This window comes from Podarcis melisellensis (assembly GCF_964234715.1).
Source record: "Podarcis melisellensis genome assembly, chromosome: 4".
NCBI classification, from domain to species: Eukaryota; Metazoa; Chordata; class Lepidosauria; order Squamata; family Lacertidae; genus Podarcis; species Podarcis melisellensis.
In genome coordinates, this window is record NC_138531.1 from 29,768,504 (window position 1) to 29,840,592 (window position 72,089).

A 72,089-nucleotide genomic window follows, 5' to 3' on the forward strand; every position below is an offset into this window, starting at 1 on the left:
CAGTTTGTTGCACATGCTGCTGCAAACTTTGCAGTGCAAAGCCAGGCCGGGGAGCCATCTTAAGTTGAGGCTGCATAGGCCTTGTGGTGCATTTGATTCAGATTCTATTCAGTTGAACCTCTGGTTACAAAGTTGGTTGGACAGTGTTCTCGAAGCTACCAGCATGAGTTTGACCAGACTGCAGGAGGACAGGAAGACTGGAGTGCCTGGAACAGGTGAGGCTGCAGGTCCCTTATTTTGGCTGCTGGTCCCTTATTTTCAAGGCTGCTGGTCCCTTATTTTCAAATCTGTACGTTGACAGCTATGGTTTTAAGGTAAGAAAGAGCAACAGAGAAACCCCCACTTTCTCTCATAAAATGTGAAACTTACATGGATTTCGGAATTTTAGGTGAGCTAATAAAGGTATTGCCAAAATCTGGATAATGGAGGAAACTTCCTCACAACAGCCATTGGACCTGCAATTCAGACACTTCATACACTCTAGAGCAGGGGTCAGCAAAATCTTTCAGCAGGGGACCGGTCCACTGTCCCTCAGACCTTGTTGGGGGCTGGACTATATTTTTGGGGGCAGGGAATGAACAAATTCCTATGCCCCACAAATAACCCAGAGACACATTTTAAATAAAAGCACACATTCTATTCATGTAAAAGCACACTGACTCCTGGACTTTTCTGGATTTAGAAGGCGATTGGGCCGGATCTGGCCCTTGGGCCTTAGTTTGCCTACCCATGCTCTAGAGATTTAAGTTTCCATTTTGCAAAGTTGGCCACTCTTCCTTGTGCTTTCCTTACTTGGCAAGTTTCCTTACTTGACATAGTTTCATTTTTACTAGATTTTTACTAGATATTTGTCTGCAGTGGAATGTGGTTTATTAACTACCCAAACCTTTAGAAAAACATTTCTGATCATGGGAGATGGGTGAATTTCTCCATTTTGTTTCCCTCTGTTTCTCATTTTCTTTTTCTAAACTTTAATTCAATTCTCCATATTTCCAAACCAGTTTGCAGGGTTTTGTTTTTTTAAGTCCTACTGGAAATCCATCAGCATTTAGTACAATTTTTTTCTAATATACATTTTTTTGGGTATGCAATATTGCCTAATATGCACATATTTGCAAAGCACTTTCCCTAATATATGTTAGTTTCACTAACATATTTATATGCACACTTTACCCCTGTATATGCATTTTTCTACATATCACTGGTTTGGAGAACCGAATCACAAAATTCAGAGGAATGTGAATTTTGAAGGTTGGCTGTGTTTTGTTTCATACATTGCTTTGCAAAGTTCAAATTAGATAAGTTTGCCTTCAAATGGAAGCAGAATTGAATCTGTCCCTCATCACTATTGGTTCTTCACAACCATTTATCCTTTTGTCTATGAGCAGCTCCTGAAAACTCTTTAAATAACCCACCAGGAAGTTTTCCAGTGAAAACGCCACTGAAATGAATGAAAATTTAATGAATGGAAGCGTGAATAGGTGTCAACTGTGTTCTAAATAAATATTCAGCGCAAAAATATAAACCGGACTAGTAAAGACTGAAAAATAAAAAAAGGAACAGTGAAATATATAAACCTGAAAGTAATTTGGACTCACGGGTTTCAGCTGTGAATTTTCTTCATTGCTTCATATCACCAAGTAGTCAGTTTTGTCAGAAGGCATTATTATTTTAAACCAAATAATTTTCTTGGTGAAGCTCAAACTCACCAAGGTGAAACTGCATGGCTTTATAATGTTTTAACTCACTTTGAAATTAATGTTGACTGAAGTTTTGTGTCCAAGCTGGGGAAAGCGACACAAATAAAATGAGCCTAAAAGCTACAGCCATCTTGCAACTGTACACTGCAGTCTCCTAAACTGATACTATACAGAGAGCCAAAATATTAACTCTAACACAAACATATTACATTTCATACCTTGGATAGGTCAGTTTACATTTTCCCCTCTCTCTTTTTTCTGCTGTGATGTTTTAGATATATTTCCTTACACCTTGCCTCCCCCTGCTGGTTGTGCAAGAAGGAATTTATACAGTCCAAAAAAAAAAAAAAAAGCAGCCAAATTAACAAATGGCCGTGGTTCAGAAACTCAGAACTGGCTCACTTAGTGCTCCTTAGTTGTCTTCTGCCAAGTGAAGAGCTGGGTGGAAGAAGCAGTTCCTGGCCCAGAAATTGTCTTCTCCTCAGCTTCAGATCTGAAGGTGGAGGAGAAGGAGGTGAATCCAGGGATGAGATGCTATCTGCCAGGCCCATGACACTTTGTGTCATCTGTGCTATGCACTTAAAGCACTCTTATAACACTTGAAACAGTCATGTTTCATAATCCTGAGAACTTTTCTTAAAGGCACCAAGAGTTCTTAGGAGACCCCTGTTCCCTTCACAGAAATTCAGTTCCCATACTTCACTGGGAAGAGGAATTGATTGCTAAACCACTCAGGGAATTGTCTGTAAGGGGAAAGACGGGGTGGGGGGGTCTCCTAACATCTCTAAACACCCTTAACAAACTACCGGTACATGTCAAAGGATTGTTTGGAGGAAACCATGACTTAATATTTATTTGTACATACATACATACATAACACACGCCACAGGACTCAAGGCAGAAACAAGACTCGCTTAAAACATAGAAAAGGCAATCTTTTTGAAAGACCAATTGAACATTCATAGAATTAAAACTATATGCATATAGAAAATCTGTCTGTAATATACAAAAAAATTACATTGGATACAGCAGTGTTTAAAGTGGTATATATTGATTGGCAGGTGTGGTCAACGTTCACATAGCTGTCTATCTTCAGCTCGATCTGGTTAGGGGATCAAGGTGGGAGCTGTACATGCACACACTGTTTTCTGGGTATATTAACAATTATCTTCCCTCAGTCCATTGATATTAATGGCACTTCTCATGGACCCAGGTATGTTGCATCCATGGATAAATGCACAGACATCCCAATGTAGTATGTATTTACTATGGAGAATTATTTATTTTAATATTTATAAATGAACTTAAAATATACCAAGGGCAGCTATAAAAGATAAAAACATAATACTACAATGACAACAGTAAAAGGATCAGTACCATATCACGTCTTCAACTGTCTCCAAAAATTACAGATTGTGGGTGACTGTCATATCTCATCAGAAATGTCCCGCATGGAAAGTGCTGCTCCGAGTTACTATAGAGCAGTTGTCTGATATCTGTGGAACTTGCAGGAAAAGCTCTCCCACAGATTGCAGTGTCTTCTGGGTATATAAAGGATAACAAGGTGGTCTCTCAAGTAACCTGGTTCTCAGTTGCATATTGTCATATATGATAGTACCAAAACCTTGAATTTGACCAGCCAGTGCAAATCTCTCAAGCAGGACGTTATATGTTGGCGGTAGTTTACCTCCTAGGGATTATGAAAGGTCACATTGAGCACAGTTTTTGAAAAGGCAACCCAAATATTCATTACATTCAATCAATGCATATGTCTGAAAGACTGCCTCCTTCCATACAGAGGGAACCCTCTTGGTCATTCCACCACCTACAGAAACTTGTGGGAGGGGATGGCTCAGCAGAGTCCCTGCCCTGTGGCAGCCCCTAAGTTGTGAAACTGCCTCCTCACAGAGTTCCTCTGGCACCTTGGCTGTATATAGTCATTGTTTTATGCTGAAAACAAACTTCTTCGCCACTTTAAGTGTATATTTTTAGGACCCACTCTAGTCCTGTGATGTTATTGTTGTATTTCAAATTGCTGTGACCTTCCCTGGTATCTTAGGACATAATATGGATAATAAATCAGATAACAACAACAACAACAACAACAACAACAACAACAACAACAACAACAACTTTTCCAAGAAAACGTGGAGAGGAGCCTTGCATACTGGACCCGCCTCCTTCATGTTCCCCTGTCCCTCCCCCATTGGCACCCCAGGTATTCAGGCATTCTTCTTCTTTGGCGATCACTCATAGCCGAGTAAGATTGTCTTCCATAAACACGGTTTTAACAATGAGTCCATAAGTGACCGTGGAGGCCAATTCTGGATCTACACATCCTTCCACAGTGGGGACATTGGTTACTGGGCAGGAGTTAATCACGGTGTGGATTTGCCAAGCATGCCTTCAAGCATATAGGGTACCCCACACGGTCAGGAGACCTGTGGATTGGAGTTCCTACATGGAGGAACCTATGCATATTAGTGTGAACACACATGGGCTCCCCCTTCAGACCTTCTACTTGGCACATTCCAAACTAGTGGCAATGGGGACACTGGGTAGGGATCAAGTGTGTGTGACCCTGCTCTCCTCCGCATGCATTCATGGAATACTTTGGGGTGAACCTACAAAGTGAATGTGCAGATCTTTCAGATATGGGAGTCCTTCAAATACCAGTATACCAGAAACACGTGTGGCAAAAGAAAAATTTCAATCGCATACAAAAGTATGTATTCCAGGAGTAATCTCACCCTAGGCGTTCTCACCATAGATGTAAGTTGGGTGGTAAAATGCAGATATGCAGCATTGCAGGAATGGAAATATCCTACAGATCTGCAGGAATGCAAATGAAAGCAGCATCTGTAATCCTTGTAGAGGAACCTATACCCACAACTGTAGAAATCTTTGCATAAGGCATATATGAACCCCAGGATGTATAATTTTCTGCGTGGCACCAAGATGGGTGGCAATTTACATTAAATTGCTATGTTTTGGTTAAATGGCACCTTAGCTACCAAGCAACTCTTTGAATACTTGTTTCTTTAATTATTATTTAATTTTGTGGTTATGACTGGCTTTCAGTTAAAGAGGGGACTACTGACAAATTCAATTAAATGAAAATAGAGGACTTAATGGTCCATGCTAATGATTCATTTCATACATAATATTTTATCATTTTTCCATGAAAATCTGTAATGAGTGCTTAGCATGTATTAATAAATGCTTACGTTGAAACTACATACCCGTGCGGTAATTAAAATGGTTTGCTAATAGTATTTGTTTATAAGTGGCTTTTTTAAAAAAATAAAAACAATTTAAGTTTTTCTCTCTGACGTTATCATAGCACAAAGTTGGCCCAAGAATGGGTTTAAAATAAAAATAAATAAATCAGAAGCAGAAAATCTCAACTGAAAACATGCAGTATTTTGCAATACCAACAGGTTGCCTCAAGAAGAAAGTACTTATGTCCACACCTATATCTTGGTTATAATATATTTCACATGGTTGTTTATTTGTATATGGTTTTTTAAAAAATTATATGGATGTTTTATGATGCCTAATAAAGGTTTGGCAAAGTAAATAAGTAAATATAAGTACATTCAAGTGCTGTGGGTTCCTTCCGCCTGCTCCAGCCCTCTGCACTGTATGATATTCTGTTCCAGAATATTTCCCCTCCTGCCAATCCTTAGCAAGAATTTATGCAGGGAAGGGAGAAGAGGGTAGTGAGAGAATGGTGAAAACTGTGTTCTGACTTGTGCAAATGGAAGCAACTCCCATTTATGCTAAGGCAAAGCCACCACAGAAGACAACCCAGTCAATATCTTTATCCAGTTTTCATTTAAGAAATAACCTGAATCATGTCACTTCTGTACTTCAGACCTATGATCTTCTCAATTCCTCTCCTATTTAAATGCACGGCGAGGGTCTGTGCACTCATTCTGGTACAAATGGGAAACTGCCCCAAACGGGGCCTAATTTGCACCCGTAGCAAAAATGAAGGACCGGAGGACAAGGATGGGCAGGAATAAGAATCCCATTTGGAGCTCTCTCTCACTTCCGTTTGTTCTGTTTGGGCATGGGGGCCACTCACATCTGTCTGCCAAATTAAATGAACCTACCTCACAGGGTTGCTGTGGGCATTAAATGGGATGTATGTTGCCCTGAGGCATTTGGCAGAATGCTGGGGTGCACATTTCGTGAGCAGAGTTCTCCAGTTGTGGGCAAAAAATAAAAAATAAAATAAATAAAAATAAATAAAAATAAAAATATTTTAAAAAATATATTAGGTTGGCAAAGCAAGGGGAAAGAAGGGAAAATGGGGGCTGTCGACCAAATAATGGTATAAGAACGCCCCCTTCTCTCACAGGCACAAGCTGGAGCTTTGCCTTTATTTGTTCTCTGCAATAGTTCCCACTGCTGAATAGGCAAATAGCTTTTTTAAAAAAAACAGAACAGCAGCATGTCTGTTTGGGAGTAGGAAGGAACTGCTGCTGCAAGGAAGAGTGAAAGTCAAATTCCAGCTGTGCAGAGGGGGAAAGAAGCCTCCATTCATCAGATCCCGCCCAAGGTCAAATGCCACGAGGGACTTATTCCCCGTAGTACGTAAACCTAGGCTATTCGTTTTAATTTGGACAATGTCTTGATTTTCTTTTATGTGAATTCACTGGGTTAAGCGCCCATGCCTTGGCACGGGGGCATAATTTGAAGGATGTTGCCAATGCACATGTTCAAATATGACATGGATTTTCCATTTGCAAATGCAAAACTTTGCGGAGTTTTGATCGGCCATGATATTAAAACCCTGTATACTTGTGGGTTAATTTCTCTGTGTGTGGGGACTGTTGAAAAAGCGGCAAGAGAGTTCACAGAGCTCTGTATGCATGTACTATGCCACCCCAATCTCCAAGTGGTGCGAGATTCCAGGATTTCCAGGCGCTTTCCTAGGGTTTGTGTTTCCTTTGGAATGAGGCACAGCAGAGACTGTGGGTTGCTGTCAGCTAATGGTAGCACTGCCTACAGAGCCTCTTCTGATACAAATGGACGAGTCTATTACAGGGTCTGGTATTCCTTCAGATATCTAGGCCCAAGGTTTAAATATCAGCAAGAGTACCTAGTATATAGTTTGGTAGCAAACTGGAGGTTAGCGCAGCACCTTCAAAATGGGCGAAATGGGCGACTACTCAGTGGTCTACCCACCACATTCTGTAATAGCCATCACTTCCGAAACAGCTTTAAGGGCAGCCCCACATATAGCACATTATAGCAATCTAGTCTTGAGGTTACCAAAGCATGGGTCACTGCGGCCTGGCTCTGTCATCGCTGGTAAAAGTCATGTACAGGCTGAGATGTGTGATGTATTACCCTGAGGCATTCACAGTTAGCTCTAAATACTCAATTTACCCCATAACTTACATTTCCCCAAATGATTCCACCTAGTGTATGTTCCATGTGCCCCCGCCCTCCTTGCCACCCCTTCTGAAACCTCACTTACCCAGGTGTGGCTTCTGGCGACATCCCACATGAGCTTTGCAAAATCGTGCAAGATTTCGCCAGAACCTGGAAGCCGCTGCACCTTCTAGTGTGGTGTAGTGCTTAAGAGCAGTAGACTCGTAATCTGGTGAACCGGGTTCGCTTCCCCGCTCCTCCACATGCAGCTGCTGGGTGACCTTGGGCCAGTCACACTTCTCTGAAGTCTCTCAGCCTCACTCACCTCACAGAGTGTTTGTTGTGGGGGAGGAAGGGAAAGGAGAATGTTAGCCACTTTGAGACTCCTTCAGGTAGTGATAAAGTGGGATATCAAATCCAAACTCCTCCTCCTCCTCCTCCTCCTCCTCCTCTTCTTTGTTCTCCAGTGGCGGCAACAGCAGGAGGACACCCAAGGCGGTGTCCATTGGATTCTGTCACTTGAGGCAGCTGTCTCAGCCTGCCTAATGAACGGGATGGCCCTGCTTACCACTAACAATTATTTATACTCCACCCACCTTGCTGGGTTTCCCCAGCCACTCTGGGCAGCTTCCAACAGAATATTAAAATACAATAACCTATTAAACATTAAAAGCTTCCCTAAACAGGGCTGCTTTCAGATGTCTTCTAAAAGTCTGGTAGTTATTTTACTCTTTGACATCTGGTGGGAGGGCATTCCACAGGGTCGGTGCCACTACTGAGAAGGCCCTCTGCCTAGTTCCCTGTAACTTGGCTTCTTGCAGCAAGGGAACCACCAGAAGGCCCCCAGCGCTGGACCTCAGTGTCTGGGCTGAACAATGGGGGTGGAGACGCTCCTTCAGGTATACTGGACCGAGGCTGTTTAGGGCTTTAAAGGTCAGCACCAACACTTTGAATTGAATTGATAGTCTGCAATTCCTTATTCCCACACAAGAAAATAAAACTCCCCATAAGGAAGAGGAGGTGCTTGAATCTTAAACCCAGGACCAGTCTACTTTCAAGAAGCAACAACAGAGATCAGGTGCGGATTTTATTTCCGAAAGCTACTCAGTGAGCGTGGTGTCAAACTGCACCTCAGCACCAAGGAAATATATGTAACAAAAGTGATCTGATCGCCTGCCTTTCTCCCCTCCGCCTCCCCTCCCTCTAGGCTTTACATCCCGAATTTCTACTCCAGTGACTCTGTAGCCAGATACAAACACAATAACGCTTGTCGAGAACTGTGCCTCTCTGTGCTGGCCAGCTATAAAGGAGGCTCCCCTCTTCTCTGAGTCCCGGCTCTGCAGTCTGAGCCAGTCCCTTTCTGCATGGCTTGTGCTGGACAATGTTGTACAATCAGGTTCAAAACCTGAGGCCGCCCGGCGCTGTCGCACATGTGCAACCTCAAAGGGCGAAGAGAAAATGGGACAAGGCAGGGGTCAGTGACAAGTGGCCGTGCACGGTCGGCACAGGGATGAAGTGGGGTGGAACAAGAGCAATAGAAACGATGGGGTTTTTTGTTTTCCCAGGCTCCGACGGGAGCTCCTGGAAAGGTGCTCCTTCTCTGTCACTCACAGAGACCGCAATGCACGCTGCCTTTTGGTGAAAGGGAAGACAGGGCCTGTCATAAAAGCCTGAGTGCAGCTCAGTTACAGACCCGAGGGCAACATGTGCTCAACAACAGAGGATATCAGAAACACTAAATTTGCTAGTTAATGTTTCAGGCATCCATACATTATGGGGTGGTTGAGGGTTGCTGTTGTTTTTTTAAAAAACCACTACAGAAGGATGACTTCCCCCACCCGCCCTTTTGACAGATTTACGGCACAATCCTATGCATGTTTACTTAGATTAAAGTCCTATGTTCCACAGGGCTTGCTCCTTTGTAAGTGGGTTTAGGATTGCAGCCTCAATATAGGGAAGAATGCTATTCAATTCAGTAGGATGACAAAGGATCGTCACAATACACATGTCTGTGTATTGAAGGCTGTGAGTTAATGCATGCTTACTTGGGAGTCAGAACAGGGGAGAAATTAGGTTTCGGTTCACACTTCACAAGATAATACACAAACTGAAATTCAGCTGTCCTTCAATATTTGCATCCCCACCCCCCAAATTTTGCTGTTCTCCGACCAAACAAAAGCATACAAACTAATAAGGGGAAATGTTCATAAAACTCCTGCATTTCTGTTAGCATACAAAAATGCATTGAATCTGGGGAATTGCTTGCAAAAATGTGTTTATTAAGAGAAATGTATACTAAAATGATGGTGAAATTTTGTGAGGATTTTTCAAAAATGCAAACTGATGTGGAAACGTAGCAAATAAGAGTGGAAAAAATGAAAGGCAAGCCCTGAAAGTCTTCCATTTCCTTCTTAGGAGTAAGTCCTATTGAACTTACCAAGGCTTAATCCTAAGTAAACATGCACAGACTCAGGTGCACTTATTGAAATATTCTTTGGAGAAAATATTTCTGAAGGCATTCATTTATGCTAATGAACACATGTGAAATGCAAGCAAGTATCAGAAATAAATGGACTAAGTACAAGTGAAGAAGATTCATAAAACACATTTCAATCAGTCTTTGAATCTATTTTTTTCTGCTCTGTTACAAATTGCATACTTTTTCGTTTGGTTTTGTTCTTTAAGCATGAAAAAAGCATGAACAAAGAGCAGATTATAAGCCAGGTGAATTACATGTCTGTTTACAGTTGTGTTGCACAAATCCTATGTATCATTTGTTAAACTATTCCCCAAAGAAATATGTATAAAACTTTTTTTTTAATAATTAAACCAAATAGATCTGATGACAATCTGTTGGCATTTTTTTATTTCTTTCAGATGTTGAAGGGCATTTCATCTGCTTTCCTTAGATTCATATTTTTTTTAAAACAAAACAAAACTGCAGCTATAGCTTTCTCATCACAATCCATTTGTTTTCTTTTGTACTTTATTGCTTTAAAGCTCATTAACTATATTATTTGATTTGATGATATCATTGCAATTAAGAGAAACACAATCCTAATATATTTGAACTGATTTTTGTTTGAACAGATCTTTTTTAAATGGCTCTGGAAGCATTTTCTGAGAGGCTGATCAAATAAAAAGTTTAAAATTGTAGTTAAAAAGCTCACATACTTTCAGTGTGTGTTTATATAGAGATGCTTTCAGTGATCAACGTATATAAGGCTCAAGTGCCACAAAGCTGGTATGTTGGAAGCTACATTTAATGCCTTAGCAGACCCATGACTGGTAATGATGTTGTGCAATGTCACAAATTGTGCTTTTCAATTCACCCTCCATGCATCCACACTTGTCCTTGATTGTCCAAGCCCAAATCCAGATGTAGAGCATGAAGTGCCTGGGGCCAACATAGATTCCCCACGTTGTCCGGGTCCTGTTTTGCCTTATGATGTTGCTCCCACAGTCAGTTTCTCAGGTTTCCAAATGTTCCCAGAGATGTTGGTGACCTCTCATCTAAACACTGACATATGGGATGAGGAGGAGTTGCAGTGTAGAAGGGGCTACATCTGTGGCTATAGACTGAACAGTTTCTCAGGTTTCCAAATGTCCCCCTGGGTCTCCAGAGATTGAGGAGCCTTCTTCCAACCAGTGAAGATCCTAGTTTGGGCACCACATGCCAATCCGCTGAAATGAAGGGCAGAGCCACAGATTCCCCAGATGACATAAAACCATGGTTATCTAAGGCAAAAGCCAGTTTCATGGAATACTACAGATGCACTGCAATTCAGATCTTGATAAGCTCTTCAACATAGCTTCATTGCAATGGGGAGATCTTCATTGCAATGGGCCAAAAGAACCAAGCCACAACAGTCTTGTGCCACTGCAGCTGATATCAGCGTAAGTTATGTATTTGCTCTAAATAAACCCCTCCATAGTCTTTCAGCAAATACATACATACATACAGACTCCACTAAGCCAGAAATAGTGCTTCAGGTTAAGAACTTTGCTTCAGGATGAGAACAGAAATCGTGCTCCGGTTGCGCGGCAGCAGCAGGAGGCCCCATTAGCTAAAGTGGTTCTTCAGGTTAAGAACAGTTTCAGGTTAAGTACAGATCTCCGGAACGAATTAAGTACTTCACCCAAGGTACCACTGTACTCGTGTCACTTCATATTCATAATCCACACTGCAGGAAAGAAGAGGGGATGGCAGAGGTTACAGTTCAGGCATCTGTCATTAAAACTAGAACTGGGTCAAGATGTTTTTCTGAGAAAGGTTCTGAGATTTTTCTTTTTCTTCAAACCCTTAGAAGAAGGCCTCTTTGCAGACTTTTCTCCAAATATTTTTTATTGTACTTCATCATTAAAATCATTTGCAATCTGCCCTCTGCTTCAGTGTCTCAGGGCTCAAAATACAGATACATGAAAAACAGCAATATGAAAATGGATAAAAAGACAGGTGGAAAAATATAAATCACAATAAAATTAAATCACAGGGGTGAAACCAAAAAGCAGCAACAGCAAATGCAGATTACTCTCAGCATCCAGTGCACCTCAGGGCTCCCCAAAGGCCTGGACAAACAGATGTGTCTTCACCTAACAACAAAAGAAAGAAACAAAATAAAAGTGTTGAAGTTAGAGACACCTGAAACAACCAGCCCATTACTCCCCCGCAGACATTGGTTTGGCACCTCCTCTGCTTCTCCAGATCCAGATAGTAGAGAAAGACAAAAATATATATGCCAGACCCTCCAAGTGTCCCTATTTTCTAGGGACATCCCTGATTTGATCCCAGAATGTCCCACTTTTCCTTAGAATGTCCCTATTTTTATTGGAGAAATGTTGGAGGGTATGGAGTTATCCAACCCGTGAACCTTCTGAAGGCAATCCTATATGTTTAATGTTTTATTATGCTTTTATATATGTTGGAAGCTGCCCAGAGTGCTGGGGCAACCCAATAAGATGTGTGGGGTATAAATAGTAAAATTTTCAGTATGGAATGGGATGTCCCTATTTTCACTGGAGAAATGTCAGAGGGCATGATATCTACCATCTTTTGTGATGAACGCCATCTCCATTCCAACACTGCAGAACACTGCCAACACATTTGCTGCTGTTGCCACTTAGGCTCCAAATTGACCACAAACTTGACATGAGCCAACAGTGTGATGCGGCAGCTAAAAAAACCAATGCAATTCTGGGTTGCATCAATAGGAGTATAGCATCTAGATCAAGGGAAGTAATAGTGCCACTGTATTCTGCTCTGGTCAGACCTCACCTGAAGTACTGTGTCCAGTTCTGGGCACCACAGTTCAAGAAGGACACTGACAAACTGGAATGTGTCCAGAGGAGGGCAACCAAAATGGTCAAAGGCCTGGAAACGATGCCTTATGAGGAACGGCTAAGGGAGCTGGGCATGTTTAACCTGGAGAAGAGGAGATTAAGGGGTGATATGATAACCATGTTCAAATATACAAAAGGATGTCACATAGAGGAGGGAGAAAGGTTGTTTTCTGCTGCTCCAGAGAAGTGGACACGGAGCAATGGATCCAAACTACAAGAAAGAAGATTCCACCTAAGCATTAGGAAGAACTTCCTGACAGTAAGAGCTGTTCGACAGTGGAATTTGCTGCCAAGGAGTGTGGTGGAGTCTCCTTCTTTGGAGGTCTTTAAGCAGAGGCTTGACAACCATATGTCAGGAGTGCTCTGATGGTGTTTCCTGCTTGGCAGGGGGTTGGACTCGATGGCCCTTGTGGTCTCTTCCAGCTCTATGATTCTATGAAATATATGAAAGAGTGCCTCCTTCCCTAGAGACCCCCCTTAGGTGTTAAGATAGCAAATGGTTCACCATCTTCAAAAGTGTGAGGTGGAAGTGGCAGCCCAGGACAGACCTTTATCTTCGGCAGCTCCTAGGTTGTGTAATTCCCTCCCCACAGAAGTGTGTCTGACACCTGAATTTCTGTCATATTCTGAAGACACGCCTATTAGCAGGATAATTTCTCTTCCCCCTGCAGAAATCTGGATAAATGGTCATCTCATTCCAGTGTCCACAGATTCTGTGCACAGTACTAACTGGAATATGCCGGGATTTCTAAAACTTTTCTGTACCCCTTTATTTTTACATGAAAGGTTTTCAGGTGATAAAAGTGCTTTAAAAAAACAACAACTGGAGGTGGTTTTTATCCCTTGCACTGGTAGTTCAATAGAAATAAATCCTAGAACACAGAGCCGGCGGTACTTTAAAGACGAGCTCTCCGTTTATTTAACTTGGGAAAGTCTCGCGTTTGTCTTTCTAAACAACTCTGTGGAAGTGATTCCCTGAAGACGGAGGACTAGACTAGCATCTGAGAATGCTCAGCCATCCTCCGTTTGCCCGTTTTAAACGATAAATTACCTGTAGAGCAAAAACGACAAACAGTACATACATTATGCATATACTGTGAGAATCGTGCCCCATGAAAGGTAATTATATCTTTGCATTGTTACATGCAAAAATAAGTTTCAGTGGGGATGTTTATAGCCAAAAGAAATTGACTAGTAATGTTAGAGGATGTAAGCTGACTGGAGCAGCATGTAATAGCCACTTATGCAGCTAATTAATCATCATGATTAATTGGAGCAAAAAGAGGGATAGAATACCTGAGTAAACCAAAGTTGCTTGGTCATAGCGGAAAGGTCTGCAAGATGTGCGTTTGTGTGTTTATGTGTATTATAAGGATCACTGCGGCTGAGGCGGGTTGTGAAGCTTGAGAAAAGTAGCAGTTGCCCAGCAAAAAAAAATGCTTTTGGCAACTATTGACCTTTGAGTACCTAACCTAAAGGATATATAAACACCGCAATGTTTTTTGGCAGGTTTTCCCTGATAACCTGCTGGAAGCAGCAGAGAATATCCTGAAGCCATTTTACACGCACAATTTAACAATTATGCGGTCAGGGCAGGGACGAAACTGTTAAGATGCTGGGCTCTGACTGCAGATGTTTGGAACCTTTTACTCGCTGACAAAAGGAATGTAAATCCTTACCCTGCGTGATGAATATTGCAACTAACCTGTTCTAGCACCACCACCTCCCAACCACCCAAATATAATGCTAAATTGGGGGAAAGGCAGAAAGATTCACAGAGATGGGAGATACTGAAGGAATTAGAATAAAAGCTGTTCAGCTCAAAGGATTAACCTGTGTTCTTTGCCTTCACGCACCACCATAATGAATTGGTAGCTCCTGGGTGCATGACCAAGGATATCAAGGTCTATGCTTAATACAGAGGTAGTCAATATAGTGCCCTCCAGATATGGCTGGTCGACAACTCTACTTCTAGTTCAGTGGCTGCACCAGGAAATATCTCAGGCAATTAGTGTTGCATGGAATCAAGACCTCCCAGTACCTGAAAAGATCATTTCTTAGCACAGGCTCAGCCCCAAACTCAGCCCTCCAGCTGTTTGGGGACTACAATTCCCATCATCCCTAGTTAACAGGACCAGTGCTCAGGGATGATGGGAATTGTAGTCCCTAAACAGCTGGGAGGCCGAGTTTGGGGATGCCTGCCTTGGCAAATAAGAGAACAGAGCTTCTTCAAGCACATCAGGATCCTCCAGAATTATGAATCTCACCTTGGTGGTTGTAGTTATGCAGACATTCACACGGAGATGAATTCCATTGGCTAGAGACCAGGGAAAGGTGGAGTCACTCAAGAACGACTGAAATAATAATAATAAGATACACTTCCATTAGCTTCTGATGAGATACAGCTTCACAGGGGCCAAATTAAAAAAACCCAACAACTTCTTCTTTTTCTTCTTGTTGTCTTATTGGGTATTTTACAAAACTGAGTACTTCCGACATGATTCCTGCAAGCTGTGGTCTAATGGGAACCAAGAGTGTGGCAAGGTTCTCCTCTTCAGATTCAGACTCTGCTGTAAATAGGATTTTGAGATGAAATCCCTTGTTGATCCCATGAAATGACACACTATGTCAAGGAGCGTTGTGCAACTTTTGATTATTTTTTATACAGGTACATTTATGTTAAAAATGTTGCTGCAACTTAGTTGTTCTTTATCAAAATGTTCGCTTTTTTGTGTAGAACTAAGATTTGCTCTCTTCCAAGAGGAGCAGCTTCCAACAAGGGAAGCCTATTAGTACTAAAGTACAATTATGGGTCGAACTTCACCTGACGACTAACTTTGTATTATTACTTGTGTATCATCCTGATTTATTTTGAAGTACAGACTTCAACACAACAGCCTTACTGATGCTCCATCTATCATCTCTCTCTCTCTCTCTCTCTCTCTCTCTCATCTATATCTATCTATCTATCATCATCTATCTATCTATCATCATCATCTATCTATCTATCATCTATCTATCTGTCATCGATCCTATCTATCATCATCTATCTATCATCTATCTATCTATATCTATCAGCTATCTATCAGCTAGCTATCATCTATCTATCTATCTATCTATCATCTATCTATCTACCTATCATCTATCTATCTATATCTATCTATCATCTATCTATCATCTATCTATCTATCTATCATCTATCATCTATCTATCTATCATCTATCTATCTATCTATCTATCTATCTATCTATCTATCTATCATCTATCATCTATCTATCTATCATCTATCATCATCTATTGCCAAGGATAAAATGTTAATAAACTAAAAAGTTCATCTGGATGATCTTAAACAGGACTAGTTCAATTTTTTTGTCAAAAGGACTTTCCTCACTTTCCTGATCATTTTTGTCACCCTTTCCCACTGCACTATACAATACACAGTATTCCAAGTGCAGCTTCATCATAGATTGGTATTTTCAGTATTATGATATTTGCCGCTTCACTTTCAACTCCTTTCCTAGTCATCCCTAACAGGAATTTTCCTCTTATCCCTTTGGCCACATCTTCATCCATCACCTACCCACTATGATCCTGATGTCACCTTCCAGTCAGTCACCACCAGTTCAGACACCATGAGTGCAAATATGAAATGGGGGGGGGGCAGGATTTAGCCCCCACATGCGTCATTTTAATGCCTTTTCACCCAGTTTGAAAATATACTTTTGGTATTCCTGATAATCCCCTTTTGTTCAGCCTGTACAATTTGCTATCATAAGCAAGCTTGGCCACCTCACTGCTTGCAATTACATATATACAGGATTGCAGCCTAAATCCTAAAATTGTAGAAAAGAAGCTCCTCATGCTGGATATTGCCAGTGAAATCAAGACATTGTTAGCCCTAAAAGGGCCCATTCTACTAAAATAAAATAAAATAAAATAACATAAAATAAAATAAAATAATAAAACAAATGGATGCACTGGAGAACTTATGTGTATTTACACTGGGTATAATAGGCATGGGCTTCAAAAGACATGCATAAATCTAGCATGTAAGTGGTTGCATTAATGTTCTTATCTATGAGGCTGGAGAGCTCTTTTTTTCTGCACATGTAAATATTTCTCTAAACCGAAAGACAATAGCAAAACCCAGTAAGTGTTCCCTGCAGACTGAAAAGTAATACAGTAATACCTTAAAAGGCACTTCCCCGTTTCCGTCCTTCTTGAAACCACCTTGGTGGGAAGGCTCAAAGGATAAATATGACAGAATTCAATTATCTGTGTCAAGGAAGCACTTTCAAATGTATGTGTGTGTACACACAGAGAGACATGGGGAGGAGAGGGGACTCTGCCCCCCTGGTCCAGCTGCCAATCCCTGCCACCCCCCCCCCACCATGGGAATTCCCTAGATTTCCCCCTTCCCAGCTCATGGACTACTAAGCCCATTCCTAACACAGAAGTTGCTGCCAGTAACTGAGAGGGGGAAGAGTGAGGTGACAGGGTGGGGTGGTCTGTGAAGTGCAGGCACAGAGGCAGAGCCAATCCTACCCTCCCGCTGCGGCGTCTGCACTTTGTTGACCTCCATGTCACCTCCCTCTGTCAGTTGCCAGCAGCAATCTCTGTGTTGGGAATCCAGGAAGTCCACACTTCAAGGGTGCCAGCCAGCCAAGCCTTTTCTTAGATACCCCAGCTCCCTTCTGTTATTCCCTGTTGCATGACCCTCACTGGACTGCTTTTTTGGGGGTGTGGGCATCACCTCCCCTCCAAGGGATTCTGTCTAAAATGTGTCCTTGGAGTTCCCCGGTTCAGCTTATATCTTCCTCTTGTGCATGAATCGTGCCAGCACTTAAATGTTCATATACCGTATTTTTTGCTCTATAAGACTCACTTTTTCCCTCCTAGAAAGTAAGGGGAAATGTGTGTGCATCTTATGGAGCGAATGCAGGCTGTGCAGCTATCCCAGAAGCCAGAACAGCAAGAGGGATTGCTGCTTTCACTGCGCAGCGATCCCTCTTGCTGCTCTGGCTTCTGAGATTCAGAATATTTTTTTCTTGTTTTCCTCCTCCAAAAACTAGGTGCGTCTTGTGGTCTGGTGCGTCTTATAGAGCGAAAAATACGGTACATAAGGAGTCACACTTGGAGAAAGAATTTGCTGTGAGTATGTAGGATTACTTAGGAATGCATGTAATGCTTGGATTGCGAGTAGAAAGACAACTCAGGCAGGGCATGGGTTAGCAAACCTTTCCGGCATCCAAATCCTTTGATTCCCAATTCCTGCACTCCGCCAAAGCTCTCTTGGGTTCCTTCATATGTGCCTCCTTGCCATCTGTGTTGCATCTTTGCTGTGCCTTCATTTTGCATCTTGCTTGAAGCAAGCTTGCTAGATGCCTTCATATATTCTCAGCCATGCTGCCACCATTAAGGGAAAGCAATGCTTTTGAACCTGCTTTCCTAAGAAGCAATACCAGCACTGCCTTCTCTGAGCTATAAAGCAGCTCTCTCCAAAACACAGCAACTAGTATTTCTTTCCTGGGTCCGTGGTTGTTTTTTCCTCCCCTGTTTTTGGCCAGGAAACTATTTGCTGATCCATATTTACAGTAGCTTTATTTGTCATCCAACAGATGTTTGGACAGTTAAAGTCCCCTCTGGGAAAGTGCTGTGTGGTTTTGAACAACTCAGTTGTTGCTCAATGAATATTTTTTCGTATTGTCCTGGGGGGGTCTGCAACAGCTGCTGATTGAATTTTTCTCTTCGCTTTGTTTTTGGTTTTGATCATCTAGTCTCACCCAGATTGTTCTGGGGCTACACTCGATCTTGTCAAATATTATCATTCTAGACTGTATACACTTTCAAAACAATACACATCCTCCCTCTTCTCTCTTTCACCTCCTATGCGCACATATATTAGAAATGGATGTGAAACCACATTTTCTTTTGGTTATTGTTCACATCTGCAACACAAATGTAGATCCTGATCATGAGTTTTGGATCTTCTGCAGTCTGATGCCAAAGCATCGTAATATGGCGGCATATGTGAAACTTTTCAATTTCTCTCTCCAAATTTCCATCTTTCTTAATGATGCCCTTGCATCTTTCTCCAAACATGGGTTGGTTTTGGCATGCCTGGGATGTTCATAATTTGCCATCCTTGTTTCACTTTGCATACACATACTAAGAAGTACCTTGTTCAGTGCAAGAGCTTCCTTAAGGCAGGTTGCACAGAGATGTTTGGATTTCAGATAGTAAGGAAATGAGCAGGTAGTTTTCTTATAAAATGCATAGAAGGGCATAATGTAATTTTTTAAAATGCTTAAATTGCTTTGCTATTGGACTGTATGCTCCCCTAGGCTCCATTGGGAGGAATGGCAAGCTAGAAATTTAATAAATAAATATGAATTAAATTTTAACTTTTTTAAAAAAATCAAAATGTTGCAAAACTGCATGGGAATGTACATGATTACCCATTCAAAAACACCAAATTAGTTTTTGCACTAGGTTCCCCAGTCAAAAACAGTCAATAGGATTTATTGTATCTTGTTCCCTGATTAAATGCCCAGACCACAATGTGAATCAAACGTTGTTACAGTAATTAGTACAATATCTTGCACAATGAATCACTGATTGTTTTCGCCCCCACTGTTAAAACTGATCACAAGCCTATTGACCGTGCTAGATATTTATCTAGAGTGGGAAATAGTGAATATTTGCAGCATGCAACCCCTCATACTTGATGTAGACGTTCATCACTTACAGAGATCATTTCTTATTCCTCACTCACGGGAGTTGCAAGAAAGTACTTGCAATAATGTAGTTGCAATCCATTTGAACAATCCAGCTGTATGAATAAGCCCATCAGTCCATATTTAGGATTCATATTTATTGATGAGAATCACAGAACTGAGCTGAGCCAAAAGAAAATTCCTAAGACTTCTTTTTGAGAAAATATATGGCCCCCCTCCCCCCTTAGGGGAAAAAAGGCTACTTTGCAGATTTTCTTTGAAGGTTTTCAACCATATTGTGTTTGTTAGTGGCTTCCCCTCCCTTCCTCTTCCCTGCTAGGTCCAGGGCATTGTCAGGAATGCAAAATTCTAGCCAGCTGCCCCTATAGTCGCTACTGCTTTTACTTGCAGAGGCAGCAAAAAAAAGAAAAGCAAACTGCTAAAAAGAAGCTATGCTACTGCCACTGTTCCTGGTGAGCACCACCCTGAAACAACTGTTGGAGAATTTCTCCTTCCTAGGCGAAATTAATTGAAATGGTCATCTTAGGACTCAGCCACACAGCTGGAAACAAAACATTTTAACTGTCTTGTAAAGTGAAATATAGAAATGTGACACTAGGTGGCAAAAGTGAGCTATGCAAAATTCAGTGTATTTTTCAAAACTTTTAAAAAAGGCATTTTCACAGCATTTTTTAAAAATATGTGTGTAGATTCCACCCCAGTTTGTGTGCCCGGAAAGAGGGGTGCAGACTGTTGAGAAATCAATTCCACAGAGTTCTGAAGGACTCCATTAAGTCCAAAGGGTCTACTTTGACGAGAACTTAGTTGGATCCAATGCCCACAATCTTATGCCTAAATTTAAAAGAGATAAATACATGAGAAGTAGAAACTCGGCAACACCTTGGATTAAGGGGATTATATTGCCTCGAAAATACTCCTGTTGATGGAGTCATGGCTTCAAATGTGGCACTAAATCATCTACACAATTACCTCAAATTCTCTCTTGTTTGAAAGCAATCTGTAGCTTAAACCTATTTAGCTTGAAAAAAAATAAAGTAGCCACATTGAGAAATCAAACACATGTCTCTAGGAATTAGTTCACAAACCAGATTACACAGCCAAATTGGAAGGCACATATAAATAAATGCACAGCTATAGAGTTTGAAATAATGGTAAATATCAATTATGCACAGTTATCAGAGTCTGCAAAAGGGTTCTGCAGAACGGATCTCTGTGGATCACAGACAGGATGAAGAAATAGTATCAAAATGACTCTTATTGAAAAGCCATTATTTTTGTTTTCCGCACATTCAGTCACAGTCCCCCAACCTATCTTGCAAAACCAGCAAAAAACAACAACTGAAAACAGCATTAAACTTTTATATGGAAAGGAAACAAGACATGAATATCTTCAGTGCCTTTATTCTAGGAAAAATGGTGCCAGTACTCACCATGTAGCAGCAAAGTTTCTACCCCCATCTAGCTTTCCCCCCTGTCAGTTCTCCTCACCCTCCACACCACTCTACCCAATTCCTCCCACGTATTTTCTGACGTATTCTGCACAATCCTCCCTGTGTATGCCAAGACATAGAGTCTTTCTCTCCCAATGGGCCACCATAAAACCCTACAAGTTGGGAGAATTATATTCTCAGAAGACATCTTGCAGCAAAGGCGGCCGAGTGACTAGTGTTGTCCTCTTTGTAGCCTCTCTCCCCCATGAATCCTGGGGACTGTAGTGATTTCTCTATTATTATTATTATTATTATTATTATCGTTGTTGACTGTGATGTGGTGGTGTTTGGCATGAAGTGTACGCCTCCATGGTGCATAGGGATAGAAAGAGATTAGAAGAGCAGCACATGCCACTGACTTCTGATACTCAAGGTGGTGCTCCTAAGGTTGCTTACCTGGGCAGGAGCAAGATAGCGGGGTGTGTGTGTGTGTGGAGTTGCTGGTATCATTGAGTACCACCAGAACTGAATATCTTGAACCACATTGTGGAATCCAGTTGCGTATTCCTGATGCAATGATCCCGCTGCCAATTTGGCAGCTACTGTGCATCAGTGTAATATCGATAAGGCGGTCTGACTGGAACAATTGTCATGCAGAATGCCTTTAAGACATGTTATTTAGTACTGGCATAACAAATTGCAGAAAGAGATATGTAAAGATACTCAGGTATCAGCCATTTTAAAAACTTGGAAATATTTCGACAGAAGCAATCTCCTGGAATAACTCCCTTACCATTACTTGTTTATAAGGGCACGGTAAAGGAAAATGATATAGGCTATACGTCACATTAATAACTTGATCAACAATTGGCAATTTACTCCTGAGCTATTAGGAGATGAGGAGCTAGCTATCATCTTCCACTCTATGAATAGCTTCAATTAATGCATTCTGGTTGTGATCCCTATATATACTGCAATATGTTCCATGCTGCTGTGTTACTCCCAGTGCTTTTTCCCCCCCCTGGGGGGACGCAGGGGTATGCATACCCCTAAACATTTTGCGAATCTAAGTTTGGCCTCATTGAGGGGCAGTATTTCAATATGAGTAGGAGAATGAGAGTACCCCTAAACATTTTTTTAAAAGAAAAAAAGCAGTGGTTACTCCTATGCTTCATTGAAACAAGCCTCATTAAACACAACAGCATTTACTTCTGAGTAAACATGCATGAACAGCCTCTAGATGTTTCGGACTCCAGCTTCCATCAGCCAGCATGGCAAGGGGTCAGTCATGATAGGAGTCATAATCCAACAACATTGGCCCAAACTGTTAGACATTATAGATAGAAAGCAATAACACTTAAGGGGGATGGGGAGAGAGACCCCATAAGTGATAAGTAACAGGACTAGTTAGAGGGTTTTTTTGGGAGGGGTCTGTATGTTACTAGATCTGAAAATGCTCAAGTCAAAGCAATTTTTTTCAAGAAAAGTGGTATAAAGATTTGAACAATACTATTATCCTCAATGCAGCAAGACTATGATTTGGAATAAACTACTTTGTTATATAGAGTTAGTATTGCTAAAGGGACAAAGGTCAACGGAACCTAACCCCTACGTAAGGAAAATAAAGGAACAGCGTAATAGTTGAATTTGTTGAAAACTGATCATGGTTCGCATTTGAATGAGTGATATCACGACAAAGTGAAACGCGTTTTCTCTTTCTTTGGTCCGGTGGCAGTCACATATGTGCTGAAGGTATATGACTGTATTTTAGATTTTCTCTCCCTCTAAAATAAGCAGCAGCAGCAGCAGCAATTAATTCCGAGTTTCACTCTAGGCCAACTCTTGACCACTGGGTCAAATCTTAGATATATAATGCATTTTAAAGACAGAAGGCAACAAACAGAATGGTATTCCCATGACACTTGCAGCCAATTCTCAAGTTAAATCTTCCATGTGTGAGTATAGTAGAAACACTTTTGAATGCTGTCATATTGCACTGAGAGGATGTAGAATTATATACAATGCCAACCAGATCTTATGGAGGATATACTGGTACATTCTAGCTCCGTTGGCTAGTTGGAATGAACTGGAGCTCCGTACATGGTAAACAAATGTAAAAATAAAACTAACAGCATTATAATGCTCTGATGCAAATTTTTGTTGTGGCCATATTTGGAATGCTCTGCAGAGTTCTGGTTACCTCACTTCACAAAAGATATTGTAGATTGGGAATCAGTGTAGAAAAGGGCAACCAACGTGATCAAGGGGCTAGAGTAGGTGTAGCCAATGTGGTGCCTTCCATATGTTTTGGATTATAGCACATATCAGCCCAGCCGGCATAAGCAATGGTCAGGAATGATGGTAGTTGTAGTCCACAACATTTGAAGGGCATCTCATTGACTATTCATATTGACTAAACCAGGCCTAGGCAAACTCGGCCCTCCAGATGTTTTGAGACTACAGTTCCCATCATCCCTGACCACTGGTCCTGTTAGCTAGGGATGATGGAAGTTGTAGTCACAAAACATCTGGAGGGCCGGGTTTGCCTATGCCTGGACTAAACCAACTACCCTATTATCATTATTATTTATCTGTTGCTTTTTCACAAAAGTCTCCCTAAGCAACCTGAAACATAAAAACAAAGCATTATAGCCAAGTATAATAGCAATAATAAAATAGGAACCAAAAGTGCTTATCCATAAATATATATAGAAGAGCAGACCCAACCCTCCCGACTAAATTGATGAACACAAAAGAGGAAGAAGGTGGTGATGCCCAAATACCCTCCAAATCAAGGGCCCAAAGCCCTTAAAATGTTTTTGTCTGCCTAAATACAGGTGATGATGACACCAAGACTGCCTCCCTGGGGAGAGCACACCACAAACAAGGAGTTACCACCGAGAAGGCCTGTTCTTGCATTGGCAGCCTCCACACCTTCCTCAGAAGGGACACATGGAGATGACAAATGTAAGGTTTGGGTTAATTTATATGGGAAAAGACAGTCTTGAGTTATTTGGGTCCTGAGCCACCTAGGGCTTTATAGCTCAACATTGGTAGCCAATGCAGTCATGCCAATATTAGTGTTTCATGATCAGATTGCCCTGTCCTTACCTTATCAGCAATCTGGCCAATGAATTTGGAACCAGCTGGAGCTTCCAAAACACATTGAAAGGTCACCCGACATATAACACATTGCAGCAATCTAACCTAGAGGTTACCAGTGCATAGGCAACAGAAGGTAGACTATTCCTATCCTTTGAAGAAAGGGTGTAATGTTTGGGGCTTCTTAGTTGAGAGACAACATGCCTTAAGAGGGAATATGATATAAGTTTCTGAAATTATGGATAGGATGGCGAATGCAGATCAGGAGAAGCATTACTCAGTCTTGCATAATATTGGAACTAGGGCTATTCAGTGAAATTGGTGGGAAGTAGATTCAAATGAAGCAAAATAACTCCCCCCCCCCAAAAAAAGCACAGGATTCAGATGGGCTACATATAGTCTAGTTTGCTCACTTGCCATTTTAACGTAATAATACAATGTTTCTTATTCTGCAACGTTATTGTGGTTAATCAGGCCAGAATTGGATGCAACTGACAGAAAACATAAGGATACCATCTCTTCCACTCTCTCATTTAGAACAGATTTGTAATCATGGATAGTCATAACTTAAGACCTCTTCTTTTTTTAAGTACAAAAGTCACTCATTAATTAGAAACTTGTTTGAGGCAAATTCAAGGACAAATTGATTTTCAAATTGAGGTTGTTGCTGAACTTCACCAGTGAAGCTGCTGTGTTTGGTGCATATGCTTTAAAAAAAAAATCCTGTGTACTTGCTATTTATGGCTATTGAAGAATGACCATCTTCTTCTTGGTATAGAGGGAACACACGTTTTGATTAATTGGTCACGAAACAATAGCAACAACACTGATTTGGTTCGTATTTCAATTTTCACGAAGCCGAGCAAGGAAGAGGTACAAACTGCTTTGACACTGTAGTACATTTTCCGATGCCAAAATTTAGGACTGTAGTGGAAAATGAGGAGGCAGACAATGCTATCTATTTATAGTGCATATCTGCTTGAATCCCCTCTTTTGTACTCAACAGCCATGGTCTTTCATGCAGAACCACTGTAGATGGACAGCTGTGTTTCTAAACATCTGTGATGAACAGAACTCAGATGGGAGCTTTTAAAAAAAAATAGGAGAGAGAGGGAGAGGGAGAAAGGCATCAACATATTCATAAGTTGGTATGGGAACAATGAAAGCACATATTGTAGGTCTGAAGGAAAAAGGCAGTGTCAGCTTGCAAAAAAAAATAATTCTCTATGAAATTCTTTTTGCAGATGTCAGCATCAGTTTGCTGCATGAGTAAGTACCACTCTAAACTCGGGGAAAAGACAATAATGAAAGCCTTGACCATCTAGACTTTGCTGAGGACCAAAGTTATCACCAGAATATGCTCCAGTTCTGAAGATCTCTTGAACCGGGATGCACACCTCTGTACAATTATTACCTTTGTTCTAGAGGGTTGCGCTGAGGGGGAATTTTATGATGCTGGAGAACGGAATTTGAATTTAACACTATAGGATAAAATATGGTGGATATGTTGGGGGTCTTCACCAGCTCTGTGTGACCCTGAATGACAAGGGGAATCGGGGTCATTCAAGTCCATGAACTGGATCACACCATTAGCAAGAGAGATCAAGGACTCCGAACTTCCAAGTTACCCCATGGTTTCAGGTTTTCCCAAAAAGCTAAATGACCTTTATTCCACCCCCTTTATTTTCTGAGAAATGAACCCAAGCTGGCTAGAAAAACACCGGGAGCTCGAGAGACGAAGGGGTAAAGAGCAGAGAGGAGGGGTGTAGAGGAGAGAGGACTAAGGTGGAGGGAGAATCATTTTGACAGATATGTCTAGCTTTCAATCACAGTGGATTGTGTCTGAGGGCACTTCTATCACAGTGGTTTTGGGGTGGGGATGGTAGAGTAAATAAAACAGGAGTTTTTCTTCCTGTGGGTTGTCATTGCCCTCTGAGTTATCTCTGTTAGAGTAGGGCACAAACAGCAGAATAAGACTATTGGTGTGATCTGCTTCTCTCCCAATCATTCTTTTTCCTAACAAACAATTTAAAATCATCTCTATCTCTTTTCTTCACACAGGGTGGGAGAGATAGTGAAGAAAAACCTGTGACTTTCTCAGGTATTTATAATGAGGGTAAAAATCACCTCACATGATATCCCACGGACTGATTTCTTTGAATTTTTGGAAGGTTTCTTAGCCATGCCACCAGTTTTCAAAATGATGGCCAACGATCAAATTATTAATAATAGAAATGAGGAAGAGAAGAAATGAGATTTCTGGTTTCCCACCCCAAAATGGTGAGATCTGCCCTTGCAGGAGAACAGAGCTTTGGATTTTACAGTTTAGCTTTGTACCCAAATAATGAATTGAATTGCACAGTACAGAGTAGATCCAAACCAGACTGGGCTACTTTCAAATGCTACAGCTTGACGTTAGGTTGGCATTGCTGTTTTCTGTGTATGTGATATCACTAGCTTTCTTAAGTGGCTAGCTTGCAGTGCTGAATTTCAGTGTATCGATTCTAAGAAGATGAAAAGGTTTGGTTCAGAGCTGAGGTTCTCAATAGCACCTTGTAAAACACACATGTTTTCCAGAGTTGTTGGACTCCAGTTACCATCATTCCTGACCACTGGCTGGGGGTGACTGAGGTTTGGGATCCAACAATGTCCGGAAGGCAATAGGTTCCCCATCTCTGATGCAATGATTTCACTTTTGGAAAGTCCTTGTTAAGTCCAATTGTTAATTCTTAGTTAAGTCCAAAATTTCTGCATCCTAAGGTCAGGCAAAATAAGAAACTCATGATGTAAGCACCAAGAGTCCTGTAGCACCTGAAATGCATAAGAAATTCCTTGTGTCATAACCTTTCATAGGGTCCATAAGGTGGAAAATCACCTCCAATGCTTCTGTCCTTAGGAATTTATGTATTTCCGCTCAGTATGCTTATAAAAAATAAACAAGGAAGAAAACAACAAATGTTTAAATAAATGCAAATATTTTGTTCTACCAATTAACATTTAAAGATGCAGTACCACATATTAGGGCAAACAGAGGCAAGTACTACTGACTAAAACAATGGGGGAAAATGGCTTCAGTTCATTAGCCGGATTGCATGAGGATGAAGTCCCTCTGAAACAAGACCAGCATGCATATTCGGTATACACAAGAATGCATATTCGGTATACACAAGAGGTTAGGAAGCTGCTCCTTTTCTAAGACAGTGTTGCATAATGGTTAATGTGCTAGGTAGGATTTGGAAGATCAGGGATCAATTCCCCATTAAGCTCACTGGGTGATTATGGACTACTCAGTCCTACCTACTTCACCAGATTGTTGTGGGATAAAATGTGGAGACAAGGAGCCATGAATGTCACTTTGAGTTTCTTGTTGGAAAGGTGGCATAGAAATGCAATGGTAATTGGGAATATACATTAAAAGTACTCTGAAGGGGTAGTGTGTGAAGTATTTATTCATTCAGCACTGCTATGTAGCATGTAAACTGAGTCATAAGGAATAGTCACTACCAAAGGACTTTTATCTGTCATAGCTGAATCTTCTGGATAGGGACATAAATGGTGAAAGATATTTAACATGTCCTGGAAAATTACAGAAAACTAAACTTTTCCAAGATAGGTTAAATATGGATCTTGTGATGTGGGAGTTGAATTCATTTAATCACCCATGCAGAAGTGACAAAAACTCCAAGCTTGCTGCAAGCAGCCTTTTACATGGTGAGTAAGAACTGGCTTCAGGCAAGCACATAAGGAAGCTATTGTAAAGTGGAAAATATTCCCAGGCTATTGAAGAAAGTGCCACAAATGTCTGGCAACCAATATTTGTGAATAGGCAATCCATGTAAATGTTTTGTGGCTAGGAACATCTGCGGACTCCCGTGCCAGTGTGCAGTACGCCATCTCAAAGAAATTAATGTGAGAAGGATGTTTAAGTGCTCCAAGTCTTTTCTCCATCAAATATTGCTACCACAGCTTCTCTGCTCAGGAGAAACAGCGTAACATTCAGTTTGACTTGGGGATTTATTTTGTATAGGTTGGAGTCTTAACAAAAATAGCTGCTAACACAGTACTACAAATGTTTGGGCAGCAGCTGGCACAAGACGTGAGGCTGCAGAATATTAGAAGATGTAGTTTCTAGAGCAGTCTTCCACTTGTGCATGAGATTTGGCAAGTTCTTTTTCAAGTGGAAGAACATCTTTGGATTTAGAGTTTCACGCAATACGAGCATAATATGCCTTCTGGCTGTGGAAGCTTTGTGTGCAACCCAATTATAGATATTATCAGTGCTATTTTTCTAGAAAAAAAGGGGCGCTGGAACTCGCCATTAGTGCCTGCCTTGTTCTCTTATAATGGCACTGGTGCTCACCTGAGAGAGGCCCGAACTGAGTTCCAGTGACTTTTGGCTGGAAAAAAAAGCCCTGGATATTATATAAGTGGTTGTCAAAGTAGGGCCTGTCTGCAAGAATGAATGAAGAACGAAAAGCATAGGGGGATTTAAGGCAGTGTGAGCCTCACTGGACCTCACTGGCTGTGCCTGACTGGCATCGAGAAGGAGGCATGAGGGCTCTGACAGGGCCCTGGAGTTCTCCTGCCTCTTTCCTAAAACTGGGGAAATGCTTACTGAGCTTTGGGAAGGAGGTAGAAGGGCTCGAGGACCCAGTCAGAGCCTCATGCCTCCTTCCCAAAGCCCAGTTTTGGGAAGGGCATCAAATGTTGGCCTCTTACAGGGTGGCATATTACCAAGGTCTGCCCCTGCGAAAAGATCCTGTATGGAATAAGGACTTGACCACAAAATGTGACTTGGCTCTCCAGTACAATTCCACAATGGTCAAACCTTTTTTTTTTTTTAAAGTCTCCCATGACGTTCATCCCATGGGAAGAGAAAAGGAGTTGGAGAGGCAGTCAGACAACATCAGTTCCTGTCTCTGCTTGACTACCTCGACCACCAACACTCCCAAATTTACATTCTATACCATTTCTTTGTTTTAGCATTAAATTTGTAAAGCACCTCGGATGCCTTGGCAGAAAAGCAGGATATAAATGTAAGAAATAAATAAAAAATAAATAAGATAAATCCAGGCATGGCCCACGATGCAGCTGTGAATTTGTGGTTGAAGACAGCAGGGCAGCAGATCTATATCGTTAAACATTTTTACTGGTTTTTAATTGCATTCTTACTTCTTTTGTGATTTTTTATTGTATTTTAGTATATTAGAATTTGAACGGAATAAAGTACAATATGTAAGAAATGCTGGAAGCAATTAAAATGCAATTAAAAATCACACAGCATCTAGCACAGTGCATTACAATGGCTACAACAGGTAGAAAAATCATTACGTGATATGCTAAGACCCTTAACAATTTTCAAGTGGTTAGGAACCACAATTTTCAAGTTGATAGGAACCACAGTATTACTGCTGCTCATACTACTATCATAAGCATTATTATCATAGTCACTGATAGTATTAGTAGCCTGATTATTATATTGTTTCTTCATCACAGTGTAATTCTTGAAGCATGCAGTTCTTGAATATAAGAAAGTTAAACAAACTTAGCATTTATATCTGAAACAAAGCAAAGCCACAACTTTTGATTGATTGTGTGTTTGGTGTGGTGTTTTGTTTTTTAAACAAAACAAAACCCAAGGCATTTCAGGTCTTCTGAAATCTCTGGGATATAAGAGAAACCTGGATATATGATTACTTTATGTAAAATAAATGTCTAATGAATAAAAACTAAAAAGCAACATGCCATATGTATTACAAAAGCTATCTATAATGTTGATGTATTGAAGAAGCAGTCTGAAATATAATAAATGAACATTCCATTACTCATGTGCTAGAGCTTTGAATTAACAAATGAAGCTATTGACATATGGAACCAAGGCAGAAGCTGGTTTTGGAGGTGATTTCAAGGTCTGCATACTGGTTCTGGCAATGTGATGTAAGATAGATTTTTCTTATTGTTCCATCAGAGTTACAGAAAACAACAAGGCAGCAGCTAGGTGTGTTTCAGAGATGCATTTCACAAGAACAGAAATATCGAAATGTTCCCAAAGTGGCAAAGCATTTTTTCCCTCTTTAGAAATGTGAATACATTTTTTAACGTATTCACACTAGGCAACAATCCACCAAGAATTTCTGCAGTGCAAAGCCCACTCATTTCAGTGGAATTAGATGAGAATATTTAGCTGCTTTCTGCCCGATAACTTTAACACCATAGTTGTGAACTCACTAATGGGGTTGGTTTGGGGTTTTCTCACCTGCAGTACAAATGCCAAACATATTTCATTTTTCATTGCGTTTACCAGGCATCTGATGCAGCTTTTATTCCAAATCGTTACAACTAAATAATATTTTTAAAATTCAATAAATAAAGGCATATTATATTTTTTGTTCTGCTTGAATTCAGTATTTGCATGGCTGTGGTTGATAAACTCTATTTTAATATAGAGATTTACTTCACAGTGGAAAGTTAATAGGCCAGTATACTGAAACAGTGTTCAAAAAAATGTTGTTTTTAATATTCACACTTGCAGTTTGTTCTGAAGAACCATCTAGCATCTCTGGGTTGCAGAGAATATTTGAAGAATTCAGAGAGATACCTGCTTTTTGTTAGCCCAGTTGCAGATTGTTACAAAAAAAAAAAATCTTCTATATTTTTCAGCATGTTGTTGATGCTGGTTGCTCCGACACCATTTTCAAAAATAATTTCATCTTCTTAGAAACTTTTCTAAGAATTTTTTTCTTAGAAAATTCTCAATTTTTTATCATATGGGAGTGCCCAGAAGCTGTGCTATTCTTTTTACAAAGACTGCAACACACACACACACACACACACACACACACTTAAGGAATAGGAAAACATTATATCCACCTTATCATTTATAAATTAGACACATTTCTGTTTAGCGTGGTTTGAATGAAAAATACCTACTTTACATTCTACATCAACAGTGATGTATTAAAGTCAAAACGGGCACTCTTAACGTCACTTACGAAAACACCCTCAAAGTTAGAGGCAATGTGCTGCGTAAATTTGCATATCATCACATTCAGTAAACATGCAAATATCTAAAATCCTTCTAGAGATGGCAAACGCATACAAGAAAGATTAATAGTAGCATCCCCTCCACACTCCAAAGTTAATGTTAGAATTAATCCAAGTTTGTGTACTGCAGGTGAAGATACAGATTTTAGGAAGTATTTTTTGGAAATTCTAGCACAATACCATACATGTCTACTCAGAAGCAAGTCTAATTAAGTTCAATGGTACTTACTTCCACATAAGACTTTAACCTTAGTCACCCACTGTGGCTGAGAAAGCCATGAACGAGATTAGTAAAATTCATAATTTGATCACCCACAATGAAAACATGACAGTAAACACAAACAAACTAAAACAACCAACACATTGCTGATTATTTTTGCTACAGTGTAACCTATCTTCCAATCTGGTAACCTTGGCAATTCCCATTATTTTAGGGGGCTTTGAGTGCTGAAAAGTTTGAGAGTCAAAATAAAGTTCAGCTAGGGCTAGGAACCCTTAGTGTGCAAAATTCAGTTGAAACTGGATGTCAGAACAAATAAATATATGGTACATCTTGTAGCCAAAATGTAAAGTAAAAGATCCATTTCTGTTTGAAATACAATGCACTAAAACTATCCTGAAAAGGCTTCATTCGGATCACTGATGACACAACTCTGTAAGCACTTGTCCTGGAGTAAGTCATATTAGAAATTAAGGGGCTTATATATGAGTAGATACAAATAGGTTTGCACTACAAAAATGGTTCAATTAGGAAGGCCATACTGCTGTTCTGGATGACGTGGAAGCTATTCCGTTGAATAAGCCACACACAAAATAAAATCTTCCTAGATCTCCCGAGTGTGGCTAAAAATAGGCACTATCATTAAAGGTGTGCTCTGGTCCATGGGGTCACAAAGAGTCGGACACGACTAAACGACTAAACAACATCATTAAAGGTAACCATAAAATCTTTATCAACTGCAACTAGCTAGCAGTATGAGTCTTTCCCATTTTTGCATTTGGTAGGTGCACCACATTTATGATGTAGAGAATAGAAACCATGGAGGCCAGTATTAATACAGTAGACACAAGGAATTCTGAAATGTATGGAGGGAATGGGGAAAAATTTCTGCTCAGGCCAAAATCATACCGGTGATTTTAGACAGGTCGGCTCACACTGAAGCAGTAAATTAGAAATTTAAAGCGTATTAAAGTGGCCTATATAAACCACAAATAATAATAAAGGCAGTCTTCCTAAACCAAGTTAATGTGGCCTTAAACCAACACTACATCCTCTTCCCCTTGCCCATATCCTATAAATGAGTGAGGATATCTAACCAGTTCAAGTGTCCCCAACCCACTAAACACTAGACTTTGAAAGCAGCCAATCCCAAGCTCAGACTCTCTAAGTGTCTCTATTTTCCAGAGACTGTCCCAGATTTAGAGAAGCCCTCCCAGTTTCTGATTTGATCCTGGAATGTCCCGCTTTTCCTTAGAATGACCCTATTTGCATCAGAGAAACGTTGGAGGGTATGGAGTTATGTTGCCCCTGAGCCAAGAAGATAAGTAACTCTACAAGCTTTAGAAGACATCTAAATGCAGTTTTGTAACGGAAAGTTTTTTAATGCTTAAGTTTTTATTGTGTTTACTGGAAGCCGGAATATCCAAGATGGGTGGGATATTATTGTTGTTGTTGTTATTTGACATCCCTATTTTTATCAGAGAAATGTTGGAGGACATGCAAGCTACACTAGCCTGTGGGACTGCATCTTGCTAGGAACAATGTTCTTCAAACTTGGGTCTCCAGATTTTGTTGGACCATAACTCTGAGTCTTCCTGACCACTGGATAAGCTGGTTGAGAAGGATAGGTCTTGTAGTCCAATGACATCTGGAGACCAAGCTTGAAGAACACTGCCCTAGGAGATGCCTTAGGATGCTTTCCAACCTTTTCCCTTTCAAGACCTGCCTCTGCCAAAGGTTGTGACAAGTACCTCAAAGATTATACAAATCCCAACTGTCAATTACGGTTTCCCCTTAACTCCCCCTTCATCCCAAGATTTGGCCTACATGTTGAGATCATGACAAATAAAGCAAGCAGGGGGAAAAGAAAGTGCAAGGCCTCCAGCTAATCAGGAAGCCCACAGGAAAACGATGAAGGTTCTTTTTTTTAAAGAGGTGAAAGGAAAAAGACGGGAGGTGGCAATGGCAAAGATGTGGACCTCAGCAGGATTCATGCCCCAACACGGACTAGCGCATGACACCTTAGCACATGTACAGACCCTGATTAATTAGCTGTCACTTTTATTTGTTGACTAGTGAATTATTTATACTCGTAAAATGGTTTAATAATTTAGAGCTGATATCTTAACAAATGACAGCGGAAAGTGACAAGGAGAAGGTGGCACGAAACAAACTCTCAACTTAAGTTGAGATCGATGCTATTGTGCTCGGGGCATTTGAGAAGACAATTTCTGCTGACTGTTTGCAGGGGGGAAGGAGGGGAGAGTACGTTGATTTTGAATTACGTGTTAAACAGAGAGAACTGCATATCTCAGTAATCAAAGGAGAAAAGTTCCTTTAAACCAAAAAGAACATGAAATTACTCTGAAGAAATCTACATTTCCATATGAAATGAAAATCATTGTCTTTCTTTTAAAAAGACTAAATAAAAGCTAATTGCAGTGTTTGTTTTAATTTTTTTTTTTTGTCTCAAAGCAGTTCTTCCATCTTTTGTTGCCACAAAGGCTTTCGGATACATATTGATTTTGACCTGTGTGTCACTTTTTTTTTTTTGACAAATTCCTTTTTAAAAAATAAAGTAAAGCAAAATGACAAAGCCACCCTCATATGACGAGGTTACTTTATGTGGGATCGGGGATGGAGGAAAAATTACCATTCCATGCCTCCGTGCGATCTAAACGTGGAGGGAAAGAAATATAATTTGATCCTTAGCTAAATCCAAATTCTCACCAAGGGAAATGCTGGAGGAAGTGAAATAATTGAATACAAAATCCCTGCAAAGTCTTCTGTGGCTGTAGACAGCACCTCACTCCTGCATTTTCTGTCCCTGAAGTCCGTAAGTGGATGCATAAACAAACAATAACTCGATTTATAACTTGAAATAAAGAAAGAAAATACTTAAAGGAGATCTTTCATGGCCATTGCATTTTTCTGTTTCTCATTAAATGCCATAAGGATACTGTGCGCATTTAGTAAAGTTGGGAAAGAATTGTAGCTTAGCGGTAGACCCCAGATTGAATCGCCAGACCTCCATTAAGGTCTGGGGGTACCTCCTGCCTGGAACCCTGGAAATATGATTCCAATGAGTGAGACGATACTGAGCTAGCTGGACCAATGGTTTTACTCAATACAAGGCAGTTTCCCATGTCCCTAACAAAATCAGAATAAAAATCAATGATCCCTCACTTTTTCCACCAAGGCAACACTGCAATTGATGGAAGGACTCCCATATGAAATACCTCATATTAGAAGTCCAACCTGTGTCTCCTACAAGTCAGGCATGTAGTATTACGAATCCCATGTTATGGAACGCCCTGCCATAAGAGATTCAGTAGGCCTCCTTGCTACTAACCATTAGGCATCTCTTGAAGATCCTTTTTCATGCCAACAGGTCTATTCAGGTGTTTAATTTTCTTAAGATAAGCCATTCATATAAATGTTTGGGGGAAATGGGAAGTCAAAGTTTAAAGAGAAAGGTATAATAAATTTGAAATCTGGAATTTATATGTAGAGATTTTAAAATTTAATACAAATTCGAGCCATTGTTTTTATGCTGTTTTGTGTTTAACTCATTTGTATCTGTACACTGCATTGATATTTTATACGAGTGCACATGTCAGGGTGGTGATGGTTACAAATATTCTTAATAAATAATAATATCCCTCAATTTCCTGTTCCACAGCCAGGAAATGTGGGGCCTGGTCTACCACTGTCCAAATAATATTTTTAATGCACAAATGATAAAAGCCATATCTTAAAATCAAGACTTCCTTCAAGTAATCAATGCCGAACCAGCCAGTGGATTACCTCCTGTTATAAGCAGCTTCAGGCGAGGGCAAAAAGTACTCAGACAACACCAATTCCTTTTTACAAAGCTATTCACTCTCTGACCTGGCTCTTATTTATTTTTCTCTACAACAAACAACACTGTAGATATTATGAAGCATGGTTTGAGCTGTTTTGTATTGATCAACTTCTCCAGTGGTTCTTGACCTTATTTTCAGTCGGTGGCACCGTATTTCACAGCACAATATTCCTGAAAGGGGTTTCCCACCTTGCAGTTCTCTTCTCCTGAACAGTTTGGAAATGTAGGGAGATTTCAGGCCTAATAAAAATGTGTCACTGCTCTTCCTTTCCACATTCCCAGTATCACAATGAGATACAAAGACCCAACTTGGAATACAGTGGTTCCTCAGGTTAAGTACTTAATTCGTTCCAGAGATCCGTTCTTAACCTGAAACTGTTCTTAACCTGAAGCACCACTTTAGCTAATGGGGCCTCCTCCTCCTGCTGCGCCGCTGGAGCCCGATTTCTGTTCTCATCCTGAAGCAAAGTTCTTAACCTGAAGCACTAACAATTATCGGTCAAAAATCCCAACTGCTATTTTTATCTATATGCTTTTCTTAATCCTGGTCTAGGACCGTAATAAAATTCATTCATTCAAACCTGAAGCACTATTTCTGGGTTAGCGGAGTGTGCAACCTGAAGCATATGTAACCTGAAGTGTATGTAACCCGAGGTACCACTGTACTAGAGAATGGAGCATCCCGACTGGGAAAGGGTGAGTTCTAAAATGAGTGAGTTCTAAAATGGTTCAGTACCTCCCCTCACATGTTGTAGTACAGAAGCAATCCCTCCTTGAAGAAAGACCATGGCTCCCTGGTAGGTCATACATGTTTCCCACAGAAAGCTGTAGATGCAATCCCAGCCATCTCCAGCTATGGTGAGGGGGAAAGGTTCAGGCAGCAGTAGATGATAAGGACTCTCTGCATGAAGCCACCTGAGGCCCATCAGTCAGAGTAGACAATAGCAGATAAGATGGTAGAGCTGTGTCCAGGGCCCCTGACCAAATTAGGGGCCTGATCTAGTGATTTGTGGCTCCAATCTGACTCAGGATGTTCCAGGAGTAAACCCAACCGAGATCCGGACCTCAAACTGGTTCAAGAAGGTGGAGGGAGGAGAGATACGCAGGATCCCTGAAAATCTTCTTCCCTTCTTCCTTGCTTTCAGGTCACCCCCCCTCCCACCTTTTGACAGCCCCAGATTGCTCTAGGTGGACCCGATCCAATGTGCCTCAATCCAATCCAGGCAAATCTCAGAGTCACCAAAATTAGCCCAGTTTGGTTCGGGATCCAGGATTCAGCTGGATCTGGTCCATTGCCCTACGATACGGAGATAGTCAAAATGATATAATGCAACTCCCCAGCACAGATCTTTTATGTGCCTCTACATATATATTATGGGCGTGATAGAAGGAGAAGACTTCAACAAATAATGGAAGGTAATAGTTCTTCTATGCTGCTCCTCTATGGTCTCTAGCCAAAGAAGCTTTCCACATTACAAAACCTGTTTCTACTGTCACCACAATAGAAATGGGAATGATAATATATGTACTAAGGACAACAAAGGGATTGTTATACCGCTTTCAGTCTACCAAAAGCTAGTGGCTCTGTTCAGAAGAACCTCCATACCATGGTCTGGAGGCTTGGGGACATGTTCTGTACTTCCCCTTGTCTCTACCTCTCAAACAGCTTAGCTAATTACTTCCAGGGTTAAGCAAACCATAGCTTGCCCACATACTGGGATCACAAACCGTTGGAGAGGGAAGGGAAAGATGTTGCCAGCAGGTGTAAGCTGCTCATCATCTAAACCCTGTTTGGTGGCTTGGTTGAAAGAAGCCATTGTCACAGACCTATTTCTTGATCTTCCTTTTCTTCTGCAAGCAGCTCTGTCTTCCCTCGGTCAGTCTCTTTATGGAGGAGATGACCCTTTTATAATCGTTTTGAAAGTACTAGTGCATGCTTTAAAACGGCATGTTGGGATCAAGGATAGAAATATGATACATTTCACTACATGGATGGGATATGATCTAAAAGGAAAGGGAAATGTAATCTGATGGGGAGAGTGTGGGACGCAGGGTTCTCCTATAACTTGACAGGGATCAGAACATTTTCTAAATATCAAAACCAAAGTATTGCTTTTAACAGTGGATATTGGCATTAGTCCCTTGTTCCTATGCAAAAATGGTTCATTGGAATACTAGATTCCAGTCCTATCCTCATATTTCTTCTTTCCATTTTGCTTGCAATAACATTTGGTGCACACATATAACAAAATTCCTGAGGTCATTATTGTTACTACATAGAACAAAGTCAGCATCTAAAAAGAAAAACCAAAAGCCTGACAAAAATTCTCATCTCTGAATTCTAATGCCAATTCAAGATATCAATAATGGCTAGAAATTAAACCAAATATATATATATATAATGTCTACTCAGAAGTAAGTCCTATTGATTTCATTGGGACTTGCTCTCAGGCAGGCATGTTTAGAATTGCAGTGTGAAAAGAAAGTAAGAATCCAATTAAAATGAAATCCCAGCTTGTTATTTTCATGATGAAATTCAGTTGGGTCCACACAATAGTTGCTAAGATCTTCTTCCCAGAATTAAAATACCTTATTAGTGGATAATTTCATCATTTAGGAGAGAAGAATATTTAATATATATTTATTTTAATGATTGTGGTCCCCCCCCCCAGTGGTTTTAGCTATTTCTATTTTATCTGTAAGCCGCCTTAAGTCCCTGTCAGGGGAGAAGGTAGGATATAAATATGATGCTGACGATAGAATACAAACACAAAATAAGAGAAAAGATTTGTAAAAATCTGTGTCTGAACTTCAACTGTGTGCTGTACTGTCATATGTTCAGTTTCAATGTTGCTACACCTTCCTTTTTCAAGGCATTTATTGGTGTTAACATTTGCTTTCAATTTGTCTCTAAAACTAAATACACAAATCTCTTGGGTTGCCTTTTGCAACATTGCTTCTGTTTACCAGATAATCAAGTTTTGCAAAATTAAACAATGTTTCCAAAAAATATATGATCTCTCTCTCTCTCTCAGAATGCATGCCAAAAATGTGCTCTTCAGTATAGATTGTTTTCCTGACCCATAGTGCTATCTAGCATGCATTCTTTTCCAAACATGCAACATGCAAATTTACCTTGTCTTTGCTACAAAAATTAGACACAGATGTCAAAATACCGTAGTCTATGAAATATACTGAAGCAGATGTTTAGAACATACTACTTCCTCATTTGCTGTCAAGGATATGAAACTTCTCTAAAATGATTGGAGCATGCATGCAACACTCAAGGTGTTGGGGTGAATCTCCATTCACATCATTTTGACAGTTTAACGGAGTTAGCCCTGATTTACATGGGCATGAATGAAAGAAGGAGTTATCACTCAAGGTCAGAGTTAAGGATACGCATAACATCATGACTTGGAATTTACTGGCTTAGAAATACATTTGCCTTGCAATTATTAAGCGAGTATTTTAAATTAATTGGTAACCTTAGATCTAATTGCCTTTTTGCTTCAAAATAAGCTAACCTAATGAGTGGTGCCTGTGTTTCAGTAATAATAAAAGGTGCTTTTCTTTGCAAAGCTGATCAACAACCATGCAAAATGTGTAAGAAATACAGCCTGCACCAGAATCAGCTCACTAGGTGGGTTGGAGTCGCTGCGCTAGGCTTTGGAAGATGGGTTGCTGTTGCTTACTGGGCAGGAGAGATAACATGAGGCGGCAGGAAGAGTGGTGCGGTGCAAAATACATTGGCAGCAGTGCCAGATTGGCTCCGTCAGTGTGTTTGCACCATGCCAACCTCCCCACCACCTCACCCTTCTCCTTCCTCCTCTAAGTAGGCAATAACAACCCATCTGCTGGGAAGCAAACACAACAGCTCTGCTTCTCCTAGCAAGCCATTTCTGGTGGTGTGCAGAAGATAGACTGTGACCTGCTAATAGATCTCTGGAGGATTTACTGTAGACTGGCAAAGTTTTCCTGATTCTTAATGCCTAACAATAGCAGCAACTGAAAAGGCTTTCCTTCTCACCCTAAATGTAGTTACTAAAAAAAAAAAAATGCTTGGGGGGGATTTTTGTATGAAAGGATATGTGAACCCTGTTCCTTAATTCTTAGTTTAAGTCCACCTGGCTGAATCACAATTTTGCACTTGGCTCTGAATGGTGGACCTGAGGGCTCTAGAAAAATGAACAAACTATACAAGCACTACACTAGATTCTGTCCACCATGCCCTAAACTAATATGTACAGTCAAGATCTAATTAGGGTTTGGGGAGTAATTTTGTCCAGTTCACATTTTCATGCAGTGCTACCTAACTTGCAAAATGAAAACATAGCTGTCCTTCAAAAATTGCACTTTCCTGAATTTTATGATACAGTTCTACAAGCACATTACGGGAGAGCATGTATAAAACTAATGGACAATAACATGTAGAAATGTACCACAGCAGGCAAAAATTGCATGCAAAATTGTGATTTTTCTTGAGGTTTCCTTTTGCAAACCTATGTGGAAACCCAAATTGACAGATTTACCCATCCCTAGTTGGGTTAGTTCAGATATATTAGCCAAAATGTTTCTGAGGTCTCATCTATATAAACATTGTAGTGTTTGGCTGTTTCTAAAAACCATAGCATTTGCAGGGATCAGACAGATACTACAAATACAGAAGCATTTTAGCCATAGCAAACTAGTTGTATATTCCACTCCCACAACTAGAGGAATAGTCTCTTCTTCAATAAGTACTGCCAGCAGAGTCCTCTATGGTTTCCATCTGTAGTTTCAGAACCCATTTGGTTGCTCACATCAACCCCTTGTGCTCTCTGCCCTCAGATGCGTAGCACAAATGCCCTTGCATAACCACATTGTGCCTCACATAAAAGATGAGCAAATTATGAATGCTCTGATTGGGTTTTCATCAGCAGTGGCATGTGAGAGAGTGCAGTGGCAGATAGGGATGAGGCATGGTGGCAATGAGGTCAGAGAAATCTGAGTTGACTGTGTTGTCATTTCACAAGTGCACACCCACCCAGGCACTTGTAAGACCTACTGGACCAACCCTAAGGCTCCCACAACCTCACTGCCACCTCACATCATCACAGCAAACACAGCCCTGCCACAGAGCAGAAGCCACTGCTGTGCTGCCCCGTCTCATGTGTCACTGCTGGTTTCAATGCCAAGAGCTATGGAGAGGTGCTAGAGTCTGGCTTTACATACATGAATGTTCAGCACCAGAAAGAAGTCAGAAATCTTGATTTATTAAAACCTTTCACATATTGAAATATATTATATAGTTTCTTCTCTTCCAGTACATATTAGCAGAGGGGTGGTACACATAATAATAATAATAATAATAATAATAATAATAATAATAATAATAATAATAATAATAATAAAAATTTATTTATATCCTGCCCTCTCCAGCTGAAGCCGGGCTCAATTCATTTAAAATCAATTCATTTTAAAATCAGTTCAAAATCAAATTAATAGCAACCATTGGGCTAGAGTTATGTGAAGAATTACCAAAGAAAGGGGTCAGGCTGTACCTTGGCCAAAGGACTGGTGGAACAGCTCTGTCTTGCAGGCCCTGCGGAAAGATGTCAAGTCCCACAGGGCCCTAGTCTCTTGTGACAGAGCGTTCCACCAGATCGTGGCCACAGCTGAAAAAGCCCTGGCTCTGGTTGAGGCCAGCCTAACCTCCCTGTGGCCCAGGACCTCCAAGATATTTTTTGTTTGAAGACCGTAAGGTCCTCCATGGGACATACCAGGAGAGGTGGTCCCTTAGGTACGAGGGTCCTAGGTCGCCCCAGAAGTGGCAGATATTCTTCCCCCCTCGTAGTAATACATGAAAAGGAATGCTAAAATCTGGTGAATAGTTATTCATCTTTGGTAGGAAGGAAAGCATTTTGGGGAAGAACATTTTCTTGAATGGACTATTTACTTGCATTCACCAGTGAAAACAACATGATGGACACTGCAATCCTTATACACATTGCCCCACTGAACTGAAATAGACCTGCATAGGTTTAAGCTTAAAAGGCATTTTAGGAAGATCTGTACAAGCTGTGAACCACCAGATCAAGCCCAGTCTGCCAGCCACATCAGCAGAGTCTTGCAATTCTTGAGGCTTTTACTTCCTGCATTGAATGGCAGAAACAAGGGGGTTGTCATTTAACATAGCAAGCCTCGCAAAAGGGTCTGGTAGCCTGCATTGACCTTGGCCTTGTCAAGCCAATTTTTTTTTAGGCCAGCACATCAGTACAGTGTAAGGGCAATTAAAAATACAATATTTTGCTTTGCTGCTGTTATTAGAGTTTCCACAACTGTTGAGAAATTTCTAGAGTTAGCATTAGGTTTTGAGACCAAAATTTGATGTTTGCTTCTGCAGACCCTCCAAGTGTCCCTATTTCCCAGGCAGGGGCACCAACTATAGGGGGTTCTGGGTGCAGAGCACACACAAAAAATTGTTGTGGGTGCTCAGCACCCACATCACAGGCCCCCAACACAACATCCGGTGCCCTGGGAAGTACTGGAAGTCACGTCCGAGGCTTCACAAGACTTCAGAGATGTTGTCCGAGGCCTTGCGAGACCTCAGAACCAGACTTCCAGTGGCACTGGATGTCAGGTTCAGAGGCCAGGAGGTGTGCATGATGTCATGTCGCAACGTGACATCATGATGTCACGTAAACAGGCACCCATAGCTTAGAGCCAATTGGCTCCCCTGTCTCCTGGGATAGTCTCAGATTTGCAGAAGCTGTAAATTTTCATCGGAAAAATATTGGAGGGTATGGAGTTTTGAGACCCCTGAGCCAAGGAGACAAGCAACTGTACAAATTTTAGAAGGCATCTGAAGGCAACCCTGCATAGGGAAGTTTTTAAAAATGTTTAATGCTTTATTATGCTTATATAAATGTTGTAAGACACCAACATATATGGCTGGGGCAACCCAGTGAGATGGGAGGGATATAAATGATTATTATTATGGAATAGGATGTCCCTATTATCAGTGGAGAAATGTTGGAGGGTATGCATCTCTACTTCTAAATTCTATGTACGCAAGCCTTCTGTAGTTCCCTGTATAATACTACACTATGACATAGAGCTTCTGTTTCACCAGCCCAGATGAAAGAGGCCATGCTTGGATCCCAAAAAGGGATTCAAAGTTTAAAATGAGTCAAAGGATCACTGGACTTTAAGAATCATCATCATCATAATTTATTATTTATACCCTGCCCATCTGGCTGGGTTTCCCCAGCTACTCTGGACAGCTTCCAACAAAAGATTAAAAAAACATTAAAACACCAGCCATTAAAAACTTCCCTAAAAACTTCAGGTGTCTTCAAAACATAAGATAGTTGTTTATTTCTTTGACCTCTGATGGGAGGGCTTTCCACAGGGCGGGCGCCACTACCAAGAAGGCCCTCTGCCTGGTTCCCTGTAACTTAGCTTCTCTCAGTGAGGAAACCGCCAGAAGGCTCTTGGAGTGTCTGGGTTGGAACTTTTAAATATATAAATATTCTGCCAGCTCTTTTATATTATCAGTTTATTTCCTCTACCTAAACATCCCCAATAGATTAACCAGAAACAATGGCCTTGATTCAAAGATCCCCATGCATGAGGAAAGTGAATTGGGTCACACATGGGTCAGGTCACAGAATTTCCCTGCTGCTTCAGCTACAGTTCCCCTCAAAAACCACTTCAGGGACTTTGGTACCCCTTAAAGTGGTGTTAGGTGTATCATAGGAGTTGCCGGTGATGTATTAATACAGCCCATCCTACAGCCTGCACATAGAGCTAAATATTCAGAATTTCACAAATTGTTGATTTTTACCACAGAGAAAGTCAAGACAAGCATGACTCGGCACTGTACAGAATTCCACTATGTAACTTCTTCAAGTTAAGTGTTTTTTGCCATGTAATAAAATGGCTAACAGGATCTAGTAGGTATTGCGTGGCTATTCCCTCCCCCCACAGGTGTTGAGAATAAAGACACAGGAGACAAGCATTTTAGTTAATGGGCGAAAATGGCCACAACTTTATTGATTACAGGAAAGAGAGGTATTGGCTTAGGCATTGGCCCCTAACCGACTATCCGGGCTAACCGGGAAGGGTTAAGCACCAACAGGGGGAGCTACCCGAGATGCGTATCCCTAGGCGCTCCCCGAGGGGTTACCGCTCGGGGGCGCGCTTTAGGCCCTAGCCTCCGTAGGTTTCGGACGAGGCGTCGCCCCTCGGAGTCCTTTAACGAACTACCCTTCAATCATTGGGGGAGGTGATGGCGTTCCTCCCCCCATCTCATTTGCATGACAATACCCCGGCCAATGCCTACCGCCAAAACCGGGAAAGTTGTGACGAATTGCTACGAGGTAGGCGAAAAACCATGTGGCTCGAGAACCAGCCAATTAGCCAAATGGGAAAAATTCCTACCTGGCCCCTAGTGGCGACCAGCCGAAGCCCATAGCAAGGTCGATAGCAGAACCTAGAGGGAGGGTGGGTGGGATTTCGCGCTCGGTCCAGGGAGGAAAGGGGCGAGCCAGGGGCTGCCCCGTCCTTAAGAGGTCTCAGAGAGGCCCGCCCCCGCCGCCAGACGATTGGTTGGAGCGCGGGGGTGTGCCAGGGGAATCCCTGATTCCCGCGAGGCTGGTCTCAGCCTCGCGGGAGCACGGGAGATGACTGGGGAATCCCTGCCCGATCCCGCGGGGCTGACCACAGTCCCGCGAGATTGTGGGCGGGTCGGGAGCCCGCAACTCCACCCCCTCCTAAGATCGGTAGTGGCATTGCGTGGCTATTCCCTCCCCCCACAGGTGTTGAGAATAAAGACACAGGAGACAAGCATTTTAGTTAATGGGCGAAAATGGCCACAACTTTATTGATTACAGGAAAGAGAGGTATTGGCTTAGGCATTGGCCCCTAACCGACTATCCGGAGGCGCAGCGCTAGCCTTGATCGATGGCGGGAGCACACGAAAGCCCAGCGGAAGGAGGAAAGAGTCCCGGCAAAAATTCACGGAGGTAGCAGCAGCGCAAGGAGAGGTCCAATTTCGCGCTCGGTCCAGGGAGGAAAGGGGCGAGCCAGGGGCTGCCCCGTCCTTAAGAGGTCTCAGAGAGGCCCGCCCCCGCCGCCAGACGATTGGTTGGAGCGCGGGGGTGTGCCAGGGGAATCCCTGATTCCCGCGAGGCTGGTCTCAGCCTCGCGGGAGCACGGGAGATGACTGGGGAATCCCTGCCCGATCCCGCGGGGCTGACCACAGTCCCGCGAGATTGTGGGCGGGTCGGGAGCCCGCAACTCCACCCCCTCCTAAGATCGGTAGTGGCATTGTGGATTTTTCTGCGGCTTATTTCTCCCCAACAGACTACAGGCATCAATCTCCCTGTCTAGCAAAATATAATTAAAGTAAAACAAAAAAAGTAATATAAATGTAACATTCCAAGTTACTTATCCTTCCTTTCTTTTTTGAAGCAGGAGTTTAAAAGACTCCAAAGTAGCACATAGTCTGTAATCAGCCTCTTCCTGAATGCTGTAGTAAACAATTTTCATTTCTCTCTCTCTCAAAAACACTGCTACAAGAGTAGTTTGCTGTTGTTGTTTTCATAGATGACAGAGATTTCCTCCATGCTATAACTCATCTTGTTTTGTTCACATCTTCTACTTTGGTTGAATTGAAATACAATTTTCAAAAAAACAACAACCCACAAAAAACAAACTACTACTTTCTAACTTAAAAGAATATAGGCTGTTGGGCTTTGAAGTTAAAGAACTGCACTGACACACAGCCATCAAAATTTGAAACTTTTAAATACACGAGTTCATTTTTAAAATCATTTTAACTGGAGGTATGAGTAGCTAATAGAAAATTATTTTTTCAGAAGTATAATCTGAGCCTTTAAAAGTAAGTAATTCCTATTTCAAACCTTGCGCCTCGTTTATGAAACAATGAAGAATTTGGCACTGGAATGAAGCAACTAAGATATTACTTGAATAATTCTGAAATATTAATGGTGACTGGCTATGAATAAGACTGCAAGTTCCTTATGAGCTTTCAAGCTTTTGCCATGTTTTCTTATGGTGTTTTTATTTTTGAAAAGGGAAAAGAACAATAGCATTCCTTTAAAATTTATAGCCCACACCCCATGTGGAAGGCTCGCGGTGGGTAACAGTAGATTAAAAACAATTACTACAGCCCATTAAAATGGAAGTTAAGATCCAATTAAACAGTTAAGAACATCATAAATATTAAACCGCAGCCCTCTGGCAGCTTAACCAAAGCCTCCCCAAATCAGCCCAAAATATTATTTGAAAGCAAATTTAATGAAGGCAAGGGAGACATGACCAAAGCTTATCTCCCCACATCCCTCCAAATTGTGACTCTTTTAATATGCAAATATGAAATAATATGAAGCAGAATGCACAACCAAGTAAAATAAATAGCTAAAAAAAAGAAAAAGAAACCACGGTCCTATCAAATCTAAAGAGATGTCATATTGTTAATATCCCATCCGAGGCGTTCACTCCTATCAAATGTAATGCAACAGGAAACCCTCCACTGCAGTGTTTTCTCATGCGGGCCTGTGCACTAATTATAATGCTCAGCGCTTGCTGCTACATGATAGCTTCCATTTGAAGGTGGCTTGCAGTTTTTCCTACAGAAATATCTCCAAGCCTGCATGGGAAATAAAGCTGTAGCCACTGCAGGAGAAATGTATTGCTTTCAAAAATAAAAAATAAATATGTGAATGCAAGCCAGAAACAGAAGGAGAGCAACGGGTAGCTTTCAGGTGCCCCTTTTCAGCTGCATTAGGAGGTCAAGGCTTAATATCCCTCTGTTCTTTCAATCTGTCCATGATCATCCATGAATCCTTCCTTTACATGTTCCAGCTATTCCTGAAGCAGCTAAAAGTATGAGAACAGTCCACTTAGTAGGCCCCTGTCTCACAGATACATGGGACCTCCCCCCCTCTTTTTTCCACACATCTGCACTTGATGCATAGAAAATCCTCCTTACCACTTGGCCAGAAATTACGGAGAAGCAGTTTACCATAGAATCACGTGCAGACTCTGCTAATTTGCCACTTGTTAAAAGTTCACTTCTATCTACTCTGGTTATCTTTCTGCCACACGCTTAGAGGAATTTGACGCATCCTGTGTTGAATGTGGAAAAACAACAACAACACCCTGTTGGTTAAAGCGGTCACCAATATTCGAAAAAGGGGCACAGAATTTCTTTATAAAAAAACAAACACGTTTTGTTAAAAGAGAGAAGGAAACAGTGGTTGTATATTTATATATTACTTCTTAAAATGTAGCTAAATCATTCTTCTTCTCAAATTGGATCGAAGCTGGTATGGGGGGGAAATGCATCAAAATGTCATATTTCATAAGAAACAACAGGCTAGAGACAGGAAAGATAGGGAATACAGCTCACCAGCAGTGGAAGCACACTGCAGAGTAAATGGGAGCTTGTACACAGCTTGTTGTTTTTCTTTCTAAATATGATACTTATTTAAGAAGTGAAAATGCCCACTTCCCTGGTCCTCTGCTACCAGGAAGCTTACATCATTTAAATTATTATTCAGGTCATCTGAAAGTATAAATAGTGCAAACCAAATTCACATGTTACTCACATGTAGGGCATAAGCATGTAAATGAAGGAGTCACAGACCCTCCAAGTGTCCCTATTTTCCAGGAACGTCCCTGATTTAGAGAAGTTGTTCTGGTTTCTGATTTCATCCTGGAGTGCCCTATTTTCCTTAGGGTGTCCCTAATTTCATTGGGAAAATGTTGGAGGGTATTGCATTATCCAACCCCCCAGCCATTTGAAGGCAATCCTGTATAGGGAAGTGGTTTATATAGATATAATGTTTAATGTTTTATTATGTTTTTTATATATGTCGGAAGCTGCCCTGAGTGTCTGGGGCAACCCAGTAAGATGTGTGAGGTATAAATGGTAAAATTCTCATTATGGAATGGGGCGTCACTATTTTCATCAGAGAAATGTTGGAGGATATGGGAGTGGGACTGTCCTTTTAGCCCTACCCCAGAAGTCACTTAGAAACAGCAACGACTATGCATTGTGTGCTGTTGTTTGAGCAGATAGTTCAGTACATGAGCTCCTGTTGATGCGTAGGGGCTCTGCGCAGTAATGGTGCATGGTCGTTTTGGTGCACTGATCATTTTGAGTTGCTACTTGGAATCAGGAGCTTGTGCCTTGGGCTTGCCCCAAACTGTGCCCAACCCTTGGTTACTGGGAAAGATGGATGTGATGGCGCCACTCCTTGTGGTACAGGTCTACGTGCCCCAGGTAAGCAATGTGGGCTGCGGTGTCCTTCTGGAAAATTGAAAGCTGCCTTATATTGAGTAAAAAAAAAAAAAAATTAGTCCCTCTGGTGCAGAACTGTTGATACCAGCTGGCAGGTACGACACATTCCCAGTTCTGTGTGGAGATGCTGGAGATTGAACCGGAGAACATCTATCTGCATGCAAAACAGATGCTCTCTCAATATGCTATGGGTCTTCCACCCATTCCTGAATTATACCTCAATGGCATCAGAACCTGGTACAGCATCACCACTTCCCATACTGCTAGACTAGGGAGGTCATATCATTTTACAAAGGACAGTTCTCTGTTTGAAGGTGCCCTCTGTTTCAAGGGCTGGTTTAATCAAAAGGAACTACAAGAACAGAGAAAGTGACCATCAACAGCACTTGGGCAGCAGACAGAGCAGACCCCCAGGTCACCTCACAACCAGGTCTTCTCCCATTGCAATGAGATGCACTGCATTTCTACTTAGTCAATTATGTAGAAATTTGCATCTCCCTATATGTCCACTCATCTATATAATTTTCTAAATTCATTTTTATTTGATTTTACAAAAATGAATTTATAACAGTGCCAAATGAATATCCGTATAAAGATATTTCCCTGAATCTTGTGACTTCTCCCCATCCCTTTCACGTGTCCTAATGTGAACATTTTCAGCTACATATTATTTCCTAATCTATATTTTGTATTCATCCATATTATCCATAATACCTGTTACATTACAAGTTGTATGAAAATCCTGCTAGTGTTTTTATCTGCTTACAGTGGTCTCCTAAGTAAATTATATTTTTTCCCATTCTTTTTTTAAAGTTTTTGTCCTCTTGGTCCCTGAGCTTTCCAGTCAGCTTTGCCATTTCGGCATAGCCCATCAGCTTAGTTTGCCATTCTTCTCTGGTAGGGACTCTTTCTTCTTTCCACCTCTGGGCACATCTATATAAATTAAATTTCTGCCTTCTTTTATCCTCTTTTTGCTGATGCACTCAGTTGATGTGGGAAGCCATGGGCAGTGTGAGAAGAGCTCATTCTTCTCTTTCCAGCACCAGCCAATACCCCAGTTTCTAGAGAGTTGGTGGTGGTATGGGGCAAAGGAAAAGTGCCCCAGAAAGACAAATGAGAATCTTCTCCCATGGTCCAGGGCTTTTCATGTTAACTAGGAGATTCAGGAAGCAGGAACACTGCAATGCCCCCAATGGTGCCAGAGTCCAAAGGAATCTGCTCCAAGGACTGCAATTCCTCAGACTGGATTCAGACGGACAACAGATCTGGAATGTGCTGGGTATCATTCAACAAGGAAAACAATGCTAAAACATAGGGAGACATACATACAGTCACTGATGTGAAGTAGATGGAACGTGAGGATGGAAAAGACCAAAGAGGTGCTATCATGTGGTTTGTTTGCAAACTGCCCCATGGTGCTAGGAGCTTGTAGCAGTGGCCCAATTACAAGTATGTATTATTTTGATCCAGTGTTGCTGCATGCATATAGAAAGAGCTACCTGCAATGCTCATGCATGCATGTGTTTGCTTCCCCACCAAAACAACTTCAGACTCCCGCTGCAAAAATGCATCATAAACGACTTTAGTCAATTGCACACACGAAAAGCGATTTAGAAAAATACATAGGGCATTCCACTCTTACCAGACTCAGTAACACCTTGGAAGACCACATAAACCATAAAATGTGTCTTTTCTTGCCACAACACCAAACATATGACAGTTACAACATGTCAGTACGATATGAGAATGAAAGCCCACATCAGTAGTAGGATTTGGACACGGAAGAAGACCACATCTGGTAACACTTTTGCAATGATAGACAGGGAATGCAACCACACACACACACACACACACACACTCCAACATACCATGCCAGAAACATAATGTCTGAATCAAGAAATAGACAGGCACTTTTAAAAAAAGAACAAAAGTGATTCCTCACCACACACACAGACACACAAAAAGGCAGAGAAAAATAGCTGTAGAAATATTAAGCAATGCAGAATGCAAAGTTGGTTACTTATGGGAAGATTGCCACAGAGCAAACAAGGAAAACAGACCCATACTTTATTTATTACTTAAATAAATAGTTTGTACAGCTTGCATTTTTGTGCTCAGTTTTCTGACAATATAAATCCGGTTCCCCATCACTCCCTAATATCTATATTGTTTAAGGCTTTATATACTGTATGATTAGTTGGCAATGGTACTGTTCAATCTGTACTAATCTGTATGCATTTATATTGTCTGAGCAGTTCCCTAATTGGTTTCCATCCAAGTAATACCACAGAGAATAAGGTTACATGCTGAAAAGGTCCGAGGTGAGAGAGTGGTTAAAAGGGGAGTGCAAACTCTATTCCTGTTCTTATTAAGAATGCATTGCACATCTGCATTTTTCAAAACATTTCTAAAACTGCCTCTCTCTGAATAAATGGGAATTGTATACCAGCACGGGGTGTGTGTGTGTGGAGGGATGGAGGGAGAGGATCATTTGGGACAGCTCCACCCACTTTGCTTTCATTCATGGCTTGATACTGTACATATGGATTCTTTATGGGAAATGTTCTGAAAAACGAGCAATTTCCACACAAGGTGCATGGCATTTTTATCTATAAAAGTGTGTGAAAATTGGGAGATGGAGGAGAGGTGAAAGCTCATTTTGACCAGGGTGTTGCCACAATATAAATGCCCAATTTTGCTTTCACGGCCAGATTTTTCAGACATCAACAAATGACACTAAAAATTGGAAAGGACAAAGTATTCAAGTCTACGCTGTCAGTTACAATTTCGCCCAGATCGAGAGGAGTAAACGATGATCTAACGGGCCCACTTAGACTCAGTGTCTGTCTAATGGTCTTCCAGGTTCTTTAGATCCCTTAAATGATATCTACCATTCCATAATACAAAAGAGCTGCAACTCAGATTCTTGCTTGTTTGAAATCAATATAATTTTTTTTCCATTCATGCCAAAAAGGAACAGAGTTACACCCGCTGAAATAAAATATGAACTCAATATTTTCTGAGGACTGCACTATGGCATCGCTCAAAACTGGCTATCAGCAAAATCGATATATGACTCAGATAAACAGATGAATGACAGGTGTTAGGTACCACTACTCACAACTTGCACTGAATTTAAGATGATGTAACAGAACTAAGAACTTCAGCAGATTACTGGTCTTGTACTGCAAGAAGTCTCAGCATGCTTATAGCCTCTTGAATATGCCTTCTGCATGCCACAAAATTAATATTAATTGTGTGCCACGGTTATAAGTAAAGAGGTGCACACATGTATGTCGATCAAATGCATTTTCCAGCTTTATTTTCCCCCTCCACCCCCTCAAATAAAGCATTTCAGGGATTGCAAAAGAAAAAGAAAAAGAGGGCTCTAAGGCTAAAAACTATACGCCAGGAAATAAGTTTATTTAGACAAACAGGATCCAGACCCAAACGTGTTTAGGGTCAGTGAAACAGATACACAACTACCAGAGAGTGCTGGGGAAAGGAAGCATTGGCTGTATGTGTGTTTTCCGTCTGTTAGAAAAGTAAACAAAAAGCTCACATCCCTGTCAGACATACTGACGTATATTCTTGAAGACACATATGGAGGCTTATTTTAAAATCTAGAAAGAATAAAAGATTTATTTTCAGTGAATGATGCTGTGATTGATTTTGGTTTTTGTGTTTTCCAAAATTGGGCAATATTGTAAAAATTACATCACCTCAGATATATTTTTAAGAGCATCCTCTGTTTTAGGCAACACAAGGATGTGAGACTCAAGTGAACGAAATTCACCACTGCTGAGGATGGAAATTTATGAGAATTCATTCTGAAAGGAGAGTGTATGGGATTTCCATTCTGGAAGGAATGGGGGAGGGGAAGTACTCAGAATGCATTTCTGGTTAGTCAAACACGGAATACATTAGAAGAAATTTTTGAATTAAATATTAATGATCATGTGGACCATTAATCCAGTTTGGGTTTCGTTTTAGAGGCTTATAATGCAGTGACCTTCTAAGCTTAAGGAATGGCATGCAGGTACATCCTGTTGAGGCCACTGGAAATTATTGCTCTGCAAGCATACCCAGGTTGGCATCCTAATATGTTTTCTTTTTTCCTGGGTCTGTTGCCAAGTCTCATAAAGGTATAGATATATGACCCTTTCACAACACCAAATATTTTCTGTTCTTTTTAAACACATGAGCCTATTTCTCTTCAGGTGCTCAATTCAAAAAGTCCCCCCAATGATTCAGAAAAGTAAAATTCTCCTTGTGTTTTCTTTTAAAGGTAAGTTACATTAACAATGAACTTTATCCTGTAAAAGATTAGTCTTCTGTAAACCGTTAGGTCTGCAATAAAACCATTGAAATTCATTTTAAAAGTTGTTTTTGAAAATCTAGTAAGTACATGATTCACAAGATGGAATATATATATATATATATATATATATATATATATATATATATATATATTTGCTTTCAGTTGACCCCTTTCTGATTTGATCACAGCAAACCAATTCCTTCCAGAAAAGTCACTGCAACTTAATGTAAGCAACACATTCCATTTATTTGTAGACATTATCTGTGCAAACCCTTCCTTCTTTGTGCAGCCTATTTTGCTTTATTGAATCTTTGGCTTAATAAATCTGGGTGCAAAACTTGAGACTCTTTTGGGTCTCATAAAATGTGGGAAAACTAATGTTATTTCATTATTTTCTTCAGAAAAGTGCAAAATCAAGTGGGGTCCAACATCTTTCATAAATGATCTCGATTTTATAGAAAGATGGGGTGGGGGAAATCAATGAATATACTTGCATAGATAATAAATATGACCTTTCTGCATCACTGTAGCATTATAGAAATGCATTTTTCTTTTTTTTTAAAAAAAAACACTTATCAATTTCCATTCACCTTTATTTGGTGTCACTCGAGTTAAATAAATTAATAGACTCAACTGGTGCTTCACATTCTTCAGGTGATACTTAGGATTGTACTTTCAAGCTTTTTTATAAAGTTACCAAAATACATATAAAGATGGCTTGGATCTTGATCATAACAAGTCATTGTGACCATAATCTCTCTGAGGGTTGACATTCATACAAATAAATTCCTTCCTATCATTTTTTTTTTGGGGGGGGGGAATCAATAGATTTTCTATATGTACTTAAAAGGATAACTCTAAGTTCCCTTTGCAGTCATGTGATTCCAGGAAAGTGTGTCAGGCATCACTCACAATCTCACAACCTTAAAGAATTGCCATAGGTCTGAATGATCTTGTTACGCAGGTCTTCATTTACAATGCATTCCTATACATGTCTACTCAGAAGTAAGCCTCCAGTCAATCAAATAGCCTTTTGGTATATATTATTGTGAGGCAGTAAAGGTTTCAACCCTCAACTATGCTGTAACATAGAATCTATGAGAGAAAGAGACAGAGATAGAGAGAAGGGGATAACCACAGGGCAAAGGATAGCTAATCAATACTGGCAACATTTTTCTACATGCCTCTGGGATCTTCCTAGGCCTGGCCCGATCTCAAAACCACCTCAGCAAAGGCTTAAAAAGGAGAAGAAATGTACACAGAGAAGGATCTTGTCCCTGCCAAAAAAAAAATCTCTCAAGCTCAAGGGTTGTTTAACGTAACCACAGTTACTTAGTTGATCTTGCATTTGAGAGAACTTCTCATTTAACTCGCCCGCCTATAATAGGCAACTTTTCCCAACACAGAGCGAAAGGTCACTATTATATGTAAGGAAAATTAAGCCGATGTTCTCGGTTGCCTTACAGTTCTCCTAGTTCAACTACTCCAATAAATGAACATGTACTACAAGCCGAAGGGCTTTTTATTACAAATTTAATTCATTTCTCTAGACAACTGTGAAATTTGCCATTGACATTAGTCATTACCCCAAGGCGAACTAAAAGATGATCTCAGTTAATAAATGATCCTTAACAAGGAACACTCCCTATCTTCTCTGATATTGGCAGAGGCACATTTTATTAATGCAAGGCTTGCTTCCTGCCAGAACACTAGCATTCACGACTATTTGGTATACTTGTTTCCTCTTCCTGCTCCTGATATTAATAATTATGCAACGGGATAATTAACAACACAAAGAGACAGTACTCTGAGCTTGCAGCTAGATTTTCAGCATGTTAACCTTCTGGGAAATAAAGAACAGAAGCAAAGAGTCTAGCCAAATAAACCAATGCAGGTTGATTTCACAGTGTGTAAAAGGCTAATTATCTGTGAAAAGTCTGACCTCCAGTAACAAAATCACACAAATGTGCAGGAATTTTATTTTAAACAAAACTCAAGAGTCTCTTTTTTAAAAAAAGAGTATCAAGAATTCTCGTTAGCTAGCTTGCAGAAGGATTTGCATATACATATATGTGTGGCAATGCATGTACACACACACACATATACACACAGAGAGAGAAATCCTCAACGATTTTATTTCATTAAAGAATTGTACTTATTAAGTGTGCACTCACACATAATAGCATCATGTAATAAATGGTAACTAGCTATTCACAACACCTGTGAAAGTATGGTAAAACAACGCCCCCCCCCCATACACACACACTCTGCCACTACAATATAAACAAGATAAACCTAACATATGACAGAAGTTGGTTAAGTGCATATTGTTTACTGGAGACAGGGTGCAGTAAAATACAGGAAATATTATCACTTCTTTACAGATTCTATATGTAATTCATTCTGATATAAGAATATTTATCCACTAGCAGTAATAACAAAGCTACGTGGGGTGTTTGGTTTTCCCCCCTCTTCATTCCAAGAAAAAAATAAATTGTATTTGCAAAAAGCAAACACATTACGGAGTGTGTAAAAATGCAATATTCCCATTTTCTAGTCAGAGTTCCAATTTATTGAAGTAACAGAGCAGAAAATGCACTGACAGCTGTTACATTTTATTGCGAATTAGTATATACGTTTTATATCCAGTGAGCAAATGCATGATACATTGTATTCCAGTAATTGCCACTGGCTTTCCAAATGGAAACTGAATGATCTTAGTGCAATTACACTCAGGAGAGTAAATGTAACAAGCCACAGTTCTACATTATAGCTCTTTAACAATGCGACGAATAGCATTCTTCTTTTTCACAAATAAACACATAAAAGGTCAAACCGCCGATCAATTATCTATAAGCATGAGGCAAAGACAAAATTAAGAGTACTGCATTAGAGAGGTCTTGTGTATCACAGGGTAGAAGATTAATAAGGATCTTGAGAAAGGCAGTGAAGTTTTCACCAGGCTGAAGTAGTTATTACTTCTCCACAGCTTCCAAACTCTCCCCCCCCCCTCCTCCTCTGGGTGAAGGGAAGTGAGGCTATAACTGAACAGTTGGGAATGAGTTCTCATTTCCTATCAAATTCCAAACATTACAGCCTGTTAAGCAACTCTTCAGTTTAATCTTTTATATGTACGAAGAAACAAACAAACATGGACGCACTGAAATATCTCTTTCTATATTTAAAGCATCTTTTCGCAGAGAGCATTTTTCGTGAGTGGAGATGTTGCTTCACTGGGTTAGGAGATATTTTAAAAGATCCTATGTTAAGAGAAAGGAATAAATGCACACATTAAGGAAAAAAACACCTTTTTTCTGTACTAACCTTCATCCCACCATCTTTTAAAAGCTTTTTCTTGGGCAACCGGTTCTGTGACAGCTTCTTCACCTTCATGCTCTACGGTGGAAACACTTGGGGAAAGCCAGCAGTCTCCTCCCCTCTAGTGGCTACCGGCTCTATTTGCAACAACACAGAAAATGAAAGGCCTACAGCAGACCACCTCTGGGGCATTTGTGTAATTTCTAAGCTTACGAGAGAGAGAGAGAGAGAGAGAGAGAGAGAGAGAGAGAGAGAGAGAGAGAGAGAGAGAGAGAATGAATAGACCAGGCAGCCTATCGTAGCAGCAAATAAAAATTATCAGTCATTTAAAACAATATGTTAGTGAGGACTACAACTTAATCAACACCAACCTGCTGACATAGATTTGCAATTTGAGCAGGTTATTAGTGATCGAATTAGCAACGTGTCACAACTTGTATCTGATTTATTAGAAGAACTGACTAATGCAAGAGGACTATAAAACAACACAGAAGACCATTTTCCCCCCTCCAAAGCTCCCTGGCTGTAATAGCATACAGCTCCCGAGAAAAAAGTAGAGGAAAATGCTAGGAGGCCTTACTGTGAATGCATTTATTTTGCATATGCATTTATGCTGCAATGCTTAAAATAAATAAATAAAGTCAAGGCCTGGTCACTGGACTAATGTGGCTAAATTTTCACAAGTAACAGAGCTGTTGTCTGCAAACTGATAGAGTAAAACAAAGTCAAACTATTCTCTTTTTTCTTCTTCCAGGGGCTGGAAAGGCAGGGGAGAGAAGCACAAACTCGCTTAAACTCTTTTAAATAATGTGGCTCCACAGAGGAAAAATGCATTGTTAAGGACAATTCAGCGTTGTTTCCAGATTGCATAAATACCAGGCCATGTTGCATTTTAGTAGATAGCAACTATGTTCATGTAACATGTGACAGTGCTAGATGGGAATAAAGATATCTCTGGCGCAAGCACTTGTTTGATAGTTAAGTGACTAAGCATCATTCCTAACATCAAAGTAGCTATCAGCATCTATCAGCATCAAAGTATGGTAGCTTTCAGCATCTAGCATTACAACCTAGATGTTTCAATGTCCCATATCACGGACATTTGCTTCCAGACGATTCGAAATGAAATCTGAGCTCTGAAAACTTCGCTTGGACAGAAAATTCAAGCATGCAAGGAGTGTCTTAAGCATTCAGATTTGAACCTATCCACTTTCACCACCAACAATTGTTTCCAATCACTTTTGGGCTATATATCCATTTTTTCCAAGCATTATGAAATTAATACCAGACCTGTCCACAGTGTCAGATCATCAAGGCAACCCCTTTGGTGCAAGAGGAAGGTGCAATTCTAGGAGCGACTGAAAATGTTCCGTACTCCAAAAAAAGCTTGCTTAGCTACTCAGAACAATTACTTAAATTTCCCAAATAGCTACAAAAACAGAGCCAAATTTGAAAAGCCCTGCAAAACACAAGCCTCAAATTCTCAAGTCAGCCAGACTGTCAGTTTTGGAAAGGAGGCAACTGCAGGGCTTGCTGCAAGCATGCCTTCATCTGAACTCTTAGGACTTAATTTCAGTAAAATGTGTTTGCCATTAAGGGTGGACAAATTTCCATCTTTCTCTTCTGTCTGTGTTTTCAAGTCAAATTCTGTTGCTACAGAGCAGATTGTTATGAACTGTCTGCATATAAGTTTGCTAAAATGCATGGCTTTGCAAAATATGCAGTACGATTAACACATTCTTTTGCATGCGTGTGTTCATATTTTTGAATTCTGGTAGCTCCCCACAATCTAAGTTTGTTTCCACCTTACTTATCAAGCATCCCTATTTGCTATGTTCCCTATATGAGTTGAGCGGTCGCACAGTTTTGCCAGTTGGTACTGGAACATGCTTTGAAAACTCCAAGGCAAGAGTGCAGCAGATACCCCAATCTAAAAATAAATGAAATAAAACATAGTGGAACAGAAGTTGTGATATGCAAAAAGAAAGTATCTTCATAGATCTGGCATGACCCTGGCACTGATTCTGAGATTCTCTGCCTTTCACTGAGAAGGTGCTGTCTACCTTCTTCAAATCCTTGAATTTTTCAAGAACACCTGAAACTTAAAACATCAGCTGCAACAGAGGGGTTGTCTCTCTCTCTTTTTTTTGTATTCTAATGTAGAATTCCTGACCTGGGCTCAGAAATCACTCCTTCTGGATCAATTTGCCAGTAAGAGCAACTTCAGCACAATGTCACACAAATGTTCTCTACCTTTTAGCTACTGCACACTTCCTGGAGTTATATCCTGCTCAGTTGTACTCAGAGTAGACCCCATGAAATAAATGGATTTAATTTCCTTAAGTCCACAAGGACAAAAATGAGCCTGCTGGATCAGGCCAAGGGCTCATCCAGTCCAGAACAAGCAGGTGCTTTTGGGAACACCGCAAACAGAACTTGAATGCGACAGCAGGCACCGCAACTGTGATTCACAACAACTGGTATACAAAGGCACACTGCCTTAGACTGGAGAAGTAGAATGTAGCTATCATCACCGTTGTTGTTGTTTAGTTGCTTTTCTTACAAAACAACCCAAATTGATTTACACTGAAATCAGTTAAGAACAGTAATAAAAATCTCAAAACACAGCAATACAAAAAAGCAGCCATTGGTTTCCCCTGGGTCTGCTCCAAGCATAATATTGTTGCATATCACCCCCTGTTTCTACATGTTTTTTTCTCCTTTCCCAGTTTCTCTTTCCTTAATCCATTACGTTGTAGATATAGTACTTTTTTTCCTACTATTTGTTTCTTTGCCTGCTTAATCCTTTGTGGTTAGGGTTCCTTTGGGGAGCTAAAACTTTCAGTGGGAGATGCCAGGGACTGAAGCTGGAGCCTAATTCAAAGGATGTGCTCTCAACCACAGTCCTGCTGTGCAAATGCCTTAAGTCCAATGTAGCTTCCTACAAGTTCATTGGCATTTGTTGCTTTTTCCAGTTTGAGCTCAGGTACCCTCTCATATGTGGCTGGGAGAGGCAGAACTGTGTTCAAGGATCCTTCAAAATTACACCCATGTGGACGCCTGCAGATCAGAGATCCTTTCTAGAGTGCTATTTCCATTCCTGTGCTATTCTGATACATTACCATGAGACTTGGCTATTCACCACAGGGGAAAAGGCAGCAGCAAGAGCAACAGAAACTCAGTAATAAGCAACATATTGTCATTGGCACACTGGCCTATTTTTGAGCATTAATTTTCTTCTGGCATGACCTTTTTAATTCTAACGATTAGTGTTACTTAAGGTGTTAACGCTGAAATATTCATATCTCCTTCTCAATCATCTTCTAAAGGTTTTAGAATATATTTAATAGCTTGAGCCAACTCTCTGCTTTCCTTCTACATCTCAGCTTGAGGTTATTCCAGGAAAGTTCACTGAGGGTTCCTTTCCTGCAGATGACCCAGCGCTGCATACCTGGAACTCAGACCTTCTCAGCTGAGGAAAAGAATTTGTGGAATTTATGAAGAATGGCTTGTGAAGAAGATCTGTTGCCAAGTGTTTGGTGCATAGTTATTTTGAAAATAGTCTCTGCTTTTCTGTGGATTTGAGGGGGAAGATTATGGGTTGGTGGTAGAGATGGTGAAGTCTCTTAATTTCAGCTTCTCATATTTTTTCCCCCCAGTCTTCAGTTCATCATTAGTTTGCATTTTTTAATTAATCAGACTAACATATGCATTTTCATACACACAACTTGGTTGGAGAACTGCGTCACAAAAATCAGATGTGCAAATTTTGAAGGATAGATGTGTTTCAGTCTGTATATTATTTGGGGGAAGTGTGAATTAGGTATTGTCCCCCATTCCTAGTTGGTGGTTATTGTGAAGAAATGCCCTACTCTTTCAGGGTCCATTTTACATGACAGTAAAGGTTTGGTTGTGCCATTTCACACTTCCCTATCCTTCATGCAAGCTTCATGATCCTCTTTCAGTTTTCAGATGGGACTCTACTAACTGAGAAAACTGATGGAGATGAAAGCAACAATCACCTCAGATCAGAGCACTGAAATGAAAAAGTCCGCTCCCTGGCTTAATGCTCCAGGTTTTGTATTATAAGGCGCTCCTATACAATGGCATGCAGTGGACATGACATGGAAGTGGAATATTTTCAAGGCCAAACTTTGAACACATGGGTTTGTGACACTATCACAGGAGATGCAAGCATGGAAATAAAACTTCTAGGCTAGCCTGAGTGACTTGACTCTGGGTTTCATTACAGGTATTTTGGTTCCAGTCAACTACCATCTTCCTCCCATGAACAGCAATATGCAAGTTGCTTAAAAAACAACAACAAACAAACAAAAAGGACTGGATAGCCCCCGATAGTACCCAGGTTGCAAATCCTAGCACCTCAATATCCAGTGGATTGCATGTTATTGTTGCTTTATCTGTATAAATGGGTGACAACCCTTTCAGCTATGTGAACGATTGTGGCCGCTTTCATAGGGTTGCTGTGATGCTAAAGAGATATGGCTTTCAAAGCCCTTCACACAGTTTTTTAAAAGTACAATAGAGAAGTTTTATTTTTTATTTTTTTCAAGTAAATTTTTGTTATTTTTTTAAATATTCTTTTTCCAACAGACCTTATTATCACAATATATTCCCTTTGACTCTGCCGAGTCTTGACTTCCCTCCCTACAGTTGGTATATTTATCGCATTCTTATCGTGTATATTATTCTTGTATCTCTACTATTTTACAATGAAGGTATTATTCCAGTCCTGCTAGTGTCTTTAAGTTTTTACAATTCTCCTTTAAGTATTGTTCTTGTATCTCTGGTCTTCTTGGTCCCGGATCCTCCCTGTCAATTTGGCAAGTTCCGCAAAATCTGTCATCTTCACCTGCCACTCCTGAATGGTTGGTATAGCTTGTGTTTTCCATTTTTGGGCCAGTAGGGTTCTTGCAGTGGCTGTGGCATACATAAACAAATTCTGATCTTTTGTTTTAATCTCCATTCCCATTAGACCTAGCAAAAAAGCTTCTGGTCTTTTGGGAAAGGTGTACCTAAATATCTTTTTAAGTCCATTGTAGATTGATTCCCAAAATTTTTTAACCTTGTCACAGGTCCACCACATATGAAAATAATCACCATCTACTTCTTTACATTTCCAACATCTTCTATCTGTCTTTCTATACATTTTAGCCAGTTTTGTTGGCATTAAATGCCATCTATACATCATTTTTAATACATTCTCCTTCAAAGCCGTACATCCAGTAAATCTCAAACCCTCCTTCCATAATTTTATCCACGCTTCCAACTCAATATTATGCCCAATAGAGAAGTTTTAAAGTTTTTATAGAAATATAGAAGCACCAGTAGAGTGTCTGTTATACAGTTAATATATAGGGGATAAGTGAGAACAGACAAATATAAGTCCCTGTTGTTTTGTAGTGGGCTACCCAAAGAGGAGAGGGATGCGGGTGGCACTGGGAGTTAAGCCACAGAGCCTAGGACTTGCTGATCAGAAGGCTGGTGGTTCAAATCCCTGCAATGGGGTGAGCTCCCGTTGCTCAGTCCCTGCTCCTGCCAACCTAGCAGTTTGAAAGCACGTCAAAGTGCATGTAGATAAATAGGTACCGCTCTGGCGGGAGGGTAAACGATGTTTCCGTGCGCTGCTCTGGTTCGTCAGAAGCAACTTAGTCATGCTGGCCACATGACCTGGAAGCTGTACGCCGGCTCACTTGGCCAATAAAGCGAGATAAGCGCCGCAACCCCAGAGTCGGTCACGACTGGACCTAATGGTCCTTTACCTTTACCTTTTACCCAAAGGGGGCATCACTTTTGCAGAAGAAGATGGTCAGTGGCAAAGAAAGCTTCAGCAGATGCTGGCAAGCAAGAGTCTTAAGGCATTCAAAAACAGTTACAAGCGGCACAAGGCAGAGAAGAACATACAGTGTGCAGTGTGGGTGTTACTGCTCAAATGCTGCAAATGAGAAAGGCACATATTTGAAATTGGCGTTGCTGACAAAGAAGTGGTGCTAAAGTTACAGATGGAGTCAGAACTGATGCTGGAACAAGCAGCCTAAATAGGTTGTCACTCTGAGCTCATTAAGAAGTAAAATGCAGATCAGGGAACAGCTGAGCAGCTGGGTCAGGTTGTTCATTGGCTAATTTAGCCTAAACAAGAAAGAGGGAAGGAATGAAACATATTCCAGAAGAGTAAAAAGAAAGCAAGGCGCTGGCAGAAGGGGAGATGTCACCCACTTTCTGTAGTGACAAACAAAACTTGGAAGAAAGCTGACGATTTAAGGGCACCAAGAGAAGAAAAGGAAATGCCACAAAATAGGTGTTGGGAATAGCATTTTTCAAAGAAGCAAAGAAGAATAACCACGTAACAGCCAATTCCAGTGTACAAACTGTACCAGGACATTCAGAGATCATGTGTTAGGATCTATATAAGTGTGATCCCCTTCTCTGGAACATGTGTGGACCCCTGTCCCATTTCACTTATCTTTTAGAGGTCTTTGAGAACTCTGCAAGCAGATGGACAGGGTTGTTTTGTAGACACTTGGATTTTCAAACAGCTTTTGACAAAGTTCTGCACCAAAGCCTCCTGAAAAAACCTTAGCATTCATGACATGAGGGGAGAGGGCCTCTTACAGATCAGTAACTGGCTAAAGAACAGAAAGCAAAGAGCAGAAATACGTGGGCAATTTTCAAAATGGAGGCGTGTGAAAACTTGACGGTCCCTCAGGGATCTGTAGTGGGACCAGTGCAATGAATGCTTCCTTTGGGGAGGGGAGGATGAAAATGTGTTGTACTAAGCTGAGTTTATTGACCTATCTTGCCCAGGTCATTTAAACAGGAAATACTGGGGAGTGGACCTGAGAAAATTGGTATGCAAAGCTTATGCTTCATTACTGAACTGCGCTCTCCTCCTCATAAGAACTTCTGAAAGGTGTGCAAAGACCCTCAGATATCTCCCTCATGGGGTTGCCAGGTTGGATGCTAGAAGCCAAGGCTGACTGAAGGCATTTTGCTTTCTGAGGCAACTGTTAGTGTCCCCTTCCTACATTCCACTTACTGAAGCTGACTGGACTGGCAGTTAAATCTTGGTTCAACACTGACAAATGGGGCCACACCCTTCACTATACCAGAGGGCAGGAGACTCGGTTAAGGAGTGCAGATCAGGCCTCATGGCAGATCCACCTCTGTCCTCTGATGCCTCACCACTACTTCCCAACATCTGCTTCCCTGTAGCTGCCTCATATTAGGGCCATGGCAGGAACTTCAGCCATAAGCCTTTACTTGTCCTAGGGTATTTTTCCAGGGAAGGAGGATTTATGGTGGGAGCAAGGGTTTTGTGTTTTTTCCCTTGGAGTATACACAGTCTCAAAGGCTTTCAGGGCATGCCTGCCTCTCAGATTGTCTACTCAGATGTAAGAGCTATTGCATCAAATGGGGTTTCTCTTCAGCAGGGATAGGAGAATCCATCTATTTTGGTTTATCTCAGCTTCTCATTCTTCCACTCCTAAGTTCAGTTCTCCACATTCTATATAGTTTGCCCTTTTTGGGGGGGGGGGGAGGGGAAAGAAGTCCTCATGAAAATGTAGTGCTGATTTCTCCTAATATACATTGTTTTGTTTGCAATTTTAACTAATATGTACATTTTTTTGCAAAACAATTTCCTCTACTCTTATTATATATGAATTCCTATGCACATTTTACCCCAATTACAGTGGTACCTCGGGTTACATATGCTTCAGATTACAGACTCTGCTAACACAGAAATAGTGTTTCAGGTTAAGAACTTTGCTTCAGGATGAGAACATAAATCGCATGGCGGTGGCGCGGCAGCAGCAGGAGGCCCCATTAGCTAAAGTGGTGCTTCAGGTTAAGAACAGCTTCAGGTTAAGTACGGACCTCCAGAACGAATTAAGTACTTAACCCGAGGTACCACTGTATATGCATTTTTGTGCACATTGCTTAGCTGAAGAAGCAGATTGCAAAATGTGGAGCATAGGATTTCCAAGAATGGCTGTGGCTGTGTTTCCGTTCTTGTATCGGTGCAGAAAGGCAGCATTGTCCTTTTAGGGAAACAGTCAAATTTCTCTCCCATCTCAGGTCCCAGGTAACTGAGGTTAGGACTGCAGCCCTGATCAACTCCGATCAGCTGGCTGTGTGGGGACAGGACAGAAACACCAGCATATCTGTATTGGAGCTGAGGATGAGGGTGTGAAGCCGGTGTAGCCAGAGATCCACTGGATCCCTAACACCACTCACCCTGGCAGATCTGGCTGTAGGCTTGCTCTCTTAAGGGTTGAAAAATGTAACTTATTTTTCACATTTTTAATTGATTTTATCCATAGATACATGCAAAGAGGATCACTTAAAACATAAATAAAATTCAGTCCCAGAGACTAACAGGCAGAGTGGAAATTGTGCAAGAATTGCTCTCTACAAAGTATGCTATAAATATAACAAGTGTCACCATTATTCCTACTGTTACAACAGAATAAACAAACAGCTAAGAGTTTTCACATTTTTATATATGCGTTGTTGGTGTTTGTTTGTTTTTTAAATGAAAGCAAGCCTTTCAAGCAGATGACTTAGGTGTTTAGACCTCTTGTGATTAGTAGTTTCTAAGATATGGTTCAAAAGATAGCGTTAGGTCCAGAGATTAGAAGAGCAACCGTATTTCCCACAGCAGAAAGAAGTCTCTCTGGAATGTTCCATGAGGGGTTTTTCAAACAAATATACATCCCCTCTCAGTTCTTCTCCACAGGCTTTTTGGTTGCATAACCACTTTGTATTGAATAAATAGGCTGATATTTCTAGAGAGGTAAAATGATATTTAGATTTGACAGAAGCAGGAGTTAAAAGTAGAGAGCTTTCTCCTGTGTGGGAACTGCTATAATGTTCTATTATCCCTGCAGGGATGGAGAGAAATTCTTGTAAATATTACTTATTTAACAGAACATTCTTCAGCAACCTATCAAACTACTTAGCAGTATCATAGGAACAAATCATGAGAGACTGGTGCGTTAAAATGATTAAGGCTGGCTTAATTTCACTCCATCAGAACATTTCCTCAACAACTGAAATCAGATTTCTAGATTATAGATTTCTCAAATAACTTGATCCAACAAATACTATTTGCATTATTGCATTATGGTTAGTTCTTTTCCTCATTTTTTTACATTCAGTTTGTGTTAATGAACTAAATGAAAAGTATCTGATATTTGATATGCCAGCTTTCTTCCCTCACGGAAGTCACGGCAACATATGTGGCGTTTTTCGGCAGTCTCCCATTTAGGCGTTTCCTGTATAGACCTAAACCTGCTCAGCTTCAGCAAGATGACTGCACCCTGTGTCCTCAGGCTAGGCACTATCAGATATTTTGTTTTGTGAGCTTGTAATGTTGATATGCATTATAATATGGCCTGCTGTTTTAAGGAGGGAGGCTGCATGGCAAAGGGGATAATTGTGGGTGATTCCAGCAGCTCAAGTTCATAGTTTAAAGATCCTTTTCATCCAAGCATGAACTCCCTTTATGCCTGAGGCAGAAAGGTAGCACCGGTCCTCACAAATTACAGGGTGTACCTTTTATCTGATACTGATCTCATTGTTGTAAGAAGAAGAAGAAATACAGGGGAAACCCACAATGGAAGGCGTGTGTGGGAAATGAAAGGCCTCCAAGCTGTGGGAATCCGGTGCAATAGCAATTCTAGCTGAAATATTTTGTATGCTCTGTATACACAGTGGTACCTCGGGTTAAGTACTTATTTTATTCCAGAGGTCCGTTCTTAACCTGAAACTGTTCTTAACCTGAAGCACCACTTTAGCTAATGGGGCCTCCCACTGCCGCCGCGCCACCAGAGCATGATTTCTGTTCTCATCCTGAAGCAAAGTTCTTAACCTGAAGCACTATTTCTGGGTTAGCGGTGTCTGTAACCTGAAGCATATGTAACCCAAAGTGTATGTAACCCGAGGTACCACTGTAAATGTCATATCCTGCCCTTCAAGTACAAATTGTAAAAAAACAATTACACCAATCCATTTGAAAATCCATTTGAAAATGTGTTGGCATTACACACTAAAGCCATTCCCCAATGATGAGGCTGATAAACATAGCAAATACATAACCACCAGACAGATGAATCCTATGTACTCACATTATGCCAGGAAGGGGAGATCTGCCACTGTTACACTGGCAGAATGGTTGCCATATCCAATGCATGCTCAACCAACCCAGGTCCTGCCCCCTCTTTCTGTTGCTTTTGTGGAAAAGGTGGTTGGGAGGTTTTTTGCTAGGGAAGCTTGCCAAGAGGTGAGAGCCTGAGTTAGTTGGATAGCAGGGTGGTGGTGAAACATGTTATGTTGCCCTTGTTATGTGAGAGACAGAAGTTGAGACAGTGGGCTGCCCCAGGTGAGAGATGAGGGTCAGGAAATGTTGTTAAGGCCATTTGGTTGTTTCGGTCAGTTGATATCCTCTTTTCTCTATACAGGTATTTGGTTAAATTGGGGATTCTAATTGTCCTTAACGTCATTTGGTTATGTTTATTTTTATGATGAAGCAGTTAATTTGTTTATATTTTGGACCTGCTTATAATGAATTCTGTCACTTTTGTATATTATCTTTTTTGGGGATGAGGGGTATTTTTTATTTTCTTTCATAGATGCACCAGCACAGCCAATCCTGTGCTGCCGCTGGTGCATCAGCGCATTCCCAACTTCCCCACATCGCTTGCATTTCACAGCCATCTAGGTAAGCTGCTACAGTGATGCCTCTCTCAGGAGCTCTGCCCCATCACACTGGCCTCTCTTGCCTTCATTCAATCCAGCAAGGATTTTCAGTGGCTCGTCATAAACTTAATAGGTTCATATTACACTGGGGTTGTTTGTTCCGCCCACCTTTTTTTTTTTTTTTTACTTCCTTGCATTGTTAGGACCCAAATAGAACCAACATCTTCCATCAAAAAGGATTTCAACTTTAAAAAGAGAGCGAAAAGACGGTTATCTGCTGTTAGGTTGCAGCTCAGTGTTGTATATCAGCAGAACAAATATCAATGGTCCTGAATGGGGTAACCATGCCCCTGAAGGACCAGGTGTGCAGCCTGAGAGTCATTTTGGACTTGCAACTGTCCATGGAGGCGCAGGTCAATTCTGTGTCCTTGACAACTGTCTACCAGCTCCATCTGGTATGCAGGCTGAGACCCTACCTGCCCATGGACTGTCTCACCAGAGTGGTGCATGCTCTAGTTATGTCTCACTTGGACTACTGCAATGCGCTCTATGTGGGGCTACCTTTGAAGGTGACCCAGAAACTACAACTAATCCAGAGCATGGCAGCTAGACTGGTGACTAGGAGCGGCCGCCGAGACCATATAACACCGGTCTTGAAAGACCTATATTGGCTCCCAGTACGTTTCCGAGCACAATTCAAAGTGTTGGTGCTGACCTTTAAAGCCCTAAACAGCCTCGGTCCAGTATATCTGAAGGAGCGTCTCCACCCCCATCGTTCTACCCGGACACTGAGATCCAGCTCCGAGGGCTTTCTGGCAGTTCCCTCACTGCGAGAAGCCAAGTTACAGGGAACCAGGCAGAGGGCCTTCTCGGTATTGGCGCCTTCCCTGTGGAACACCCTCCCACCAGATGTCAAAGAGAACAACAACTACCAGACTTTTTGAAGACATCTGAAGACAGCCCTGTTCAGGGAAGCTTTTAATGTTTGATGCATTATTGTACAGTGGTGCCTCGCAAGACGAAATTAATTCGTTCCGCAAGTCTTTTCGTCTTGCGAGTTTTTCGTCTTGCGAAGCACGGTTTCCCATAGGAATGCATTAAAAATCAATTAATGCGTTCCTATGGAAACCGCCTTCAGACCAGGTCCGGGGACAGTCTGTCCCCCGACCTCTTCTGAAGGCCGGCGGGGGGCGAAAATCTTTGCTCCCCCCTGCCTGCCTTCCCGGGAGAGCGGAAAAGGCAGCGCTGCCTTCCCGCTCTCCCGGAAAGGCAGGCAGGGGGGAGCAAAGACTTTTGTCCCCCGCCCGCCTTCGGAAGAGGTCCAGGACCTCTTCCGAAGGCAGGCGGGGGGCAAAAGTCTTTGTCCCCCCTGCCTGCCTAACTGGGGGCTTTTAAATCGCCCCGGGACTGTTCGGGGCGATTTAAAAGCCCCCGGACGGCTTTTGAAGGCAGGCAAAGGGGAGCAAAGACTTTTGTCCCCCGCCAGCCTTCAGAAGAGGTCCAGGACAGTCCCGGGGCGATTTAAAAGCCCCCGGTTAGGCAGGCAGGGGGGACAAAGACTTTTGCCCCCCGCCCGCCTTCAGAAGAGGTCCTGGACCTTTTCTGAAGGCTGGCGGGGGGCGAAAGTCTTTGCTCCCCCCTGCCTGCCTTCAAAAGCCGTCCGGGATAGTGGGAAGCGCTTCCCTGCTATCCCGGACCGCTTTTAAAATGCTGGCGGTGGGGAGCAAAGCCTTTCGCCCCCGCCGGCCTTCCTGGACCTCTTCTGAAGTCCGGAGGGGGGGGGAAAGGCTTTGCTCCCCACCGCCAGCATTTAAAAGAGGTCCCCGGAGATTTCCCTATGGGCTTTCGTCTTGCGAAGCAAGCCCATAGGGAAAATCGACTAGCGAAGCGTCGCAAAAACCGAAAAACCCTTTCGTCTTGCGGGTTTTTCGTCTTGCGAGGCATTCGTCTTGCGGGGCACCACTGTATTTTAATATTTTGTTGGAAGCAGCCCAAAGAGGCTAGGGAAGCCCAGCCAGATGGGTGGGGTATGTATAAATAAATAAATAAATAAATAAATAAATAAATAAATAAATAGCATGGTAAATGAATAAATAAATAAATAAAGTAAGTAAGTAAGTAAGTGAACGGAGCTTCAAACAACTTCTTGGAAAACTGGAATGCTAAATACTGCACAAGAAATTATTATTATAATATTACAAGTGGGACCTGCAACAAAATGTTACAGGGTAGAATGCTCTTGAGCCATGCTTTTGTTCAGAATACTCTGTTCCAGCGAGGGCTGGTCCATTTGAGCAAGTGGGCTCTGCCCCACCAACCTCAGCCTACCCTTACCTGTCAGCCTTCTTACTTGCAACCAGTCCAAGAAGTGGCGCTGCCTTACAGCTTTTTCTTTCTCAGTGTCAGTGTTGCCCATGTAGAACTCAGTAGGACAGAGGATGGATACCAAACCAGAATTAGTTGGCTCTGCCAGTTATTGGCTCAGGCTCCGCCTACTGCATGGGCTCCCTGCATTCTGACTCACCCATCTTGGTGGACACCAGCCACTGCTTCTCTATTCCATTAACCCCCCGTCATGGCTTTCTGTCCCGTCCCCCCACAGCAATCTTAGGTATGCCCACTATTTCGGGAGTTCTCTCACCTCTGGGTTTTTTGAGTGCAATTTCCCCTGGTATAAGCATTTTTGCAGAGAAACGTTACATAATATAATGCATGTAAGTTATTTTCACTAATAAATGCATTTTAATGCATGCTTTAGTATGCAATTTTGTAAATATTATTTGGCAGGAGAACTGCATTGTAAAATCCGGGAAACTACAAATTTTAAAGGATGCCTGTGTTTTGGTTCAGGTAGTGCACCGGAAAGCGCAAACGAGGTAGGTTCAGCTTTCAATGCAAGCTGAATTGAATTTATCCCCCATCATTAATCTGCACTAGAACAAATCCATAGCTATTGGCTACTCATTAGGTGAGTAACTTCTTTTATCACCTGCACTTTGCTATGTGGGTTTGGGTATATCAGATCCCCAATTTCATTCAGACCTGAAGTTGGGTGTGATTGTGGTTGGAGCATCATCATCACCGAGTTGTCTTGCTCACTGCATTATTCATGTTTAAATAGTGACATTCTCAATCTCCCCAACTGGGAAAGAGGCATCAGATAAGAAACCTCCATCTAGGGAACATTTTTCTACAGTTCTCTCCATGCTTCCCCCATAATTGTTGGCGCATCTAAACCAGTGTTTCTGAAAATTGGGTCTCCAGCTGTTTTTGGACTACAACTCCCAGCATACATAGCTAGCAAGACCAGTGGTCAGAGATGAAGGGAATTGTAGTCTGAAAACAGCAAGAGACCCAGGTTTGAGAAACACTGATCTAGATGCTGATCTAGAAATTTTGCTTGAAAGCATACTGTATATAACTTTCATTCAGCAGCCTCCCCCTGCACTGACACCCCCCCAAAAAAACTCCCTGTATTGGGAGAGATGGTGTGAAGCAGAGAAACAGCCCAGGAAGAAGCACACACATGTACATGCATGCACATAACTGCTCCAATTCATATCACCCACCCTCCCTGGAAGCTGGTATGTCAAGGAAAAGTCCACTTGGGGCAAATTACACTGGATTACAATTTCCAATCAGTGGGATGCGGGTGGCACTGTTGGTTAAACCACAGAGCCTAGGACTTGCCGATCAGAAGGTCAGCGGTTCGAATCCCCGCGATGGGGTGAGCTCCTGCTGCTCGGTCCCTGCTCCTGCCAACCTACTAGTTCAAAAGCACATCAAAGTGCAAGTAGATAAATAGGTATCACTCCGGCAGGAAGGTAAATGGCGTTTCTGTGTGCTGCTCTGGTTCGCCAGAAGCGGCTTAGTCATGCTGGCCACATGACCCGGAAGCTGTACGCCAGCTCCCTCGGCCAATAAAGCGAGATGAGCACCGCAACCCCAGAGTCGGCGACGACTGGACCTAATGGTCAGGGGTCCCTTTACCTTTACCTACAATTTCCAATCCAATTTCCAATTTCACCCCAGAGGTGAGCTAGATCCATTCATTCAGCAGAAGATCAGAAGCAGGAGGGGTTTCTGTCACTCTGCCTCTGATCTTCCTGGGCTGCCAGTATAATTCACACATGCTCACAGGCAGAACCTAGAATAATGTGTGCAGGATCTTTCTTTCTTTTTTGTCTCTAGCCTCACCAACATCTCATGTTCTCTTATTGGCTCTGGCAATACATGTGACTTTTGTTAACAATGTCATGGTGCTTTATTGATGATGATGCTGCTGCTGATGAAGATGATGATGATGATGATGATAGAATTATGAACAGTCGTGAACAGCGAGATATGGGCCATTGTATCCATCCAGATTGAATGCCAGTGTAGGCACATGTGACCAAGGCTGCAATGGAAAAGAAGGAGGGAATGGAAAAGACAACAAACGGCATTGAAACAATGGGTGGTATTCAACTGAGTAGACCCATTGAACTGAAAGGACCTAAAATAGTCATGTTCATTCATTCCAATGGGTCTACCCTGAGTAAAATTGAGTTGGATACCACCCATTGTGAGCATTCTGGGGGGAGGGGGGTAATATGCTTAATTCCATTAAATGTGCTACTTTCGAAGTGAATATCAACATGAGAGAGTATTTGCCAGAGCCCTAAGATATGCATGTATATAAATGACATCTTCCTTGACATTACTGAAGTTTTGCATCCCTAATCCAAAGCCCACATGAGCTGAAGCCAAAGAAAGTTTCACTAAACCCCTTGTGAACTGAATCTGCCAAGTTCTGCCCGGCACTACTTAAGACTCACATATGTGATCACTGACTTTGAACAAGCTACAATCGCAGCAACCAAGGAATTTGCACCAGTTTAGAACAAAGCTTGTTCCTTTCACTTGAGCCAAAGCTATTGGCAAAGGATACAAAGAGCTGGATTGGCAACTCAGCATGGATTAAATCCAGAATTCAATTTGAAGCTCCATTACCTGCAAGCCTTAGCCTTCCTACCAATTGAGGAAATGCCTACTGCTTTTGATAATAAAAGGGAGAAATCCCAGTGGATGCACATAATGTACAGTAGTTCAGGTACAGCTATGTTTCTGGTGGTGTCTCGCATGCTTTCAGTAATGAATCTACAAGCAGGAAAACTCCTATTTCCTTCCCCAAAGCTCTGATCAATAATCTCCAAGGGCCATTCTCCAAATGTAGAAAGCTGACACCGGTGCTTTGGAAGGTTATTCAGTCGGGCTCCCTTTGGATTTTATTTATTTATTTATTTATTTTTAAAGCGATGCAAAACAGAACAGAAGCAAAAAAACACCCATACAAATAAACCTTATGATATATATTTTTTTCTGAAGGAACACTTCTGTTCCGTAAGACAACAATCGCTTAATAAAAATGGAATAAAAATTGTGTGAGTTCTTGCTGCAAGCAGTATTTGGAAAAATATCAACATTTTGTTGAACATATTAGCATATGTCGAATTTAAACATATGCTATCTTACATTTTGCATAGCAATCAGGGCTTCGTATTATTCTTGTTGAGTTTCTTGCAACTTAGATTTGATGCTTAAATGCTCGCCGTCAAGACATGATGGGGCAAGTTTCTAAATTGGACCTTTTGGACTTTTTGAGGGTCAGAAAGGTAAGTAAAATACTTGCAGAGAGAAGCACTGTTCTTACACTAACATTTTCTTTTCCTTATTGCAACATCCCTCCATAAGCAACAAATGATTTCTGGCCAGATTCTGGCAACAGAAGCTCCCGTTGCTCGGTCCTTGCTCCTGCCATCCTAGCAGTTCGAAAGCATGTCAAAGTGCAAGTAGATAAATAGGTACCACTCTGGTGGGAAGGTAAATGGTTTTCCGTGCGCTGCTCTGGTTCGCCAGAAGCGGCTTAGTCATGCTGGCCACATGACCCGGAAGCTGTACGCCGGCTCCCTCGGCCAATAAAGCGAGATGAGCGCCGCAACCCCAGAGTTAGTCATGACTGGATCTAATGGTCAGGGGTCCCTTTACCTTTACTTTACCACATGAACATTCTTCCCACTCTACTACAGGTAATGTGGCTCATTTTTTTTTAAAAAAAGTTTTTATTAAACATTTTCTTGTGCTACAAAACAAAGAAAGTCCACCTTTCAGCTCCAATTTCAATGCCCCCTGTGCTCTCCTCCCTCCATTCCCTCTGTGCCCCCAAACAGTTTGGCTCAGGGGGGTCAGGAGACCCACCAGAATAATGCACAAGGGGAAGAGAGGAGGGAGTGGTTCAGTCTGGCAAGTTGGGGCACCCCCAAACTCGGCCCTTCAGATGTTTTGGGACTACAATTCTCATCATCCCTGACCACTGGTCCTGTTAGCTAGGGATGATGGGAGTTATAGTCCCAAAACATCTGGAGGGGCGAGTTTGGGGATGCCCGGGCAAGATTAAATGCTTGCACTGACAGAATGGTTGTCATAGCGCTATACTGCGGTCTTTCCAAAACTTCACATTTGTGTACAGTAGTACCTTGGGTTACATACACTTCAGGTTACATACGCTTCAGTTTACAGACTCCACTAACCCAGAAATATTACCTCGGGTTAAGAA

At 41.3% G+C, this 72,089-nt stretch overlaps 1 long non-coding RNA gene across 1 annotated transcript; it reads right to left on the bottom strand.

The window, feature by feature from the left end:
* Nucleotides 1-11,243: 11,243 nt before the first annotated feature.
* LOC309367867 lies at nt 11,244-54,986 on the bottom strand. The gene is made up of 3 exons (XR_014167401.1): nt 54,782-54,986; nt 14,693-14,779; nt 11,244-11,678 (listed from the first exon to the last, which is right to left on the bottom strand). It is a non-coding gene; the product is annotated as an uncharacterized lncRNA (long non-coding RNA).
* Between the last annotated feature and the right edge of the window lie 17,103 nt (nt 54,987-72,089).